Consider the following 71103-nt stretch of genomic DNA (forward strand, 5'->3'; position numbering starts at 1 on the left):
GTGCTCCAGACTGAGCAGAGTCTTGGCTGCTCGAGCCAAGGCATTTCCAATTGGATTTTTCCTATTTCCAGCACTTAGACACAATACATTAGTCCATAAAACAATGTACTAAGTCTGAGAAACATACCTTTATCCTTGATTAGTACTTTGTCCACCTTTTTACACTTAGGCACTTGTGTTGAACACTAAATCACCAAAATACTTAGAAATGGCCCAAGGGCACATTTCCCTTTTAATCTCCCCCTTTTTGGTGATTTATGCCAACACAACATAAAGCAAGTAGAACAAGTACAAAATCAATTCAAATAAGAACTCAAATTGTTTTGATTCAAATTTGACATATATGGATCACTCTTTGCCACCACTTGGTTTGTTTTTGCAAATCAAACTCAAATTTCTATCTCTAAGTCAAACACACATGTTAAGACATAAAGAGAGTCATTCCAAGAGAAATTGATTCAAGATTTCAAAAACTCCCCTTTTTCCCATAATCAATACTTCTTCCCACAAGAAGCCAACTTTTGACAAGAGAGACAATGTTTTGACAAACCAAAAAGCTCTATTCTACTATTTTCAAAATCTCTCAAGTGGTAGCTGATCCATTTATCGCTTTGGCCTTTATTTTCTCCCCCTTTGGCATCAAGCACCAAAACGGGATCAATCTTGGCCCTTAAACCCTATTGCCTCACCAAAATTTTCGACTAAGAGCAAATAGGCAATACGAGTATAAAGATGAACTTGGAAAAGTTACTCTTTTCATCGGAGTGCAGTGGAAGTCTTGCATGGTCCAAGTCCACCTTTTCCCTTTCAATCCTTCTTTGAGACTAAAACAACCAAACTCAAGTACATGGTTAGTCTCAAAGGGTCAAGTTGTAGCACAGCTCCCCCTAAATATGTGCATCACTTGCAAAAAGGACTTGTGAGGTCCGGGGAGTGTTTGTACAACTTGAGCACCACAATAAGCAACAAAATGCAGAATGAACATGATCAAAGGCATAAACACATGTATGCTACAATTCAATCCAAGTTCCGCGAATCTAAGACATTTAGCTCACTACGCAGCCTGCAAAAGGTCTTCTCATCTAGAGGCTTGGTAAAGATATCGGCTAGCTGGTTCTCGGTGCTAACATGAAACACTTCGATATCTCCCTTTTGCTGGTGGTCTCTCAAAAAGTGATGCCGGATGTCAATGTGCTTTGTGCGGCTGTGCTCAACAGGATTTTCCGCTATTTGGATAGCACTCTCATTGTCACATAGAAGTGGGACTTTGCTCAGATCGTAGCCAAAGTCCCTGAGGGTTTGCCTCATCCAAAGTAGTTGCGCGCAACACTGTCCTGCGGCAACATACTTGGCCTCAGCGGTGGATAGGGCAACGGAAGTTTGTTTCTTAGAATTCCATGACACCAGGGACCTTCCTAAGAATTGGCACGTCCCCGATGTACTCTTCCTATCGACCTTACATCCAGCATAGTCGGAATCTGAGTACCCAATCAAGTCAAAGTTAGACCCCTTTGGATACCAGATCCCGAAGCAAGGCGTAGCGACTAAATATCTCAAAATTCGCTTCACAGCCACTAAGTGACACTCCTTAGGATCGGATTGAAATCTAGCACACATGCATACGCTAAGCATAATATCCGGTCTACTAGCACATAAATAAAGCAAAGAACCTATCATGGACCGGTATGCTTTTTGATCAACGGACTTACCTCCTTTGTTGAGGTCGGTGTGTCCGTCAGTTCCCATCGGCGTCTTTGCGGGCTTGGCGTCCTTCATCCCAAACCGCTTTAGCAAGTCTTGCGTGTACTTCGTTTGGGAGATGAAAGTGCCGTCCTTGAGTTGCTTCACTTGGAACCCAAGGAAGTAGTTCAACTCGCCCATCATCGACATCTCGAATTTCTGCGTCATCACCCTGCTAAACTCTTCACAAGACTTTTGGTTAGTAGAACCAAATATTATGTCATCGACATAAATTTGGCACACAAAAAGATCACCATCGCAAGTCTTAGTAAAGAGAGTTGGATCGGCTTTCCCGACCTTGAAAGCATTAGCAATTAAAAAGTCTCTAAGGCATTCATACCATGCTCTTGGGGCTTGCTTAAGTCCATAGAGCGCCTTAGAGAGCTTACACACGTGGTCGGGGTACCGTTCATCCTCGAAGCCAGGGGGTTGCTCCACGTACACCTCCTCCTTGATCGGCCCGTTGAGGAAAGCGCTCTTGACATCCATTTGGTACAACCTGAAAGAATGGTGAGCGGCATATGCTAGCAAGATACGAATTGATTCTAGCCTAGCCACAGGAGCAAAAGTCTCCTCAAAGTCCAAACCTGTGACTTGGGCATAACCTTTTGCCACAAGTCGAGCCTTGTTCCTCGTCACCACCCCGTGCTCGTCCTGTTTGTTGCGGAACACCCACTTGGTTCCCACAACATTTTGCTTGGGACGAGGCACCAGTGTCCAAACTTCATTGCGCTTGAAGTTGTTGAGTTCCTCCTGCATGGCCAACACCCAGTCCGGATCTAGCAAGGCCTCTTCTACCCTGAAAGGCTCAATAGAAGAGACAAAAGAGTAATGCTCACAAAAATTAACTAATCTTGAACGAGTAGTTACTCCCTTGCTAATATCACCCAATATCTGGTCGACGGGATGATCCCTTTGAATCGTCGCTCGAACTTGGGTTGGAGGTGCCTGAGGTGCTTCTTCCTCTTCAACTTGAACATCCTGTGCTCCCCCTTGATCATGCGCCTCCACTTGAGGTACCTGTTCGTCATCTTGGGTTGGGAGATGCACCATAGTTGAGGAAGATGGTTGATCTTGCTCCAATTGTTCCTGAGGCCGTACATCTCCAATCGCCATGGTGCGTATCGCGGCCGTTGGAACGTCTTCTTCATCTACATTACGAGATCACAAACTTGCTCTCTTGGAGAGCCATTAGTCTCATCAAATACAACATCGCTAGAGACTTCAACCAAACTCGATGATTTGTTGAAGACCCTATACGCCTTTGTATTTGAATCATAACCTAATAAAAACCCTTCTACGACTTTGGGAGCAAATTTAGAGGTTCTACCTTTCTTCACAAGAATATAACACTTGCTCCCAAATACACGAAAATAAGACACATTGGGTTTGTTACCAGTTAGCAGCTCGTATGAAGTCTTCTTGAGGAGGCGGTGAAGGTAGACCCTGTTGATGGTGTGGCAAGCTGTGTTCACGGCTTCCGACCAAAAGCGCTCGGGGGTCTTGAACTCTCCAAGCATAGTCCTCGCCATATCTATGAGCGTCCTGTTCTTCCTCTCTACCACACTATTTTGCTGAGGTGTGTAGGGAGCGGAGAACTCGTGCTTGATCCCCTCCTCCTCAAGGAACTCCTCCACTTGAAGATTCTTGAATTCGGACCCATTGTCGCTCCTTATCTTCTTCACCTTGAGCTCAAACTCATTTTGAGCTCTCCTTAGGAAGTGCTTGAGGGTCCCTTGGGTTTCAGACTTATCCTGCAAAAAGAACACCCAAGTGAAGCGGGAAAAGTCATCAACAATAACTAGACCATACTTACTTCCTCCTATGCTCAGATAGGCGACGGGTCCGAAGAGGTCCATATGCAGCAGCTCCAGAGGTCTTGAAGTGGTCATCACATTCTTGCTGTGATGTGCTCCCCCCACTTGTTTACCTGCTTGACAAGCTGCACAAGGTCTATCTTTTTCGAAATGTACATTGGTTAGACCTATCACGTGTTCTCCCTTTAGAAGCTTGTGGAGGTTCTTCATCCCCACATGTGCTAAGCGGTGATGCCACAACCAGCCCATGCAAGTCTTAGCCATTAAGCATGCATCTAGACCGGCCTCTTCTTTTGCAAAATCAACTAAATAAAGTTTGCCGTCTAGTACACCCTTAAAAGCTAGTGAACCATCTCATCTTCTAAAGACAGACACATCTACATTTGTAAATAGACAATTATATCCCATATTACATAATTGACTGACAGATAGTAAATTATATCCAAAAGACTCAACTAAAAACACATTAGAGATAGAGTGCTCATTAGATATTGCAATCTTGCCTAAACCTTTCACCTTGCCTTGGTTCCCATCACCGAATATGATTGAATCTTGGGAATCCTTATTATTGACGTAGGAGGTGAACATCTTCTTCTCCCCCATCATATGGTTTGTGCATCCGTTGTCGATAATCCAGCTTGAACCCCCGGATGCATAAACCTGCAAGGCAAATTTAGGCTTGGGTCTTAGGTACCCAACTCTTGTTGGGTCCTACAAGGTTAGTCACAATTTCCTTAGGGACCCAAATGCAAGTTTTATCACCCTTGCATTTTGCCCCTAATTTCCTAGCAACTATCTTCCTATCCTTTCTACAAATAGCAAAGGAAGCATTTAAAGCATGATAAATTGTAGAGGGACCATTCATAACTTTCCTAGGAACATGAACAATATTCTTTCTAGGCACATGATGAATATTCTTCCTAGGCATATCTCTACCATGCATATAGGAAGAACTGGAAGCATACATGGCATAAGAATCATAGGCATGTGAATCAAAAGCATTACAACTCCTATGAGACTGTCTTCTATCATTGTACATAAAAGCATGGTTCTTTTTAGTACTACTTGCCATAGGGGCCTTCCCTTTCTCCTTGGCGGAGATGGGAGCCTTATGGCTTGTTAAGTTCTTGGCTTCCCTCTTGAAGCCAAGCCCATCCTTAATTGAGGGGTGTCTACCAATCGTGTAGGCATCCCTAGCAAATTTTAGTTTATCAAAATCACTTTTGCTAGCCTTAAGTTGGGCATTAAGACTAGCCATTTCATCATTTAACTTTGCAATAGAAGCTATGTGTTCACTACAAGCATCAATATCAAAATCTTTACATCTATTGCAAATAAAAACATTTTCTACACAAGTTGTTGATTTACTAGCTATTTCTAACTTAGCATTCAAATCATCATTAATGCTCCTTAAGCTAGAAATTGTCTCATGGCAAGAAGATAATTCACAAGAAAGCATTTCATTTCTCTTAACTTCTAAGGCATGAGATTTTTGTGCTTCTACAAATTTGTCATGTTCTTCATACAACAAGTCCTCTTGTTTTTCTAAAAGCCTATTCTTATCATTCAAGGCATCAATCAATTCATTAATTTTATCTACCTTGGTTCTATCTAGGCCCTTAAATAAACATGAATAATCTATTTCATCCTCATCACTAGATTCGTCCTCACTTGAAGAAGCATAAGTAGAGTCTCGAGTACATACCTTCTTCTCCCTTGCCATAAGGCATGTGTGACGCTCGTTGGGGAAGAGGGATGACTTGTTGAAGGCGGTGGCGGCGAGTCCTTCATTGTCGGAATCAGACGAGGAGCAATCCGAATCCCACTCCTTGCCAAGATGTGCCTCGCCCTTTGCCTTCTTATAGTTCTTCTTCTTCTCCCTCTTGTTCCCTTGATCCTGATCACTATCATTGTCGGGACAGTTAGCAATAAAATGACCAAGCTTACCACATTTGAAGCATGAGCGCTTCCCCTTTGTCTTGGTCTTGCTTGGCTGCCCCTTGCGACCCTTTAGCGCCGTCTTGAATCTCTTGATGATGAGGGCCATCTCTTCATCATTAAGTCCGGCCGCCTCAATTTGTGCCACCTTGCTAGGTAGCGCCTCCTTGCTTCTTGTTGCCTTGAGAGCAAGGGGTTGAGGCTCGTTGATTGGACCATTCAATGCGTCGTCCACGTACCTCGCCTCCTTGATCATCATTCGCTCGCTTACGAATTTTCCAAGGACTTCTTTGGGCGACATTTTGGTGTACCTGGGATTCTCACGAATATTATTCACCAAATGAGGATCAAGAACGGTAAAGGACCTTAGCATCAGTCGGACGACGTCGTGGTCCGTCCATCGCGTGCTTCCGTAGCTCCTTATTTTGTTAATAAGGGTCTTGAGCCGGTTGTATGTTTGTGTCGGCTCCTCGCCCCTTATCATCGCGAATCGTCCAAGCTCGCCCTCCACCAACTCCATCTTGGTGAGCAAGGTGACGTCGTTTCCCTCATGTGAAATCTTGAGGGTGTCCCAGATCTGCTTGGCGTTATCCAAGCCGCTCACTTTGTGGTATTCATCCCTGCACAATGAAGCTAGAAGAACAGTAGTAGCTTGTGCATTCTTATGAATTTGCTCATTAATGAACATGGGACTATCCGAACTATCAAAGTGCATTCCACTCTCTACAATCTCCCATATACTAGGATGGAGAGAGAACAAGTGACTACGCATTTTGTGGCTCCAAAATCCGTAGTCCTCCCCATCAAAGTGTGGAGGCTTGCCGAGAGGAATGGAGAGCAAATGTGAATTTGAATTTTGCGGAATACGAGAGTAGTCAAAAGAAAAGTTCGAATTAACCGGTTTCCTTCTCTCGTAGTCGTTGTGGTCGTCGTCCTTTTGGGAAGAAGTAGACTCATCGCTGTCGTCGTAGTAGACAATTTCCTTGATGCGCCTTGTCTTCTTCTTCTTCCCATCTTTCTGTCTATGGCCCGAGCCGGAGTCTGTAGGCTTGTCATCCTTCGGCTCGTTGACGAAGGATTCCTTCTCTTTGTCGTTGATCACGATTCCCTTCCCCTTAGGATCCATCTCTTCAGGCAGTTAGTCCCTTTGTGAAGAGAACGGCTCCGATACCAATTGAGAGCACATAGAGGGGGGTGAATAGGTGATCCTGTAAAACTTGAAAACTTAAGCCACAAAAACTTGGTTAAGCGTTAGCACAGTAAATGCCAAGTGGCTAGAGAGGAATCTTTAACAAAACACAATAACCAACAAGAGATCAATCAGAGATGGCACAGTGGTTATCCCGTGGTTCGGCCAAGACCAACGCTTGCCTACTCCACGTTGTGGCGTCCCAACGGACGAGGGTTGCAATCAACCCCTCTCAAGCGGTCCAAAGACCCACTTGAATACCACGGTATTTTGCTTGCTTTTCTCAATCCCGTTTGCGAGGAATCTCCACAACTTGGAGCCTCTCGCCCTTACACTTGAAATTCACAAAGAAGCACAAAGCAAGGAAGGATTAGCAACGGACACAAGACACAAGAATCAGAGTGTCAACACGCACACAAGTCGCAACAAGAGCTCGCAACACAACTCAATGAGTTCACAACTCCACTAGAGCTCTATATGCTATCACAATGAAACAAATGCGCATAATCGAGGTCTTGGTACTTAGGAATGTTGTAGGAATGCTTGGTGTTCTCCTCCATGCGCCTAGGGGTCCCTTTTATAGCCCAAAGGCGGCTAGGAGCCGTTGAGAGCAATCTAGGAAGGCTGATCTTGCCTTCTGTCGACTGGCGCAACGGACAGTCCGGTGCACACCGGACACTGTCCGGTGCCCGATTTCCTTCCAAAAATGGCGTAGTCGACCGTTGACAGCCTGAGAGCCGTTGGCGCACCGGACATGTCCGGTGAACATCGGACAGTCCGGTGCCCCCTTCTAGCCGTTGGCTCGGCCACGTGTCCCGCGCAGATCGTGCGGCCGACCGTTGGCCCTGCCGACCGTTGGCTCACCGGACAGTCCGGTGCACACCGGACAGTCCGGTGAATTATAGCCGTACGTCGCCGGTGAATTCCCGAGAGCGACGAGTTTGCCTGTGAACGACCCACCGGACAGTCCGGTGCACCACCGGACAGTCCGGTGATTTATAGCCGTACACCGCCGTCGAAGTCCCGAGAGCAGCCTTTTCGCGAGAACCAGCCTGGCGCACCGGACACTGTCCGGTGCACCACTGGACAGTCCGGTGCTCCAGACTGAGCAGAGTCTTGGCTGCTCGAGCCAAGGCATTTCCAATTGGATTTTTCCTGTTTCCAGCACTTAGACACAATACATTAGTCCATAAAACAATGTACTAAGTCTGAGAAACATACCTTTATCCTTGATTAGTACTTTGTCCACCTTTTTACACTTAGGCACTTGTGTTGAACACTAAATCACCAAAATACTTAGAAATGGCCCAAGGGCACATTTCCCTTTCAGTTGCGACGGAAGTAAAAGATTTGTATGAAACGTTGATATGGAACGACAAACATCACTATGATAGACCCTATTGTAGAGTATTTTTTTCTCTTCTCATTTTCCATTATCGTTATCACTTCTCTTTCAACGAGAATTTTCTTTTTTATTTTATTTTATGTAGAAGTGTAGAACCATATAGTATTAGATCGACATGCTAACAACTGGGTGGGGGTATTTTATCTACTATCTTTACTACTATAATACACTACTTTTATCAGTTCAAAAAGATATGTAATGCTCAAAGGATAGTGTTTGCGGATGTTAGAGAGCCGCTACTAACCAGCTTTGCTCGACACAGAGGACAGTGTCACCAAGCGCCAAAGCCCCCCCTCGTGACACCCTTCGTTGGAAATTTTCCTGAATTTGCCTCGTGACGGTCTGGATTTTGTGGGACGAATTCGCATGAAGCCCGGAACAAGGAGTCAAGGGGTACAGAGATACTGAGATAAAAATGTCTCATGGGCTGGGTGGGCGGCTGGGCCTCCTTTCCCCAGTTTAAATTATAGAAAGGATCAAATTCCAAAACATATTACAGAAAGAATCCTGCTGGTGGTAGTACGGGTAACAGAGTAGAAGAATTCCACCACACGATTTGTAGAAAGAATCAGTGTACACAAGTCAATGAAATCTAGAACTCGTCGTTGGAGCAGACAGACGACAAAACAACAGTTTCCTCCCTGATTCTGCACGAGCTCAAGCGGCTGCTGTTTGGAACCTCGACAGCTTCACGGCAACCTTCCTCTCCTTCCTAGTCCGGGAAGGTGGTGGTGTCGGAACGCCTCTGCGCAAACGGAAAGTGAAGAGAAATGTGTGTGTCAGGTCTGCCAGCGGTACAACGGAGTGTTAGCCGCCAGTGTGAGGAGTTCAGCAAAGAAGTCCTGCAAACCTTGCTGGTTTGGTTGTTCGTGTTGACGATGCAGCCCTAGAAACTCTCTCCGGTTCCACAGCTTTGCGCTGGATGCCATTGTTGAAGGCCGGCCTGGGCTCACCGAGCTACTGAGCCGTTACATCAATCTGGGCGCTTTGTTTCTTCTGAACATAGATGGTGAAAGCACAGGTCAGCATGAGCGGTCGTACTTGAATATGAGTAGGAAGCATTTGGCAGCATCGGCGCTCACCTGTTTCTTGCCGCAGGTCGTCGGCTTGTCTTATCCAAGAAGAAACACGAGCACTCACCGTCAGGTGTTGTTGACAGTGAATGGAATGTTAAAAAGCAAGCATCTAGATCTTGTAGCGTAGGTCCTGTTGGTATCCGGTATATGGGATACCTGCAATCAACTTTCATTGGATAAGACATCTATGTAACTAATGAACCAATAGCTAAAGGAGTTAAGGGAAGTACCAGGCTACAGAGATCCAACTGGACGGGAGAAGATCACAGCTCTTGTATGTATTTAGATCAGGAAACTTACATGCAAATACTGAAATATGTAGGTATTAATAAAATATAACTGGCAGCTAGGTTACAAATACTACATTTGGTTGCACAAGAACCGAAAAGACATACCATATTTGCTAATGGTTGTCTTCCATATGGTGCATCATGCTCCATATATTGGAAAACAGGGGGAGGTTCCTGGTTACTGGAATCACAGTCATCACTGGACAACCTTTCTTGATCGGTGCAAATATTTTGTGCTAAACATTGGGTTGTTCTTCCAATAGACCTTCCATTGTCATTGTCACTCTCATTGCTTACATCACTGCTTGTTTCTGGAGCATTGTCACCATCACTGCCTTCATTAGGGTATCTGCAGCTGAAAACAAAAAAACAGTTCCAAAAGATCATAATTATATAATGTTTTTTACGGAATGTCCAAGAGAAAGTTGACTATAAGAGTACACAATAATAGTAACAATTGATGTATTCATGCATTACTGAAAAAATGAACATTATTTCTAAGACGTCTCTGCTAGTCCAATTCATAGAAAGCTGAAACAGTCATGCATTCTGATTTATTGTCAATGGAGGCCAATTCATAGAAACAGTCATGCATTCTGTGATATTAGCCTAACTAACACAAGTGCTGCTAATCGAATTCACTAACCACATCCCTACCTAGAAGCCCCACAGTCTATTCATCTAAGTTTTTTTGTTCAACATCACATACTTGTGTTGCTAATGCAACAAAAAAAAATTCACACGCCTCACAAACATTACAATATGATAAAAATAGACACTAACCAAACCTTGGAGGACTTTGTACTGCTAGTGAACACCTACTCTACTGCTATGCTGCTTACCCGAGACAGAGGAAATACACACGAGCAACTGTTGTGGACTTGTTGCAAAATAGCAAGGAAAGGTATTAGTAATAGCAAGCATAATTGTAGGAGCTGCAAGTATAACAATGACAGTCTGCTCTTTAGTACCTTACATGTATGAAATAAAAAACTATATAGGTAAAGTGAACAACATGTCGTTGTGTAAATCTAGCACACTAATGCTATGACCCTAGATTGCGAAATTCAAACAACCAAAAAGGCCAAAAATATTTATTTCTTCAACCCATACTTGTTTGTTTAGGCCCACACAAACAAGAAGCAAGGAATCACTAACTTCTACACCCTAGTATTTTTCTTTTGGTTTAAAAGTAAGGGCTCAGATTCTCACCTGAAATCCAGAACGATTACCAAGCGAGATAAGCATCAAACATTATTTAAATATAGGGACTCAAACGAGTTGTATTGTTGCATACTGGTATTGTATTATTGAAGCCTTTTATTCGTGTCTTATACCATTTTTAGCTGGCTTAACACAACACATATTATGTTAACAAATAGGTGTAGAAACTCATGTAAAAATATTCAATAAGACTATGTTCACCATTTCTCAAAAATACATTCTGCCAACCATTACCTGCTCAATAAAACCTTAGCATCATGAGTGACCCTTTGTAGGTTCACAGTTATCACATCTCATGATCTCTCAGCTGATTCCCTTTCCTGCTTTACTTTCTCATAAGATTCCATAGTGGGCAACACAAGAACAATAAAAGTCTCAGATTCATCGATGAAACTATATGACAGGTGAATGAATTTGTATATATGGAGAGCAGTAAAATTAGTCACCGGGAATCAATCAAAAGCACATAAAGATGTAAGCTTTGAATGAATAGGAAGCGAGATCATCTGGTCAACTGCTACACCCAACCTTCCGTAGTGCAATATTATGCCCCAAAGCAAAAAAGGTAGCACAGATCATACACAAATCAAGAACATATATGCTACTATATAGTGATAACATACATGATTGTCCAAGGGTGACAAAGGAAATCAGGATGTGGAGAAGAGACAAATGAAGGCAGTAGGGAAGGTACAGGACAAGGTCGTGGCCTCACCTCGCTGTCAGACAGTGAGGGTGGACTTGTTCCATACAGGGGCGCTGGAGTTGGTGTCCGGAAGCTAGAGTAGCTCCCGCTAGACAGGCAGTGATGCAAGAGCGAAGAGTCCCACCCATGTGAGATGAGCGAGTGCATCAATCAACGGCCGGGCACAAACAAGATATGAAAAATTGATTTAAGGATCTAATACATGATAGGGTAAAATCGTTGAAGAAAGAACTCAAGATAGAAAGAAAAAAAGAGAAAACAACACCTTGAGCGAAGATCCATGGCTGCTTGTGAATCACGTCGAGCAGGCGAGTGGAAGGGATTCGGGGAGCAGACGCTTCTATACCGTGAGCCACTTCCCGGAGCTGCGCGGCCATGGACCACGACCGCGTCGCGGAGGTGCTACAGTGCTGCCCGACATTCCTAGTGCTGACGCCGTCAGGGCCGCTGCAGACCTGCTTGTTCGGTTGTCAGGTTTGTCAACGCTTCCAGCAAATAGTAAGCGAATATATAGTACTGAAACTGAAAAGTCAACAAATGCAAGAATAAATTGATGGCCAAATATCATACTCGAACCAGCCACATGGTTGGAAATATAACACAACTTTGTCTCCGATTGTCAGGTTTGTCATAACCATCTCTCCAGGAGAATCAACCCAAGTACGCCCAAATATCAGGTTGTTAACCTTTGTTAGTGGTGGCACCAAATCCAACACGACACCAGATTTTTTAAGTGTCACTCTAGTCCTGTGACATGGAAATTATATTACAGGGATTAGAATAATTGGGTCCCAATTCAGCCTTCAAAAAGGTTTCCATTTTATTCCAATAAAATATTTTTAAGCCATATAGATCTCCAAGAAAGAAATACAATTCTAACAATTAACCTTCCAACTGGATAGAATTCCAATGAATTTCCCAAGAACTTTGTCTTCACCTTAGACGTGATATCATAAGTAAAATGCTCATTCTCACAGTGAGCAACACCCATTGGGGGATGATGGCTTACCTGATAAAATGAGAGTACAAAATGCATAATTAGAAAAAAATTGTTGACAAAGTTGTCTCCATTCAAGATAATCTGCAATGACATTCGTATCACCGACCTGCTCGGCAAGAAATGTAATGCCCTGGTGGTTAACCATCTCATAAGTCTCTCCAAGGATCAGATTAAAAGGCTTCCATGTGCGCTGATATGCGAAGTATACCGAAACAGCCCATGTAGCTGAAACAAATTGATTAACAGCTCAGTCAAGTCAACCATGATATGGCACCGAACGATGTGCAAAGCAAGGGAAGGAGAAAACTCACAAGCATAAACCATACGCATGTATGGATCCTCACATTCATCTGCTTTGTCTAACAACTCACAGTATTCCATCAACTGCATTCAGCAGGAACAGGTAAAAACATTAGCATGAATCATCACAAGATAAAAGAGAAGTTATTTTCTGTATGGAGCTCAGTAAAGAATAGGAAGATACTTGTATCACATAATGGGTGACCAAATCAAAACTTATAATGGCCATCCAATAATAGGGTCATACCGCATTAGGTTACTTACCTCTATGTTTTTTATTGAATTCATGGCATTACAGGCAACCTAATTTCTACAGCAGAACATGAAACACGACATCAGGAGTTTGCCATACAAGTAATTGCTACCGAACAACCATAAGGCAGCTTGTAATGTCTTCTAACCTTATACATTAGTAAATAAATATTTGGTGAAGGGGATGCACAAAATATTTTTTAAAGACGACAAGGATCAAACAATTGCAGACACATCCTTCAGTTGTAGATGGGAAGTGTAAATCTCAAGAAGTCTAATTCGGAACATAGTACAAACCTCAGCCATTTTCTGAAGCATTGTCATTGGCTCAAAAATTATGACAGGAAGTGTCACAAGTGATGTAACATCTGAACCTATGTACTTGTGCATCATCTTCCAATAGTTATCACGATCCTGCAAATTAACCACACAAGGTTGTTAAAATAGTGATCCTGAATCAGACCAGAACTTCAAGTATACGATCGTAAAACTACTACGACCTTAAAACCATAGATTCTACTAAACAGAATCATGTAATAAGAAAACAGATTTTTCATGAGTCAATTATGTAGTGAGACTGCATTTTAGAGTATAGCCTTCAATATCCATGTATTGATTCATACTATCTTAGTATTTCAGGTACATGATATCTTGGGTAAAAACCTCCAAATAAAGTGGCTATATCACTCACTTTTCATCAAGAAATAATAAACTGAGTGCACTGTATTGTGGTAATTATATAGCATTATAAGAGAACTACACGAATCTTCACTGATAATTATATTCCAAAATCTGAAAAATAGATGGTACCATGCAAGTTCAAAGAAAACCTAGAAAATAAAAACGTCTTAATATGGTAGCATAAACATACCAATCTTTTCCTGCCAGCACTTCTAGTTTGTTTGGCCGATTTGAGATATCAAAGGAACAAAAAATGTCAAAACTAAGTTTTTTATTTATCTACTAATAACCAACACATAATCATGCAATCTATAAGAGAAACAAGTTAAGAATGGAGAATTTCAAAGGGAAACTCATCATTTGAAGTAGCTAGATGTTACTAATCAGCTTTATATTCTTCCCATTTTCCATACCCAACCCAAAGTCAAATAAATATATTAGAAACTAATTAGGAGGTCTACATTCTTCACATACTTGGTACTTACCATCAATGTTCAGTTCTAGCCCCCATGTTTTCTATCCTCGAAAAGAAAACTAATACTCCATACACCAAAATATAAAGAATAACCAAGTAACTTTGTTACTTGATATGCATTCTTACAGGAGTAGAATGGAGAACGACACTAAGGAGTCTAAGAATAGTTTGTGTCTCTCCGATTCCTGGAGGACCCAACAAAAAAGCAGATAAAACATAAAAGAAATAACATAATCAGCACATTGCACATTACTATTAAATGGTGCATGTGTTCAATCTGCATATCATTCAAAAGATAAGCATATAGCTAAGACGGCTCACGTATATGAAATAATTTCTTATAACTAATTAAGACGGGTAAACAATAACAATGTAAATTAATAGTGGTAAAAAAATAACAAACTTGAATAAGAACAAAGGATCTGCGTGAAAGACCCGCCTAGATAAAAATGCAGCAACTATTAGAACCGTAGCTTTTAAAAATATTAGGAACACAATACATATACCAACAATGAAAAAATAATAAAAAAGATGCTCACATTAACCACTTCTAGATGGGAATCATTAAGATTCACTTTGAGGTAATCCATAAGTTTCTAATATGCAGATTGAGCCGGGGAGATGGAGCCGCGGCGGGTGATTCGCGGGTGGCTGTCGCGGCGGGCGATTCGCGGGTCGTGGCTGTCGCGGCGGGGATGGCGGCGAGGATGGCGTGGGATTCGTGGCGGGGGAGGCGCGGGCGGGATTCGCCGCGGGGGAGGTGGCTGCTGTGGCTGGGTTCGCGGAGAGAGAGCGATGACGGGGAGGAGGAAGAGTGGCGACCACAGCCTGACGAAGCCGAAAAGGAGGTGGCGGTGGGAGAGAACCTATGCGGGGGAAGAAGGGGATGACGGGGGCGCGGGAAGTAACACGGTGTCACCCATGTGCATGACGAGGGGGTACGCTGGGTCGTGGCTGTCGCGGCGGGGATGGCGGCGGGGGAGGCGGGCGGGCGGTTCGCGGAGATGGAGCCGCGGCGGGTGATTCACGGGTGGCTGTCGCGGCGGGGATGGCGGCGGGGGAGGCGCGGGCGGGATTCGTCGCGGGGGAGGTGGCTGTTGTGGCTGGTTTCGCGGCGGGTGAGGCGGAGCGGCGGGTGGGATTCGTAGGCGGGGGCAGTCTACGCTGCCCCCTTAATAGTTAACAGAAAATGACTTAAAGTCATCCTAATTTGGGTGCTCTAATCCTGTACTCCAGCTCACATGAACCATCCCTCTGAAAGCACATGATAGGCATGACTAATTCCACCAGTAGCAATAAACAGCTATCACTTGTGAGTAAAACCGAAAAACCTCTTGTTTGTGTACCTTGTCGGCAAGCATCTGTTGCAGCACCCTCACAACCTGCGCGCCAGCAGAGTGCCCCACAAAATGCACTGGGTTGTGCTCGTAACAAACAGGATAGTGCCCTGCACCAAATTAGAATAGCCATGTAAGAACTAATGGATAAATAAATTTCTGAAAGGCCATGGCCATGTATTGTGTTCTTTGGAATCTCCTACCTGTGTGATATATTCTCCCAAACCTGTTGTGGCTGCAAGCCTTGCTGTGCTCCTCGCCATAGTCCACCTGCCCACCCTTGAGGTAGTAGAAGAGTTCACGCGCCTTGCATCACTAGGAACAATAAACTCTCAGCGATCTATATTCAGGGAACATAATTTTTCTTGTTCATAGACAAAGAGAAGATACCAAATCATAATAAAAAACATAATAATCTACTATTAAGGCGATTGAAAAAGTTAAAGCACCCACCTGTCATGGATGCTGGTGAGCGACCCCAAATCCGGCACAAGCACGAAGTCGTCCTTCTTCTTGGCGAAGCCACACTTGTAGACGTCGTTGTTGATGGCGTCGTAGACCAGCTCGTTGGCCTCGTCGATGGAGGCCCGGAGGTGGGCCGGGTAGAGGTCCAGCCCGGGGTTCCTGGTGATGCCGTCGAACTCGTCATTGAGCATCCGGATGATCTCAGAGCTCTCGTTGTTCACCACCGTCTTCAGCTGCTTGTCCCACAGCACCTGAAACGCATGGAACACTGGAATCAGCTCGGCTGTTGGGCTGTTCTGCACTTCTGCGTGCCGGAAAGGAGGAGGGGGGGAATCAGATCCGCTGCTTGTTTGGTGGATTTGGAGTGACGAGATTGGAGGCTCACGGGGACGGTTGGCTTCCCGGCGTAGTTGGAGCGGGCGATCTCGTAGAGCTCCCTCACGCTCTGGGCGCCGTTGAGAGGGTTGGGCTCGGCGTCGGGCTCGTCGTCGGCGGCGGCGGGGAACACCCAGCCCAGATGCTCGTCGCTCCCCTTGGTCCGCTCGAAGATGGGCTTCACGACCTACGGTTCCGATGCAGCGCATCACGGGGAACTGGAATCAATCCACTGCCGAGCGAACCCCCGATCCGGCTTGTCGGCTCGCGATGGCGAGGGCGAGGCTAGGGTTACCGACGTACCGTGACGCCGATGGCATGGTCGAGGCCCTTGAGCTTGAGGAAGGCGAGGCACCGGGACGCCCAGGGGCACGCGTACGAGACGTAGAGGTGGTACCGCCCCGCCACGGCAGGGAACCACCTGTCCCTGGAAACGGAGCTCCGGAAGGTGGATGGCGACCGGCCGAAGGCGCCCGTGTCGGTGACCTCGTCCAGCGCCGACCGCGCAGTCATCTGACACGTGCGCATGAGTCCATGAACAGAGCAAGCGGCAATCAAGAGTCCATGACGGCAGCATCTCAGTGTCGTGGGAGGGGATGAGGGCAGAGCGACGACGATGGACTCGAGCAGAAGGGGAGGGGGAACGGGGGCTCTTTGCTCGCGTGGAACGGTTGCGAGATGCGGGCCGGCCGCGGAAGGCAGTCACGGAAGGACAGATAAGATCGTAGAACGGTAGAACGGACGGTTGAGATTGCAGGATGGCAGAACGGCAGGCTACCCTTGTAGCCTTAATAAGTAGTAAAGATTGCCCTTAGTTTCCGAAGCACCAATAGAAGTGCTTCGCACTCAGCAATATTATTTGTGCAACTGAAATCCAGTTTGACTGCAAAACATGTTTTGAATTTTGAAGGTGCCACTAGGATCGCAACTGCTCCTGCACCGAAGGTTCCCCAAGAACCATCGCAGAACACCGTCCAAGCTTCGGTGTCCTTGCCTGTCCCTTCTTCGTGAGCCCCTGGTGTCCAGTCGATGATGAAGTCTGCTAGCGCTTGGGATTAAATTGAAGATCTGTGCACATAGTCAATGGTGAATTCATTGAGCTCCGCGGCCCACTTTCCAACCCTTCCAGTAGCTTCTCTGTTCCTCATAATATCCTTCAGAGGCTGTGACGAGGGAACAATTATATGGTAAGCTTGGAAATACTGCCGAAGCTTCCTGGAGGCCATTAATACAGCATACGACACTTTCTCCAATTCTGTGTAATTTTTCTTTGATAAGCTTAATTCTTCGGAGACAAAATATACTAGAACTTGCTTTTTATTTTGTCCTTCAAGCTTCTCCTGTACAAGTGCCGCACTTACTGTAGAGTGCGAAGCTGCCACATACAATAGCAGAGGAGCCCCTAGCGTGGGTGGAGTTAGCGTTGTTAGATCTATCAGGTATTGCTTCAGCTCTTCGAAGGCTTTCTGCTGAGCTGATCCCCATTGAAAGACTTCGGCTGACTTCAGCACTTCAAAGAATGGTAAATTTCTCTCTGCTGATCTAGATATGAATCGATTCAAAGATGCCAGTCTTCCTGTCAGCCGTTGAGCCCCCTTCTTTGTGCTTGGCGGCTCCATCCAAAGAATAGCTTCGATTTTGTTCGGATTAGCTTCGATCCCTTTCGTTGAAACTAGACAACCAAGGAATTTTCCCTTCTTTACTCCGAAGACACACTTTTCTGGATTTAATTTCAGGCCAGCTTTCCTAAAATTAGCAAATGTTTCCTGCAGATCAGTAATGTGATTTTCCTGCTTCGTGCTTTTTACTACGATATCATCAACATATGTTAGCACATTTCTGCCTATCTGAGAGTGAAGGACTTTGGCTGTCATTCTACTGAAGCTTCCTCCAGCATTCTTGAGCCCCTCAGGCATCCGAAGATAACAATATGTACCGCTGGGGGTTATGAAGCTGGTTTTTGGCTCATCTTCCTTCTTCATCTAGATTTGATGGTAGCCTGAATAACAATCTAGTAGACTCATGAGCTCTAACGAAGCTGCTGCATCTACTAGAGAATCTATTCTTGGTAATGGGAACTCATCCTTTGGACAAGCCTTGTTGAGATCAGTAAAATCAATGCACATTCTCCATTTACCATTGGACTTCTTCCCCATAATAGTGTTGGCTAGCCATTCTAGGTATTTTACTTCTCTGATGACTCCAGCACTAAGAAGTCTTTTCACTTCATTCCGAGCACCTTCGGCTTTGTCATTAGAAATTTTCCGAAGCCTCTGCTTTCTGGGTCTGAAGGATGGATCGACATTGAGCGAATGTTCAATGACGTCCCTGTTGACACCACAGAGATCGTTGGTTGACCATGCGAAGACATCTTTGTTGTTGAACAAAAACCTTGTTAGAGTTTTCTCATGTTCCTCAGATAATTGAGATCCCAGCAATACCTTCTGCTCTGCTATATCTTCACATAAAAGCATGGGCTTCGGCTGATCGGCCGAAGCAACCTTCTCCCTTCTGTACTTGTACTGCTCACAAGCTTCGGCTCCATATATATTATGGATTGCTTTTGAATCTGTCCAGTTTCCTTCAGCCTTTCTGGCAGCTTCCTGACTTCCATGAATAGCAATAGGCCCTTGATCCGAAGGTATCTTCATGCATAGATATGTTGGATGAAGAATTGCTTCAAAAGCATTAAGTGTCCCACGACCAATGATTGCATTATAAGGGTACTCCATGTCGACAATATCAAACACAACTTGCTCAGTCCTTGTATTGTTGACAAATCCGAAGGTCACTGGCATCGTGATCTTGCCGAGTGCTACAATCTGCCTTCCTCCGAAGCCACAAAGAGGGTGTGTAGCATCATGAATCTTATCCTCTGGCTCTTGCATCTATCTGAAGGCCTTAGCAAATATAATATCCGCTGCACTGCCTATATCAACCAGAACATTGTGTACCAGAAATCCTTTGATGACGCAAGAAATGACCATAGCATCATTGTGAGGGTAATCCTTGAGCTGAAGGTCCTCCTGGGAGAAGGTAATTGGGATGTGGGACCATTTCGACTTGATGAAGGGTCCCTGCACCCCGACATGCTGTACCCTTCTCTGAGCCTCCTTCTTCTGCTTCTTGTTGGCTGGCTCTGAGCATGAACCGCTCGTTATCAGGAGTACCAGCTTCGTAGCCGAAGCAGCTTCAGCTTGGTTGTTGAACGAAGCCATCAACTCAAAAAGTGGAAGTGAGTTCACCGGAGGTGGACGCCAATGTTGGGGACTTGTTCTCAACTGCTTCGAATTAAGAACAAGGCAACATAGAATGTTAAATGTTAATGTTCTGCGTCCATTGAAGCATTATCTCCCCAAGGATATAAAATGATCTTCGGACGAAGGCCATGAGCGAAAAATCATGAAGGTCGTACCTTCGTGACTGGAGTTGTGAAATAATGTAAGATGAAATATAAAATATAAAACATAAAGAAATGATATATCAAAACACATAAACTTATCCGTATATTTTATTATACAACTTAAATATTGAAACATAACATTCAATTACATTTATACCTTCGTCTTGACAGAAGGCAATAATCCAAGCGTAGTGTGCCAGTGATTACCAGATTGCGTGAACAGTACAGGGGTACTGTTCACCTATTTATAGACACAGGGCACGACCTGTGTAGAATTACATTTATGCCCTTTACAATTGATTACAATAATGACACAAAATATCATGGGTCTATAGGTTATTTTATCTTTAAGTCGGTTCACCCCTTCGTCTTGAGACATGTCGCTATGCCGAAGCTTTATGGGCGATAGCTTCGGCACTGCTTTTGAGAGGGTCTGCCGAAGGTGTTTCTTTCTTCATGATCTTCGGCTACGAAGCATACCCCCAACATCATTAATACTCTTTAAGCTAGACACGGTTTCATGACAAGCAGATAATTCTGAAGAAAGTATTTCATTCCTTTTAACTTCTAAATCAAGAGATTTTTGCACACTAATAAACTTGTCATGCTCTTCATATAAAATATCTTCTTGCTTTTCTAACAATCTATTCTTTTCATTCAAAGCATCAATCAATTCATTGATTTTATCTACCTTAGTTCTATCTAAACCTTTGAATAGACTTGTGTAATCTACTTCATCATCACTAGAGTCATCATCACTTGAAGTAGTATACTTAGGGGAATTTTGAGCGCTTACATTTTTCTCCTTTGCCATGAGGCAAGTATGGCGCTCGTTGGGGAAGAGAGATGACTTGTTGAAGGCCGAGGCGGCGAGTCCTTCGTCGTCGGAGTCGGAAGAAGAGCAATCTGAATCCCATTCTTTGCCCAGATGCGCCTTGCCTTTCGTCTTCCTATAGCTCTTTTTCTTCTCTTTCTTCCCGCCCTTTCCTTGTTCCTGGTCACTAGAGTTATCGGGACAATTTGCTATAAAATGACCAGTCTTACCGCACTTGAAGCAGGAGCGCTTTCCCTTTGCCTTGTTCTTATTAGGGTACTCCTTGCGTCCTTTCAATGCGGTCTTGAAGCGCTTTATGATTAGGGCCATCTCATCCTCGTTTAGCCCGGCCACCTCAACTTGTGCCACCTTGCTAGGTAGCACCTCCCTGCTGCTTGTTGCTTTGAGAGCAACCGGTTGAGGCTCGTAGATGGGTAGAGGGCCATTGAGAGCATCATCAACATATCGCGCTTCCTTCACCATCATCCGCCCGTTCACAAATTTCCCAAGAATCTCCTCGGGAATCATCTTTGTGTACCTGGGATTTTCACGAATGAGGTTCACAAGATGAGGATCAATGACAGTAAAAGACCTGAGCATAAGTCAGACGACGTCGTGGTCCGTCCATCTTGTGCTTCCATAGCTCCTGATCTTGTTCACCAGGGTCTTGAGCTTGTTGTACGTTTGCGTTGGCTCCTCTCCCCTGATCATGGCAAACCTTCCTAGCTCGCCTTCCACCAACTCCATCTTGGTGATCATGGTGGCGTCGTTCCCCTCATGAGAAATCTTGAGGGTGTCCCAGATTTGCTTGGCGTTGTCCAAGCCGCTCACCTTATTGTATTCGTCCCTGCACAAGGATGCTAGCAGAACAGTGGTAGCTTGTGCATTTTTATGGATTTGCTCATTAATGAAAACGGAGTTGTCAGTACTATCAAAATGCATCCCGTTCTCAACTACCTCCCAAATACTAGGATGAAGAGAGAAAAGGTGACTACGCATTTTGTGACTCCAAAAAGTGTAGTCCTCTCCATCAAAGTGTGGAGGTTTACCAAGAGGTATAGAAAGCAAATGAGCATTGGAATTATACGGAATACGAGAATAATCAAATGAAAAGTTTGAGTTAACCAGTTTCTTTTTCTCGTCGTAGTCGTCGTCTCTTGAGGAAGAAGAAGACTCGTCGTTGTCGTAGTAGACAATCTTCTTGATGCGCCTCTTCTTCTTCCCGTCCTTCTTCTTGTGACTCGAGCCAGAGTCAGTGGGCTTATCGTCTCTTGGCTCGTTGAAGATGGACTCCTTCTCCTTATCGTTGACCACCATCCCCTTTCCCTTAGGATCCATCTCTTCGGGCGATTAGTCCCTTTCGTGAAGAGAACTGCTCCGATACCAATTGAGAGCACCTAGAGGGGGGGGGGTGAATAGGTGATCCTGTAAAAATCAAATACTTGTAGCCACAAAAACTTGGTTAAGTGTTAGTGCAATATGACAAAGTGGCTAAGGACCGAGCTTTTGTGAAACACAATGATCACCAAGAGAGACAACACAAAAGACACGGTGATTTATTCCGTGGTTCGGCCAAGTATAACACTTGCCTACTCCACGTTGTGGCGTCCTAATGGACGAGGGTTACACTCAACCCCTTTCAAGTGATCCAATGATCTACTTGAATACCACTGTGTTTTCCTTTCTTTTACTTTCTCCCATTTGCGAGGAATCTCCACAACTTGGAGCCTCTCGCCCTTACAGTTAATGATCACAAAGAAGCACGGAAGTAAGGGAGGGGAGAGCAACACACACAAGACTCAAAAACACGAGCACAATCACGCACACAAACCACAACTTGAGCTCACAACACAACTCAAGGAGTTCTCTACTCAAATGGAGCTCAAGTCACTATCTTAAAGAATCGAATACGCGAGAATAGAGTCTTGGTGCTTAGGAATGATCAAGGAATGCTTGGGTGACTCCTCCATGCGCCTAGGGGTCCCTTTTATAGCCCCAAGGCAGCTAGGAGCCGTTGGAACCCAACAAGGAAGGCAATTCTTGCCTTCTGACGGGTGGGGACAGCCACTGTAGCATGTCCGGTGCGGATCTCCTTCCATTCCTAGCGCAGCCGACCGTTGGATCTTCGGGCTGGTTGGCGCACCGGACACTGTCCAGTGCACACCAGACAGTCCGGTGCCCCCATCCGACCGTTGGCGTGGGCCACGCGTCGCGTGCGGATTGGGCGGCCGACCGTTGCGCTGGCGACCGTTGGCTCACCGGACAGTCCGGTGAATTATAGCCGTACGCCGCCACAGTTTCCCGAGAGTGGCCAGTTCGCCGGAGTCCAGCCTGGCGCGGACACTGTCCGGTGCACCACCAGACAGTCCAGTGCACCCAGACTGAGCAGCAGTTGGCTGTACACAGCCAACTCTTTTCCAATCCTTTTCTTTTCCTGATTCTAGCACTTAGACAAATATATTAGTACACAAAAACCAATGTACTAAGTCTAGAATCATACTTTTTTGTTGATTTGCACTTCATTCATCATTTGGCATATAATAACTCACTTAATAGGTGTTGGACACTTAATCACCAAAATATACTTGAAATGGCCCAAAGACACATTTCCCTTTCACCTGTATAGATTGGAAAACTAGAGCAAGAGGTGCTCGCCCTCTCCACTCCTAATCTTCTCTCATCATGAAATAACTGGCTAGCCTATGGAAAAGACTTAGATGTGATAGATGATTGTCTTGGGCACCCACTATCTTTATTTATAAGGCTATTAAATATTTCACGGCTATCCCTAAAAATTTCCTTTGAATCGCTTTGCCACGGGAAACAGTCCGAATTGAATTCCTTGAATCGGCAGGGCCACAAGTCGTTTATGAAGGCACTTTGCATTGATGCAAGCTCTCCAATAACACCACATATCACCCAAGGTCCTCTCCTAGTTTTTTGAGGTCCAAATCCAGTAAACTTGTCGCTTATGGTTTAGAGGATCCTTTGACCACCCGATGTACAACCACCTTGACTTGGTTCGAGCACTGTCTGACTTCGGTTAAAACCATCTTCACCACCATCATCGCATGTACACTTGTTTGTCAACATGTCCAAGTGATAGTCATCCATGGTCCATCCTCTAACCCTTGGTCCCTTGACCCAAGCCTTTACATATGTCCTTCACCACTTTTAATCCATCACGCATAGACTCGATTGGCCTTCTCCATTGTTATCGTCCACCTCAACACTCAACACCTACACATTAGAAGACAAGAGACATGTTGTACATGCATAACTGATGTCATGATTAGTCTTAACACACTAATTCTCGGATCACCTCTTGAGAATCACTCATCATGCATACTAGAATATTGTTATGAAGGACCTATTTCTATTCTCATGGGACACACTTGAGAAAGAGTTAAACCTTACACATGACAATCAAGTGATGTTAGAACACTACATTTGTTTTGATCAACTTATAATGCACAAGGAAGCATATTTTCCTAAAATTTAATTTTCCACATAAATGTGGTTCAAACATACCAAGTGTGATATTATTTTGATGTTTTGTAATACCCAACTTTTGGATAATAAAAGAAGTTAATCTCCTTATGCATGTGTTGCCCTTTGTTAATTTAAGCATATGAATGATCACATTTAAAGAGAGTGAATTAACTAATGGAAATAAATAATCTATGCATATCATGATTTGTATGTGGTGCACTTTATTGGAATCCTGCACATCAAAACTGATTTGAAATTCAAATTCAAACATGAGAAATAGAAAAACAAAACATGAATTATAAAAGAATAAAAAAAGAAGACTTCCCCATGCCATGGCCCATGTTACTTCGCCCGGCTCAGTTGTCCGCGCTGCCGGCATGGCCTAGCCATCTGCGCCGACAGGTGGGGTCCCCCTGTCAGCCCTTGCGTTCCTGGATCAACAGATCTCCGCACGTGGTGTGCCAACATGGCCTTACACCGTGCTTATGACGCGTGGGCCCCCAACCTAGCCATACCCCTTTCTCTCCATGCGCCACGCGGTTCCGCTGACATGTGGGGCCCACACAACCCTGTAGATCTTCTTGCAACGGACTCTCCGTAGCTCCTCCACATGTCATGCAATTCTACCGCTGACCAAACCGACTCCGTTGAGGAAAAGGGGGGGGGCTATAACCCGACGCGTCGAACACCAAACCTCAGCCTATCCATTGCCAGCTGAGCTTCAGTCATCGCCGAAGGGGAGCACGCGCTTTGAGGGAGGAGAGAGCGTGCCGCTGTCGTCGGGGGTCAATCCCATGATTCACCGCCATCCGTGTCCTCGGGGCAAGGATTGGAGCATTGTGCAATCAAGTGGAACCGATACTTTGTGGTGGGAGTGCACAGAAGCTCTCTGTGACGCCGCAATTTCTCGTCATCGACCTCCTTTCCATCGTGGAGCCGCTCGCGCCATGGCCAAGCCCTACGACCATACTCCCATCGGTAAGACTACCCCTATCTAATTCGCATTCGTCTGAGCATCGTATTTTACAAGATGGCGGGCGAATTAGAGTATCAGATCGGGGGGGGGTCGCATGCACCAGTAAGCTAAGTCACCGTGGCGGCGAAGGTGCCATCGCTCATTGCGGTGGGTTGCTAAAGACGCCCTGGTGCCGTTAGATTTCAAACCTGCGGCCAAGATTAAAACCAGTGACACTGATTCAAGCTTTGAACACGGGCCATTGATCGGCGATCAGGCGGTCCTTGTGATAATGGGTCTCTGGTCGTTGGTAGGGCATCTAGGGGCTCCTATGAAATGTGACCTGTGATCTAATCCAAACCGTTCACCCTCGATTGGGCGGCTAAGATCTGTCCATACCCCTTCGCTGGGGTCTTTTTATTTAAACAACCTCGGTGAACTCTATTTTTAACCTGTAGTCCCATATACCCATAAAATCGTCACCAGGGGGATCCAAAAAATTACGCCTTAGCCCTGTACTGCTGGGAAAGCATACCTGCATCCCAAGAACTCTAGAAAATTTCTGAATAAATGTGGAAAATAGTTTTTCTTATAGAAATTAAAGCCTAACCCTTCATAAATTCATAACTTCTATGTTCTAACTCCAAATTGACCCATTCCAGTTGCAATGAACTCAGATTAATATTGTTTATCATTTAATAACCTTATTTTATTATGTAACATGTGGTTAAAATCATGCACTTAGTTTGTTTATGTCTAACAGCTAAACCTTCAGAAAATAATAACTCCTTAACCGTAACTCCGAATTTAGTGGTTCTCGAACCTAGGATCTCGTTACAATGCGTAGATCATTATTATGCATTATGTTCTCATGTTTGGTGTGATGTTAATTTTTCCTATACCATGTTTGTTTGTATTGTTGTGAGTAGACGAGCAAGTAATTGAGGACTCCGGTACTCAGCAGGTGGAAAACTCTGAGTAGGAGCTTGTTGAAGGCAAGTTGTGCCCTTGATCACTCTTATTTACCCAATAATGTTCATGTTAATCATTATGATCTGCATAGGTTAATTTTGATGGGACCCAATAGGTCACCCTAGTTTGGTCATCTTTATACCTTGTTTACCACTGAACTTTTGGGTAGTATATGTTATTGCTTTATGTGGTTTTGGATGTTAAGATACACATTATTTATGATCATGCTATTTATTGTCAATGAGTTATTTACCGTTCATGATAAGATCATTATGTTAAAGTGAACAAGGAGAACCACCCGAGAAAATAGTGCTACCACAAGGGTGGTATGGGACGCCTTTGGCTGACTAATTAGGAAAGCTAGTGGAGGACTACCTTATCCAAAAGGGGCAAGGGTGGTAGGGGAGTTTTCGGTATAGGGAGGTTCTCGGGTTGATCATGCTGCGATGGCTTTTCAAATGGGGGATTCCTTTATTGCTCTCCTCAAAAACTGTAGCGGGTTTTCTAAAGCTAGTGGAACTTTGTGCCTCGTAGTGCTACCCTGCCTCGCATCCTCGGTAGAGGTGTATGGGTCCGTATAACCCCGTGGAAGATGGGTAACATGACTTGTGGGCAAAGATGTGCAACCTTTGCAGAGTGTAAAACTGGTATATCAGTCGTGCTCATGGTCATGAGCGACTCGGACCCTCACATGAATAACTTATGGAATTAAACTTAATTGGTCATTTGCATCGCATTGTGGTTTTATTTTTAATTATGATCTCTCATTTATTTAGGTTGGTATTTAGTTATACTTAGTACTGCTAATAAAATTTGACCAACTTATTAAAATCAATGCTTTGCCTTCACCATTATTTGTTGATCAGCCAGACACTATACATGAGACCCCACTGTGGTGAGCTCATGCACATTTTTCCCCACACTTATTGAGCGATGAACTTTTGTGAGCTCACTCTTGTGATAAAACTCTCCCCCCACAAGTGAAGAGCATGTGGCCCCAGAGGAAGATTACTACGGGGAGTTCGACGAGGTCTAGGAGTCATCTCCCAGTCGACTTAATAGCATCAAGGAAATAATATTAGTTTGCTTTATTTATTTATCAGTATTTTGTAAGACATTCTCGTTATGTAATAATGTTTGTGACATTTATCTCTATTCACTTGGTCATTGTATGTGTTGTTCTTCTTTGGCGCATATATGAGACGCACCCAGGTTTACCCCTTAAATCTGGGTGTAACATGTTCACAGGGAAAATTATGATCATATTTTCATTTATGTGGTCCATTAAAGGTCTGTTTGGTTTAGCTTTCTGAGCCATATTTATTGTCAAAAATCTGGAATCTCAACCAAAGGGTGCATAAGTTGAATAGATTCCATTAAGGGTATATTTGGTTTAGCTTTTTGAGCCATATTCCAAATTATAATGCCATGTTCCTCTAGTTCGATCTAGAATCTCCTTCTACCACAGATTTTCGAGATTCCTATTGTTGGGGACTTGTTCTCAAATGCTATGAGTTAAGAACAAGGCAACATAGAAAATGTTAACCGTTAAAGCCCTTCGTCCTTCGAAGCATTATTTCCTTTAGGATATAATGGTTTCTGGACGAAGGTTATGAAGGACGTATTTCCATAAATTCATCATACAGTGACGAAGGATGAAATGTAAGGAATATAAAAGACAACATAAACAATTATTTATTATTATTAGGCATAAACAGGAATATCATTGAATTACAAGTGTACCTTCAACTGGAAGGAGGTGATAGTACAAGCGTGACGCAAAAAGCGAATGCCCAGTCAGCGTGAACAGTACGGGAGTACTGTTCACCTATTTATAGGCGCGGGACACAACCCATACAAAATTACATTCATGCCCTTTACAGTTGATAATAACTCTATAGTAATCTGTCGAGGTCTAAATAGTCTTTTCATCTTTAAGTCGGTTTCACTTTCTACTGTCACGCCGAAGCTTTCCTGCTCACACCTTCGGCGCTGTACCAACCTTCGTATTATTCTGGTCTACTGTGATGCCGACTTGAGTCCGAAGATACCTGTTCACACATTATACTCCAGAAATACTGTTAAATCCTGTTTTTGAGGACCTTCGGATGCCGAAGGTCCCCAACAGTAGCCCCTCGCAATATTAATTTGTTTAAAATAATAAATTTAGATTGCGACATGGACGAAGGCTTTACGCCGAAGGTCCGAAAAAACACCTTCCCTTTGCTAGAATAGCAACATTCACTGACAAGCGGGGTCTTTCAATTTTCAACGCACTTGGCGTATAAATACGGTCATACCGCAAACTCATTTGACACGCTCTCTGGCCAACTGCTCCCGCTCACTCAATTTTTAGCTCTTGTACACTAAGATTTGTTAAGCCTTTAGTTTTGAAGCTTCGGCTTTGAAAATAGTTTTTAGTGTCTCCGAAGATGTCTGAGGATAAGAAGACTGCTGCTGAGATGAAGCTGAGCCTGGACGAAGAGAAAAACTTGGGGTTTCTTATAGCGATGTCAAAGACCAATACAGAAAAAATCACCAAGGAGATTCTGGAAGGTTTGTCTGAAGATACTGGTGACAGTGACAGCTATGATGTGGACAGTGGCGGTGAAGACTCCGAAGATCGTCCCTGGCGACCAAGCCATTCAGTTTATGGTAAATCAACTATCAAAGAGAATCATCTTGTCAACATGAGAGGAAGGTATTTCCGGGATTTATCCATTGTGAGGGCCGACGAAGGGGAAAAAACGTGCCCACACCCTGAAGAGAATGAAGTCGTAGTATACCGAAGCTTTTTGAAAGCTGGTCTGCGATTTCCCTTGAGCAGCTTCGTCGTGGAGGTGTTGAAAATCTTCGAAGTCTATCTTCACCAACTTACCCCCGAAGCAATCATAAGGCTGAATATCTTCGTGTGGGCCGTGAGAAGCCAAGGTCTGAAGCCTGATGCAAAAAGCTTCTGCAATATACACGAATTATCATACGAAACAAAACCTTGGGGTAAGGAACAGTATCACAATAATTTTGGCTGCTACAGTTTCGTTTCTCGGTCCGGGTCAAGCTGCCCCGTGCCAACCTTTCGGAAGAGATGGCCCGGCGACTGGATGACAGAATGGTTTTATGTGAAGAATGATCTGACAGTACGAGAAGATATCAAAGGTATAATTATGCGCCCTATTTGGCAAAGCTTCGGCCTTCGGAGGCCGAAGGTTGAAATGAATGAAGCTGCCGAAGAATGCTAGAGGGCCTTCGGCGTTATCTGTTCTTTTATTGGAACGAGGGACTTAGTACAAGAGCATATCGCCTTCAGGGTATGGCCGCTCGCGGAGAAATGGGAAATGCCACAAGAAACCATAAAAGAGGCCGACGAAGGTGGACTTATCAGGTTGAAATATACTTTTAAATTTGGAGATAAATTCGTTGAGCCAGATGATGACTGGTTAAAAAGCATTGAAAATTTAAGTGATGAACTGCTTGGGGCTTATTCGAAGGCCGAAGACACTGCAATGTCAGCAGCCTTCGGAGGCCGAAAAAAGAAGAGGCTAAATCGGGTATTTGATGCAATCGGGTTTGTCTACCCTGACTATTGCTATCCCATTCGAAGGCAGAAGAGAAAAAACACAACCTCTGCAAAAGAAGAAGCTGCAACTGCTCTTAGCGAGCCAGAACCGAAAAGAAAGAAGATAAAGGTCCTCACACATCGGCCGCGCTATATTGAACCGGCTTCGGTGCCTGAGTTTACCGGAGAAACCTCTTCGGCCACCGAAGCTGAAAAACCAACCGAGCCAACCTTACTGCCAGAAGTCACAGAAACGGCCGAAATGCCAACAAAAATAGAATTGGAACAATCAAAGACTTTGTTATCATAAACGAAAGAGAAGGCCGAAGCGCCGTCCACAGAGAAAATGGAAGAAGTAAAAGAAGCAACGGAGGGATCAAAAACATCAGAAGTTTTGAGTCCTGCAACAAATATTGAGGCAGTAAAAAACCAAAAGGTGCCAGCAGTGACTCCGAAAAGGAAGAGAATGGTCAACGTGCTAGATGTTCTGGAGACAATTAAATCTTCAAGCACACCTCCGAAGGAGACTGCTGTCATCCCCGAAGAAAAAACTGAAATCTCTGATACTAAGGCTCCAGAACAAGAAACTGAAGCCGAAGCTGGGTCCTCAGAACCCACAAAAATAAAATCCCTGGAATTCGAAGAAGAAAAAGTTGCAGAGCCAACTTTTGTTGAAGAAACCAGTGCTGCTGTCCCCGAAGCATCTCCCAAAGTCCTTGATTATATTATTCGCCATGCTTCGGGGAAACAACTATCAGAAAAAGAAAAACAAGAGGCCCAACTTTACGCCCAAAAACTGAAGTATCCAAAGGGGGCATTAATATTCAATGGTAGTGGAGAAGAAGACTTTTTGTATTGTCTCCCTGACAGCAAAGAGATTTCTGTCTGTCGGGAGATGAGCAAGAGCTTCGGATTCCCAACACTGGAAGACGGGCTCTCAGTGTTGTCGAAAAATGATTTGGCCGACAGCCTGGCGTATAATAGCTTGAAGGTGCAACAAATGGAATCTTTGCATTTTTTGTTGAGACCAAAATTTTTCGTTTGTTTAAACCTATTGACACACACATATTTCTCTTTGCATGGCCTGATACTTAGCAATGCCCTCAGGGCACAGAAAGATGCTGAAGACGAAGGGTGTACTATAGCCCTGAGCAACCTTCGTTCCGAAGTACTTGAACTGAGGAACGAAGGTCTCGAGAAAGATAAAATATTACACTCATTGATAAATAAAATAAAGGAAGACGAAGCTGCTTTTAAAGGTCAAGCTGAAGCTCATAAACGCGAACTTGAAGATCTTCGGAAACAACTGGCCAGAGCCAAGGAAGAACGTATACTTGAAGAAACAAAGCGAGAACTCAGCGACCAATGGGCAGATCACTTAGAAGGAACTGTTGAAGAGCTTCGGTCGTCCAAGAAGAGATGCTATAACAAATCTATAGAATGTGTCAAGAAGTTAAGGGCTAGCTTCGCCAAGGTCGGCACATTCTCAAGTGAGGAAAACTTTACGAGAGGCAATCCCGAAGGTCCCATCGAATGGATCGACCACGAAGCTGAAGCCTTCGAAGAAATTTTAAATAGCCGTGGAGATATATGTGCCTTCTCGGGTGCCAGAGGAATTGCCACTATTTTAGAGAAAAAAGGCTGCGAACATGTAAAGATTCTAGCGCAATCCGAAGGTGCTTTGCCCTTCGAAGATGCAAGGGATCCATCGACCGAAGCTAGCATGGTTGGTGGAAAATTTTTCACCGATATCTGGGATAATGGTGGCCGAGAAATGGCCCGAGAGATTATTCAAAGAAGCGAAAAGGGCATTCACGATGCTAGAGAAGTAGCTGAGGCTGCTGAGAAGAGCGCAGAGCCCGAAGGTCAATTAGGTATTATCTAATAGTTTTTATTGTGCTGTAATTTTAGGTTTTAAGATTCGTTTGCAATTTATCATAGCAATGTAGCCGTATCCTGTTCTACTTCAGATTCTGCTAAAGCCCCTTCGGACCCTCAGCCGAAAGGAGACGACGAAATAAAAAAGATGGCTGAAGTTATTATGGACGAAGTCGTCAATCGGCTCCTAAACGAAGCTGCAGAAGTCGTTTTGAGAGAGGATTAAGTATTATTGTAAAAACTTTTGAGATGTAATATATTGTAACATTTTGTAACCCTGAATGTAATATACCTGTTTTTCTTGCTTAATTCTTTACGATGCATGAAACTTTACACGTACCGCTTTTGAGTCTTTGACGAAAAAACACCTTCCCTTCTTTTCATGCTTCGTGAAGAAGAATTTTTCAACAATATCCAGTGTTCTGATGAATAATATCCAGGCTTCATGAAAATATTTTCTGAAGCTACACCTCCGAAGATCAACAATGTATCTCCTTGTGACAGTATGATTTTCCCTTTTTTTCAAAACGTTCTTCTGTAGATTGATATTGTGTCCACCTCTTGTGCCATATGCAACATGATGTATGATGCTTATGCTATGCGACATGATGCGATGATGTTATGTTATGTGAGGCGATGCTTATTCCGAAGATGCACACACATCCCTGCAATAAAACACACAATCTTTTACAAGCCTCCCTTAGGAGCTTCTTCGCCTTTTACTTCAGCGGAATCAGCGTTTATTTTTCGCTGTAAGCCTCCCTTAGGAGCTTCTTCGCCTTTTACTTTCAGCGGTATTCGTGTTGACTTTTCGCGCTTCGCCTTTTACTTAGGCGGTATCAGCGTTGACTTTTCGCTGTATGCTCTGCATTCCCTTTGGAACGACTTTGGAGCAGAAAACTTACACTGCGCTCCCTCTGGAGCGGCTTTTTGTGACTTCGGCAAACTTACTCTGCGTTCCTTAGAACGACTTTTTGTTACTCCGAAGAATTTTCAATAGTTCGAAGGTCCTTTTTGTTGTCACACGTCTTTCAACAATTTAAGCCTGTGAAGAAGATATATTTTCCTTGTGTGAATCAACGAAACTATTTACATGAAACCTGAACAATGTCCTTTATTACAGAAAATAAAACTGAATGAAAAAGATTGCTATTAAGGTAGGATATTTGTCAATAGATATGCTTTGACTCTGGCACAGTGCTGTTGACTGTGCGAGCTTCGGACTGCTCTCTGAAGTCCCTTTGGTGTGGAGCATATTGGCTCCCTTCTGGCTGCTGGCCTTGTTGTAGCGGTGGTGGAGGCGGAGGTTGTTGCCAGGAAGCCTGAGGTTGACTCGCCGAAGCAACAGAAACTGCAGGGTGATTGCCTACATACTCTGGGATGTAAGGCGAATGATACGAAGCAGTGTGCATGACCTGCTTCGGCTGAACCTGTTGTGCTGTCGCTTCGGCTATTTCTTTTTGCTTCTGGATGGTAACATGGCACATCCTGGTGGTATGACCTTTGTTCTCACCACAGAATAAGCAGAAGATTCTTCTCGGTTGATCGCCAAATCTTCCTCCGAAGCCCCTGGCGCCTCTGCCTCTTGGAGCTGGTGGTCAGAAGGAGCCTTGTTGTTGCCCCGAAGCCTGTGAGGAACATTGTGGCCTTTGCTGTTGGCTCCCTCTATCATCATTTTGTGTAGAGTTATGAATTGATCTAACGTGCCTCAGGTAGAACCTCCCTCCGAAGCCCCTGGTCATTTCAGAAAACCTGAAAGCCTCCTCCCTCCTTTGGCGAAAATCATTATCGGCCCGAATGTACTCGTCCATCTTCTGGAGCAGCTTCTCCAAAGTTTGAGGGGGCTTCCTAGCGAAGTACTGAGCTGATGGTCCTGGCCGAAGCCCCTTGATCATGGCCTCAATGACAATTTCGTTGGGCACCATTGGTGCTTGTGCCCTCAAACGCAAGAACCTTCGGACATACGCCTGAAGGTATTCTTCGTGATCCTGGGTGCACTGGAACAGAGCTTGAGCAGTGGCCGGCTTCGTCTGAAACCCTTGAAAGCTAGTTAACAACAAGTCCTTCAGCTTCTGCCATGAAGTGATCGTTCCTGGTCGAAGGGAGGAATACCAGGTTTGAGCAACACTCCTGACAGCCATAACGAAAGACTTGGCCATGACTGCAGCATTGCCACCATACGAAGATACTGTTGCTTCGTAGCTCATCAAAAACTGCTTCGGGTCTGAGTGGCCATCAAATACGGGAAGCTGAGGCGGCTTGTAGGACGGAGGCCAAGGTGTAGCCTGCAGCTCAGCGGACAGAGGAGAAGCATCATCAAAAACAAAATTCCCATGATGGAAATTGTCATACCAGTCATCTTCATTGGGAAAACCCTCCTGATGAAGGTCTTGGTGCTGAGGCCTTCGGTGTTGTTCATCCTGAGCAAGATGACGAACTTCTTCAGAGGCTTCGTCTATCTGCCTCTGCAGTTCAGCTAGCCTGGCCATCTTTTCTTTCTTCCTCTATACTTGTTGATGAAGCATTTCCATATCTCTGATTTCTTGATCTATCTCGTCCTCTGGTGGTGTCGGGCTGACAGCCTTCCTTTTCTGGCTTCGGGCCTCCCGAAGGGAGATTGTCTCCTGATTGTGATCCAGTGGTTGCAGAGCTGCAGCCCCAGTCGCTGAAGCTTTCTTCGGCGCCATAACGAAGGTTTATGATCGCCGAAGGTGTTCAAAAAACTCGAAGAGTGGAAGTGGGTTCACCGGAGGTGGGCGCCAATGTTGGGGACTTGTTCTCAAATGCTATGAGTTAAGAACAAGGCAACATAGAAAATGTTAACCGTTAAAGCCCTTCGTCCTTCGAAGCATTATTTCCTTTAGGATATAATGGTTTCTGGACGAAGGTTATGAAGGACGTATTTCCATAAATTCATCATACAGTGACGAAGGATGAAATGTAATGAATATAAAAGACAACATAAACAATTATTTATTATTATTAGGCATAAACAGGAATATCATTGAATTACAAGTGTACCTTCAACTGGAAGGAGGTGATAATACAGTTGATAATAACTCTATAGTAATCTGTCGAGGTCTAAATAGCCTTTTCATCTTTAAGTCGGTTTCACTTTCTGCTGTCACGCCGAAGCTTTCCTGCTCACACCTTCGGCGCTGTACCAACCTTCGTATTATTCTGGTCTACTGTGATGCCGACTTGAGTCCGAAGATACCTGTTCACACATTATACTCCAGAAATACTGTTAAATCCTGTTTTTGAGGACCTTCGGATGCCGAAGGTCCCCAACACCTATCATCTAGATTTTGAAAAATATTACCCATTTATCACTATTTGTAGGATCGAATCATTTTATTTTCTATTCGAAGGCCCACTCAACTCATCGCTCGACTTTGACAAGATGATACCTCCAAGCAGTGGCTAGAGTTGCCACCACCTCCCTGGACCCGACTCTAGAGGTCGAAGACGTGGCTTAGGCAATCCTAAACTACCATACCTCTTTCTCACTGATCCTTAAACATTGCACATCTCCCAATATCCATGTTGCCCCTCCACATCTGATGTTATCCCCTTCAACATCTTTCTAACCCCCACTTTGATGTTTGGTGACTGTGATGCTCCATCCCTATGGAAGACAACGACAGAACACCTATCGTTTTAGCTACCATCACCATCATACACACTACTCATGTAGGGCGCCATGTATGCGTTGGACTAGGTATGGCTACAACAATGACGTTTGGGCCTAGCATTGCAGACATAGGGCTCCCGCGGTGTATCATCTCTTGCCGACGATGGCATGTTGTCGAATTGGCTCGTTCGAAAGACTAGGGCGACATCCCTCCAACCATGTTGCCAAGCCATTGTTTATCATAACTTACAGTTAGAATGAGATTTTCAGGAATCTATGGGTGAAACAAGCAACCTATAAAAAACTAAGGGGATCGTTAGCTTTACAAATTTATACTACATCCGTTCACAAATATATAACATTGTTGACTTTTTCGAAAGCTTTGACCACTCGACTTATTCAAAATATTTATTTAAAAATATAAAATTTTAAGTCAATCATAAACTACCTTAAGTGATAAAACAAATCGCAACAAAATAAATGATAATTCATTATTTTTTGAATAAAACGAGTAATCAATCATTTTTTAAAAGTCAATGGCATCATATATTTAATAACGCAAGGAGTAGTTGCATATGGTCGACCTCAGCAATTTTGCTTGTTTTCTCATGCAGGCAATGCGGTGGCAAGTGTGCACACCATACAAGAGAATAACTCAATTTAGCATACATATGAGATAACACTATACAATGGTAATCAAATCTAGACAAATCGTAAAGATTGTGGCGAGATAAACTTGAGCATCAACAACATTGTCCAGTGTATTTTTGTCTACCAATTAAGGGCTAGTTTGGCAACCCCATTTTTCCATGGGATTTCTAAATTCCCAAGGGAAAATGAACTAATTTCCTTTAGGAAAACGAAAAACTCTTAGGAAAATAAGGTTTTCAAACTAGCCCTAAATCTTTTTATTGCCCTCTGCAACAGTTATTTCAACTACTGGAATAGCACAACGAAGGTAGGTAGGTAGGTAGACAGCTTGTTTTACTGGTCTGCGCCCATATATACCGGGAGCCTAAATTTAGTTTCCTAGGCCTGTGCTGAACCATACATTCCTCTCGAGAGACGGGCGCGAACCGCCAAAACAAACAAAAAGCCCCCACTGCCATCTCCGAAAAATGCTCTTGTGCGCCTGTGTCTTCAACGGCAGCTAGCCCCTGGGTCAAGTATCCCTTGGCTGGCGCCTTATTCCCCCCAAACAAGGATCCTCTTGGAGGAGGAGATTACAGAGGCATGCACACCTCTGTTCTTCTCCCTCCTCTCGTCTTCCTCCTAAACTCGACTCATTCGCTCGACACCGCATGGCCTAACCAGTTAAACCCCCTTCCTCCTGCACCGGTGAATTGAACGAACCAAACCGTCCTGACTGGTCCAGCGAGGCGAACATGGCAGCCTGCCGCGGCGCCTTCCTCGCCGTCGTCATTGCGATCAACGTCGTGGTTTCCGCTTCCGCGGACAAGTACAAGCCGACGGAGTCCATACTGGTGAACTGCGGTTCGGCAAAGGAGGGCAAGGACGTCGACGGGAGGAAATGGGCGGCCGACCAAGACAAGAGCTGGCTCGTCGACGCCGGGAAGTCATCCATCATGGGCGACGCCGACGTCCAGGACCCGTCGCTTCCGTCGCCCGTGCCGTACATGACGGCCCGGGTGTTCACCAAGGAGGCCATGTACAACTTCTCCGTCGGCGACGCGGACAGGCACTGGCTGCGCCTCCACTTCTACCCGGCGGCCTACCACGGCGTCCCGGCGGAGCAGTTCTTTTTCTCGGTGTCCACGTCCACCGGGATCACGCTGCTCCGCAACTTCAGCGTGTACATCACCGCCAAGGCGCTCAGCCAGGCGTACATCATCAGGGAGTTCACGCTGCCGCCGATGGCCGACGGCACGCTGGCGCTCACGTTCAAGCCGACCGCGATGAACAACGCGTCGTACGCCTTCGTCAACGGCATCGAGATCATCTCCATGCCCGACATCTTCGCTGACCCGGCGACCATGGTCGGCTTGGCTGACCAGACCGTGGACACCGCGACCAGCAGCCTGCAGACCATGTACAGGCTCAACGTCGGCGGCTCTTACATTGCCCCGACCAACGACTCTGGGCTGTCGCGGGACTGGTACGACGACACACCATACCTCTACGGAGCTGCGGTCGGCGTCACGTACAAACCTGACGACAATGCCCAGATCAAGTTCCCGAGCCCTGAGGCAGAGTACGCGGCGCCGGCCAGCCTCTACCTCAGCAGCAGGTCCATGGGCCCTAACCCAAAGGTGAACCAGAACTACAACCTGACGTGGGTGTTCGAGGTGGACAGCAACTTCACCTACGTTGTCCGCCTCCACTTCTGCGAGCTGCTGCTTACCAAGGTCAACCAGCGGGCGTTCGACATCTTCGTCAACAACAAGACGGCGCAGGCAGACGCGGATGTCATCGGGTGGACGTCCGGGAAGGACGTGCCCGTGTACAAGGACTACGCCACGTTCATGCCCGCCGGCACAGCCGACAAGATCCTATGGATCGCGCTGCACCCTTCCGTGTCGATGAAGCCGGAGTTCTACGACGCGGTCCTCAACGGTCTCGAGATATTCAAGATGAGCGACAGCTCCGGCAACCTCGCTGGTCCGAACCCCGACCCGTCCAGGATGCTGGAGGAGGCAGAGATGGGCGTGACGCAGGGGCAGTTCAAAGCCAAGCAAAGCAACCTCCAGGCCATGGTGATCGGCGGCGCGGCGGGTGGCGCGGCGGCCTTTGGGATTGTAGCGGCCATATGCGTCGTGGCTTACCACTCGAAGAAGAGGCGGGCGCTGGGTAACAGCGTGTCGCATTCCTCGGGATGGCTGCCCGTGTACGGTGGCAACTCGCACACAAACGCCAGCAAGTCGTCCGGCGGCAAGAGCGCGGCGCTCAACCCGAACATCACGGCCATGTGCCGGCACTTCTCGTTCCAGGAGATCAAGGCGGCGACCAAGAACTTCGACGAGTCGCTGGTGATCGGCGTGGGCGGGTTCGGCAAGGTGTACAGGGGCATCGTCGACGGGGACACCAAGGTGGCGATCAAGCGGAGCAACCCGTCGTCCGAGCAGGGCGTGCTGGAGTTCCAGACCGAGATCGAGATGCTCTCCAAGCTTCGCCACAAGCACCTCGTGTCGCTCATCGGCTGCTGCGAGGACGACGGCGAGATGGTCCTCGTGTACGACTACATGGCGCACGGCACGCTGCGGGAGCACCTGTACAAGAGCGGGAAGCCGGCGCTGCCGTGGCGGCAGCGCCTTGAGATCACCATCGGCGCCGCGCGGGGCCTGCACTACCTCCACACCGGCGCCAAGTACACCATCATCCACCGCGACGTCAAGACGACCAACATCCTGGTGGACGAGAACTGGGTGGCCAAGGTTTCCGACTTCGGCTTGTCCAAGACCGGCCCGACGGCCATGAACCAGACGCACGTCAGCACCATGGTGAAGGGCAGCTTCGGGTACCTCGACCCGGAGTACTTCAGGCGGCAGCAGCTCACGGAGAAGTCCGACGTCTACTCGTACGGCGTGGTGCTCTTCGAGGTGCTCTGCGCACGGCCGGCGCTGAACCCGAGCCTGCCGAGGGAGCAGGTCAGCCTCGCCGACCATGCCCTGAGCTGCCAGAGGAAGGGGACGCTGGAGGACATAATTGACCCGGTGCTGAAGGGCAAGATAGCGCCGGACTGCCTGAAGAAGTACGCCGAGACGGCGGAGAAGTGCCTGTGTGACCATGGAGTGGACCGGCCGTCCATGGGCGACGTGCTGTGGAACCTCGAGTTCGCGTTGCAGATGCAGGACACCTTCGAGAACGGCGGGAAGCCGGAGGGTGGAAGAGGCAGCTCGAGCGACAGTGGCACCGTGTCTATGGCCGACAGCATGGCTGCCTCGGCTGCGGCGCTCGAGCTGATCAGCGAGGACATGGACGAGGAGGACATCGCCAACAGCGTGGTGTTCTCGCAGCTCGTTCACCCGACTGGCCGGTAAGGGGTGTGCGTGTGTGGATTGGGACGTGGATGCTGAAATCTATGGGTGCGTGCGTTTGTTGTCCGTTGGGGTTCATCTGTTCTTGTTAATATGTACTCAGATCATGTTGTGCGTATGTGTGTGTCGTCGTTGTTGGTTGATTCTTTAATTTGGTTCCTTTTGCTGTACTTTTGTGGGCCATGAAAACGGGGGAAACTTGGTAAGAACATAGGATTTCTGATGTTTCTTTAAAGATCGACTAAAAATTTAGTGTTCATGATAGACAGACAGTAACGATTGGATGGGCTTAAAATAGGGGTCTCAGCAATGCACGTAAAATAGGGGTCTACTTTATATTTTTGACATTGCTGGAAGTAGGATATAAATGGTATAGATATTATTGGTGTATACTCAAATTCGATGAGTCTAACAAGACTGATATCTGATTCGTATTTGTTCCGTGTGATCAAGTTGGATATTTAAGATGTCGATATCCATTTAAATTTTATCTGACACAACTTGATAATACCAATATACAAATTGAATACGAAGAGAAAATATGAAATAAATTTAGAACAAGTAATATCTATATATATTCGTATCCGATTCGATTACACCTTCCACACGGTAAAATCACTTGTACAAACTTAATAAAAAAGAGACTACCGAGCGGTACATCGTACTTATGAACACAAAATTTATGGTGTATGGCTCCGAAGCAATCCTACCGACCGACCTCCATATACATGTCTATTCGGACATGCTGAGCCGGGACGGCACGAGAACGGCTAGACACAGACACGGCACGAGTACGCCGTCTTGCTGTGCCAGGCGGGTCTACATGTTGTTGTCTCGGCCCAAGCACGACACGATGGAGCTAGGACCGTATCGTGCCAGCACGGTGAGCCTGGTGTCGACCGTGCTCGTGCCAGCACGTCGCCCGCAATAAGTGCGCACCGCCGCTATAGTACTGGCCATCGTCGCGCGCCGCCGACTCGCACGCTGGTCGTCGCCTCGCGCTGCCGTCTCGCACCATCGCAGCGTGCTGACGACCATCGCTGCCATGCCGCCACCGCGAGTTGTGGCCGCCCCGACCTGCTGTGCTCGAGCCGCCGCCACGAGATGCAGCCGCGCCGCCGCCCCTGTTGTGCCTTTGGCCGCGAGCCATCGTCGCGAGATGCGGCCGCGTCGTCGCCGCGAGCTATAGCCATCGTGTATGCGCAGTAAGGAGGGAGAGAGGGAAGGGAGTATGGGAGAGACACGGACGCGACTCGCGAGGAGGAAAGTCGGATGGGGCGGCTCCGCGGCTGCGAGGACGGATGATATTTTAGAGTTTCTTCTTAGACTAGATAGGTGCCCGTGTGTTGCAACGAAAACATATCGTCAGCATAAAAAACACAGCTTCTACCAATCTAGTATCAGCTCCTACCAATCTAGTATCAAAGATCTCGACGATTATGAGCTCTGTCGCTGCCTCTAGGCAGCAGCCGCCTCCCAACAACGTCCAGCGCGCTGGTCACAGCCCTTGCTTCGTCAGGAGCCATGATGCTTCGCCGATTTCTTGTGTACAATTCTCACTAAAATTCAAAATCGCTGAAACAACATGTGCCTATAAACAAGAAGAACAATACAGGTCAAAATAGATTGTCAGGTCCTAAGATGTATGACATGAAAGTAGGGACAGTCTACTGATAAGAATAGATACTACACTTGATCTTAGCCAAAAGGCGGAGAAAGGTATGAGTTGCAGCTGGGCACTCTCGCTTTCCTTTGTAGCGCGCCTCGCGCCCCCTCCACATCTCTGCTGGCGATGTGGGACTATAAACAGATGCATCGTGTCTATTCTTCTTCCATGCGGTCTGGCACACCTTCCGTTCGCGCGAAAATGCTCCTTGTTTGGGCCTAATGCTGATTTCCCGCTCGCGGCCTCATGGGCCGTATTGTAAAAGGAGTGTACAAGTTGCAAAGCACACTCTCTCTCTCGGACTCGGTCAAGGCCAGACGACCTGAAGGGTGATGTCGCAAGCATACTCCGTCTCTCACGGTCAACTGGCTTACGGGCTCCTATCCTGCTTTTTTTCTTTCTCAGAAGCAGGAGAGCTTGCCTCAAACTGACAGCACTATAAAGCGAGGTCAAGGTTAAGGATGATAATGAATCATAATTTAAATATTTCTTTATAGTTTGTTTAAATTCTTAATTAATTATAATTCAAAATTGAATAGAAACAGTATCTGATTTTACTCGGGTTGGATCCATAAATTGTATTGTGTACAATTTATAGCGCATTACCACACTAAAACCGGCAACGAGCAGTTACAACTGACATTTGTATGGAGTGTACCATTTTCCATACAATTTTCTGGTGGAAATTTTTCGGCGAAAATGCATGACCGCCTTAGTGCCTCATGGATGGCAGATGAAAACGTAAGCAACAAAAATAGCCAACAAGGTTCGCCCCAGCCTCACGTTCAAAATATTATGTAAGGTACGGCAACACGCCCAGCAAACTATTGCCAAGTTGAACTACATCTAGGATATACATGTTTTGTACAATTGTATCATTTCCCTGTTTTCTTTTCTTTTCTTTTCGCCTCAACCACACCGACAACAGCTGTCATCTGGGACCAGATAGCTCGATTGGCTCTATTATGAAGGACGATGAATCGTGAGGGTCCTCATGCCTCATAGAGGAACTGCAAGGCACGCCATAAGGAAGAGGTTCCCTGTTCAATTCGACGCTGGTTTCCGCCAGCGTGACATTGGCTTCAAGAGCGTGTAGAATTTCAGACAACTTAGGCCACAGCATAGGGTTCGTCTGTGTGCATTGGATGATCACGTCAACTGAACACTCCAGCTCAAGAATATCAAATGAATCTCTGAGATCCCTGTCGACCAGCTTATCCAGTCTCTTGTCCTCCTTTAGCTCTCTAACCTGAATAGGCACGAAAGCAGGTGTTAAACCTCTCCAGCGTGGGGCTGAAATACAGTAAACAGAACGTAAATAAGTGCACAGAAGCTTACCCAGTCTAGAATCATGCCTTTCTGAGACTGGCCATGTCCATTGCTCAAGGTCTTAGGACCAGTAATCAGTTCCAATAGGAGAATGCCAATCCCATAAACATCAGTCTTTTCCGAGGACTGTCCAGTTGAGAGATACTCAGGAGCAATATGCCCAATAGTGCCCCGAATTGCAGTGGTAACATGTGATTCCTGACGGTCAAGAAGTTTTGCTAATCCAAAATCCCCGACGATTGCTTCGAAATTTCCATCGAGCAATATGTTTGCAGCTTTGACGTCCCTGTGGATGATCTTAGGATTGCATTGTTCATGAAGGTAGAGTAACCCCCTGGCAGTGCCAAGAGCAATCCGCATGCGTTTACTCCAATCAAGAGATGGTTTTCCATTGCGATAATCTGAAAATTGCAACCCCGTATATTACAAAGGTATAAGGATATATAAGCAGAGTATATGGTCGTGGCAAAGAACCAACCAAAACACATAATGTTAAACAAAATATTTACAAGAAATGCAAAAGACTTGCACAGAATGCCAATTGTAGACTTCATTAACATTGAAATGTTGTAGACGATTGAGTTACCTCTCAAGCGGTCAGCAACACTGCCATTTGGCATATATGGATATACAAGCAATCGTTCTTTAGAGGTCATGCAAAATCCATACAAACGCAAGAGATTCCTGTGCACAGCAAGGCCAATCAACTCAACTTCTGTTTGAAATTGGACTTCACCAATAACATCAGGATCTTTTAATCTCTTCACTACCACTAAAGTTCCATTTCTCAAACAGCCTTTATACACAATTCCAAAACCTCCTTGACCTAATATATTCTTGGAATTAAAATTGTCCGTTGCACTTTGCAGATCGTGAAATGCGAAATGCTTCACATGGCACAATTCGAATTCTAGATCTTGATCTACAGATAAAAAAGTCAGATTGTGTAAATTTAACTTGTAAAGAGCTAATACTGCGAAGGCTTGGATAATTACCAGCTGAAGCAAAAGGCAAGCGCCATCTGCAATAACTTAGCCAATACACGAACAACAAAACTAATATTGCCAGAGCTAATTGATGGTGGTTCTTGGCCTTTTGGACCTGTCTCGACATTTGTCCCTGCCATTAATGTATAGTTAAGTTCCGGTTTCTAAAGAATAGATATGTAAAAGATATGCCATCTGGGAAAGCAATTACCATTAGTCATTGCTGTCACATATGAACAACCATGTATAACTGTAATAAATTTAGTTTTGTATTAGTTTTAAAATGTCATGCTCCAAAACTATTAAATATGTGTGCTCTTCACTAAAAATTCAGTTCTAAAACAAAAAATTCAATTCTAAAATAAAATAAATGTCTGTGCACCTCAAAAATTCAGTTCTGAAACAAAAGAAATGTGTGTGCAACTCAAAAATCCAGTTCTGAAATGTGTGCTCCTAACAAATTCAGTTATGTAGCAAAATTCAGTTATGTGCCACACTACCACGGCAGTGGCTGTGTCAAATTCAGTTTCTTGCTTCATTTTTAGGTGGAGCAAAATTATTATCTACATGACAAATCATCGTGCAGTCAAAGTGTCGGGGACCATAATTAGGGGTACCCTCAAAGCTCCTAATTCTCAGCTGGTAACCCCCATCAGCACGAAGCTGCAAAGGCCTGATGGGTGCGATTAAGTCAGGGATCGGTCCGTTCGAGGGACTCGATCACGCCTCGCCCGAGCCTAGCCTCGGGCAAGGGCAGCCGACCCCGGAGGATCTCCGCCTCGCCCGAGGCCCCCCTCCAGCGACGAACATACTTCCGGCTTGCCCGAGGCCCTATCTTCGCCAAGAAGCAACCCTGACCAAATCGCCGCGCCGACCGACCAAATCGCAGGAGCATTTAATGCAAAGGTGGCCTGACACCTTTATCCTGACGCGCACCCTTCAGTCAACAGAGCCGAAGTGACCGCAGTCACTTCGCCGCTCCACTGACCAACCTGACAGAAGGGCAGCGCCGCCTGCGCCGCACCGACTGCAGTGCCACTTGATAGAGTGAGGCTGACAGGCAGTCAGGCCCGACCTTAGGCACCATAGGAAGCTCCGCGCCGCCCGACCCAGGGCTCGGACTTGGGCTAAGCCCCGGAAGACGGCGAACTCCGCTCCGCCCGACCCAGGGCTCGGACTTGGGCTAAGCCCCGGAAGACGGCGAACTCCGCTCCGCCCGACCCAGGGCTCGGACTTGGGCTAAGCCCCGGAAGACGGCGAACTCCTCTCCGCCCGACCCAGGGCTCGGACTTGGGCTAAGCCCCGGAAGACGGCGAACTCCGCACCGCCCGACCCAGGGCTCTAACTTGGGCTCAGCCCCAGAAGACGACGAACTCCGCTTTGCGCGACCCCAGGGCTCGGACTCAGCCCTGGCCTCAGCCGACGGTCTCTGCCTCGCCCGACCCAGGGGCTCGGACTCGACCACGGCCACGGAAGACAGACTCGACCTTGACCTCGGAGGAGCCTCCACATCACCCAACCTAGGGCGCGGACCGACCACGTCGGCAGGAAGCGCCATCATTACCCTACCCCAAGCTGACTCAGGCTACGGAGAACAAGACCGGCGTCCCATCTGGCTCGCTCCGCCAGATAGGCAATGATGGCGCCCCGCACGCTCCCTGACGACGGCAGCTCTCCGCCCCCTTACGGAAGCAAGAGGACGTCAGCAAGGACTCGACAGCCCCGACAGCTGTCCTTCCGCCAGGCTCCAGCGCTCCTCCGACGGCCACGACATCACACGAACCGGGTGCCAAAACCTCTCCGGCTGCCACGACGGCATGTACTTAGGGCGCTAGCTCTCCTCCGCTAGACACGTAGCACTCTGCTACACCCCCCATTGTACACCTGAATCCTCTCCTTACGCCTATAAAAGGAAGGACCAGGGCCCTCTTACAGAGGGTGGGCCGCGCGGGGACGAGGACGAGGACGAGACAGGCGCTCGCGTGAGGCCGCTCGCTCTCTCTCCCGCGTGGACGCTTGTAACCCCCTACTGCAAGCGCACCCGACCTGGGCGCGGGACGAACACGAAGGCCGCGGGATTTCCACCTCTCTCACGCCCATCTCCGGCCACCTCACTTCCCCCCTTCGTGCTCGGCCTCGCGCCGACCCATCTGGGCTGGGGCACGCGGCGACATTTCACTCATCGGCCCAGGGACCCCCCAGTCTCGAAACACCGACAGTTGGCGCGCCAGGTAGGGGCCTGTTGCGTGTTGACGAACAGCTTCCCGTCAAGCTCCAGATGGGCAGTCTCCAGCAACCTCTCCGGCCCGGGACGGTGCTCCATTTCGGGAGTCTTGAGTTCATGTCCCTCGACGGCGGCTACGACATGATACTCCTTCCACCGCCGTGCGACAGCGACAATGGCGGCTGATAGCCCGCCCGCCGGTGGCGGAATCGACGATGTCTTCCCCGCGTGGTGGAAGAACAACATTCGAGCTCACCTCGTCCTCTCCCCCGCCGACAGAGGAGGAGGCGGGGCAACCAAGGCCAAGCAGGAGGCAGCGCCTCGTCGGCTATGGAGCGAGTCGACGGCGCCAGCGCCCCAACGGGGGGCGCTTCGGGCATCGACCTCGCATTTGAGACGAAGACGAGCGCCGTCTCCCCGCGACACGCCAATTTCGAGCAAACGGACGACGCCAGCACGCTCGCGAAAGGCTCGCTGGACGTCACCCTCGTACCTGAGACGACGGTGCAGTCAGTCCCCGACGCGACTTCATCACCGCCCGTCGACCAAGAGGTACCGACCGATTCCCATCTCATGCCCCTTGGATTCAGCCTCGACCCGCCAAACGGCTTCGCTTCGGCAGACGCTCTCGTAGAGGCGAGTCCAAACCCTCTGGGGTATCGTACGCGGTCACCCTGGGACCTGCTGACGGACGTCTCGACCTACGGGCCCTCGAGGTCCGAGGAAGATGACGAGCCCGACTTCTGTTGGGATTTCTCTGGACTTGGCAACCCCAGTGCCATGCGGGACTTCATGACCGCATGTGATTACTGCCTTTTTGACTGTTCCGACGGAAGCCGCAGCCTCGGCGACGAGGACTGTGGCCCAAGCCGCGAATGTTTCCACGTCGATCTAGGGGGTCCCTCCGAAGGCAACCATCTCGGTATGCCGGAGGACGGTGATCTCCCTAGGCCGGTGCCTCTCGTTGACATCCTACGGGAGCTAGCTGTGGTCCCCGTTCAGGCGGGGGGCCATGACCCACAGCTCGAGCAAATCCGCGGGGTGCAGGCCAGGCTCGACGAGGGAGCAGGAGCGCTTGAGCCGATCCGCCGGGACGTCAGGCAGGAATGGGTGGGCCAACCTCCGGCCGGAGAAATGCGTCATCTACCCCAGGGCTTCCAGCACCGCATCGCTGACGATGTCAGGATGAGGCCGCCACGCCACCCGCTTCCAGTGGGGTCGGCGAGAACCTGGCTGCAGCAGCAATGCTTCTCCGTGCGATGCCAGAGCCATCAACCATCGAGGGGCGGCGAATCCAGGGAGAACTCAAGGATCTCCTAGAGGGCGCCGCGGTCCGGCGGGCCGAAAGCTCCGCCTCCCGAAGGCAGGAGCACCCCTCGGAACATCGCGCCTCGACTTCCCGATTCATGCGGGAAGCCTCGGTCTACACCGGGCGCACGCGCAACACAGCGCCTGCGGCCCCGGGACGCCTCGGCAACGAGCACCATCACCACGACCGTCGGGCCTGCCTCGATGAGAGGGTGCGCCGAGGCTACCACCCCAGGCGTGGGGGACGCTACGATAGCGGGGAGGATCGGAGTCCCTCGCCCGAACCACCCGGTCCGCAGGCCTTTAGCCGGGCCATACGACGGGCGCCGTTCCCGACCCGGTTCTGACCCCCGGCTACTATCACAAAGTACTCGGGGGAGACGAGACCGGAGCTGTGGCTCGCGGACTACCGGCTGGCCTGCCAACTGGGTGGAACGGACGATGACAACCTCATCATCCGCAACCTCCCCCTGTTCCTCTCCGACACCGCTCGCGCCTGGTTGGAGCACCTGCCTCCGGGGCAGATCTCCAACTGGGACGACCTAGTCCAAGCCTTCGCCGGCAATTTCTAGGGTACGTACGTGCGCCCCGGAAATTCCTGGGACCTCCGAAGCTGCCGAAAGCAGCCGGGAGAGTCTCTCCGGGACTACATCCGACGATTCTCGAAGCAGCGCACCGAGCTGCCCAACATCACCGATTCAGATGTCATCAGCGCGTTCCTCGCCGGCACCACCTGCTGTGACCTGGTGAGCAAGCTGGGTCGCAAGACCCCCACCAGGGCGAGCGAGCTGATGGACATCGCCACCAAGTTCGCCTCTGGTCAGGAGGCGGTCGAGGCTATCTTCCGGAAGGACAAGCAGCCCCAGGGCCGCCCACCGGAAGATGCCCCCGAGGCATCAACTCAGCGCGGCGCCAAGAAGAAGGGCAAGAAGAAGTCGCAAGTGAAACACGACGCCACCGACGCGGACCTTGTCACCGCCGCCGAGTACAAGAACCCTCGGAAACCCCCCCGGAGGTGCCAACCTCTTCGACAAGATGCTCAAGGAGTCGTGCCTCTATCATCAGGGGCCCGTCAAGCACACCCTTGAGGAGTGCGCCATGCTTCGGCGCCACTTCCACAGGGCCAGGCCACCCGCGGAGGGTGGCAGGGCTCGCGACGATGACAAGAAGGAAGATCACCAGGCAGGAGAGTTCCCCGAGGTCTGCGACTGCTTCATGATCTACGGTGGGCAAGCGGCGAACGCCTCGGCTCGGCACCGCAAGCAAGAGCGTCGAGAGGTCTGTTCGGTGAAGGTGGCGGCGCTAGTCTACCTAGACTGGTCTGACAAGCCCATCACCTTCGACCAAGCCGACCACCCCGACCACGTGCCGAGCCCGGGGAAATACCCGCTCGTTGTCGACCCCGTCATCGGCGACGTCAGGCTCACCAAGGTCCTCATGGACGGAGGCAGCAGCCTCAACATCATCTACACCGAGACCCTCGGGCTCCTGCGTGTCGATCTGTCCTCGGTCCGAGCAGGCGCTGCGCCTTTCTACGGGATCATCCCCGGGAAGCGCGTCCAGCCCCTCGGACAACTCGACCTTCCCGTCTGCTTCGGAACGGCCTCCAACTTCCGAAGGGAGACCCTGACGTTCAAGGTGGTCGGGTTCCGAGGAACCTACCACGCGGTACTGGGAAGGCCATGCTACGCGAAGTTCATGGTCGTCCCCAACTACACCTACCTCAAGCTCAAGATGCCGGGCCCCAACAGGGTCATCACCGTCGGCCCCACGTACAAACACGCGTTCGAATGCGACGTGGAGTGCGTGGAGTACGCCGAGGCCCTCGCCGAGTCCGAGGCCCTCATCGCCGACCTGGAGAGCCTCTCTAAGGAGGTGCCAGACGTGAAGCGTCATGCCGACAACTTCGAGCCAGCGGAGACGGTTAAGTCCGTCCCCCTCGACCCTAGCAGCGACGCCTCCAAGCAAGTCCGGATCGGCTCCGAACTCGATCCCAAATAGGAAGCAGTGCTCGTCGACTTTCTCCGCGCGAACGCCGACGTCTTCGCGTGGAGTCCCTCGGACATGCCCGGCATACCGAGGGATGTCGCCGAGCACTCGCTGGACATCCGAGCCGGAGCCCGACCCGTCAAGCAGCCTCTGCGCCGATTCGACGAAGAGAAGCACAGAGCCATAGGCGAGGAGATCCACAAGCTAATGGCGGCAGGGTTCATCAAAGAGGTATTCCATCCCGAATGGCTTGCCAACCCTGTGCTTGTGAGAAAGAAAGGAGGGAAATGGCGGATGTGTGTAGACTACACTGGTCTAAACAAAGCATGTCCGAAGGTTCCCTACCCTCTGCCTCGCATCGATCAAATCGTGGATTCCACTGCTGGGTGCGAAACCCTGTCTTTCCTTGATGCCTACTCAGGGTATCACCAAATCAGGATGCAAGAGTCCGACCAGCTCGCGACTTCTTTCATCACACCCTTCGGCATGTACTGCTATGTCACCATGCCGTTCGGCTTGAGGAATGCGGGCGCGACGTACCAGCGGTGCATGAACCATGTGTTCGGCGAACACATTGGCCGGACGGTCGAGGCCTACATCGATGACATCATAGTCAAGACGAGGAAGGCCTCCGACCTCCTTTCTGACCTTGAAGTGACATTCCGATTTCTCAAGGCGAAAGGCGTCAAGCTTAATCCCGAAAAGTGTGTCTTTGGGGTACCCCGAGGCATGCTCTTGGGGTTCATCGTCTCCGAGCGGGGCATCGAAGCCAACCCGAAGAAGATCGCCGCCATCACCAGCATGGGGCCCATCAAGGACTTGAAAGGCGTGCAGAGGGTCATAGGATGTCTTGCGGCTCTGAGCCGCTTCATCTCACGCCTCGGCGAAAGAGGTCTGCCTCTGTACCGCCTCTTAAGGAAGGCCGAGTGCTTCACTTGGACCCCTGAGGCCGAGGAAGCACTCGGGAACCTGAAGGCGCTCCTCACGAATGCGCCTATCTTGGTGCCCCCAGCAGCCGGAGAAGCCCTCTTGATCTACGTCGCCGCGACCACTCAGGTGGTTAGCGCCGCGATTGTGGTCGAGAGGCAAGAAGAGGGGCATGCATTGCTCGTTCAGAGGCCAGTCTACTTCATCAGCGAGGTACTGTCCGAAACCAAGATCCGCTACCCACAAGTTCAGAAGCTGCTGTACACGGTGATCCTGACGCGGCGGAAGCTGCGACACTACTTCGAGTCTCATCCGGTAACTGTGGTGTCATCCTTCCCCCTGGGGGAGATCATCCAGTGCCGAGAGGCCTCGGGTAGAATTGCAAAGTGGGCAGTGGAAATTATGGGCGAAACAATCTAGTTCGCCCCTCGGAAGGCCATCAAGTCCCAGGTCTTGGCAGACTTTGTGGCTCAATGGGTCGACACCCAACTCCCAACAGCTCCGATTCAACCGGAGCTCTGGACCATGTTCTTCGACGGGTCGCTGATGAAGACAGGAGTCGGCGCAGGCCTACTCTTCATCTCGCCCCTCGGGAAGCACCTAGGCTACGTGCTACGCCTCCATTTCACGGCGTCCAATAATGTGGCTGAGTACGAGGCTCTGGTCAATGGGTTGCAGATCGCCATTGAGCTAGGGGTCCGACGCCTCGACGCTCGCGGTGACTCGCAGCTCGTCATCGACCAAGTCATGAAGAACTCCCACTGCCACGACCCGAAGATGGAGGCCTACTGCGATGAGGTTCGGCGCCTGGAAGACAAGTTCTACGGGCTCGAGCTCAACCACATCGCCCGGCGCTACAACGAGACTGCGGATGAGCTGGCTAAAATAGCCTCGGGGCGAACAACGGTTCCCCCGGACGTCTTCTCCCGAGACCTGCATCAACCCTCCATCAAGATCGACGACACGCCCGAGCCCGAGGCACCCTCGGCCCAGCCCGAGGTACCCTCGGCTAAGTCCGAGGCATCTTCGGCACGGCCCGAGGCACCCTTAGCCCGGCCCAAGGTACCCTCGGCTCAGTCCGAGGCATCTTCGGCATGGCCCGAGGCACCCTCAGCCCGGCCCGAGCCACCCTCGGTTCAGCCCGAGGCACCCTCGGCACCCGAGGGCGAGGCACTGCGCATCAAGGAGGAGCGAAGTGGGGTCATGCATAATCAAAACTGGTAGACCCCGTACCTGCAATATCTCCACCGAGGAAAGCTACCCCCCGACCGAGCCGAGGCTTGGCGGTTGGCGCGACGCGCCAAGTCGTTCGTCTTGCTGGGAGATGGGAAGGAGCTCTACCACCGCAGCCCCTTGGGCATCCTCCAGCGATGCATCTCCATCACCGAAGGTCAGGAACTCCTACGAGAGATACACTCGGGGGCTTGCGGCCATCACGCAGCGCCTCGAGCCCTTGTCGGAAACGCTTTCCGGCAAGGATTCTACTGGCCGACGCCACTAGAATTGTCCGCACCTGCGAAGGGTGTCAGTTCTACGCAAGGCAGACCCACCTGCCTGCTCAGGCTCTACAGACCATACCCATCACCTGGCCTTTTGCTGTGTGGGGTCTGGACCTCGTCGGCCCCTTGCAGAAGGCACCCGGGGGCTACACGCACCTGTTGGTCGCCATCGACAAATTCTCCAAGTGGATCGAGGTCCGACCCCTAAACAGCATTAGGTCCGAGCAGGCGGTGGCGTTCTTCACCAACATCATCCATCGTTTTGGGGTCCCGAACTCCATCATCGCCGACAACGGCACCTAGTTCACCGGCAGAAAGTTCCTGGACTTCTGTGAGGATCACCACATCCGGGTGGACTGGGCCGCTGTGGCTCACCCCATGACGAATGGGCAAGTAGAGCGTGCCAACGGCATGATTCTACAAGGACTCAAGCCTCGGATCTACAACGACCTCAACAAGTTCGGCAAGCGATGGATGAAGGAACTCCCCTCGGTGGTCTGGAGCCTGAGGACAACGCCGAGCCAAGCCACGGGCTTCACGCCGTTCTTTCTGGTCTATGGGGCCGAGGCCATCTTGCCCACAGACCTGGAATACGGTTCCCCGAGGACGAGGGCCTACGCCGACCAAAGCAACCAAGCTAGTCGAGAAGACTCGCTGGACCAGCTGGAAGAGGCTCGGGACAAGGCCTTACTACACTCGGCACGGTACCAGCAGTCCCTGCGATGCTACCACGCCCGAGGGGTCCGGTCCCGAGACCTCCAGGTGGGCGACCTGGTGCTTCGGCTGCGACACGACGCCTGAGGGTGGCACAAGCTCACGCCCCCCTGGGAGGGGCCGTTCGTCATCGCCAAAGTTCTGAAGCCCGGAACGTACAAGCTGGCCAACAGTCAAGGCGAGGTCTACAACAACGCTTGGAACATCCAACAGCTACGTCGCTTCTACCCTTAAGATGTTTTTAAGTTGTTCATATACCTCGCTCCCACGCAAAGTTTAGTCATCAAGGAAGGGTCGGCTTGCCTCGGCAAAGCCCGACCCTCCCTCGGGGGCTAAAAGGGGGGAACCCCCTCTGCGTCGAATTTTTTCCTCGAAAAAAGATCCTTTCTGCCAGAATGTCTTTCGTGCTTTTCGACTACTTCGAAAGTGGATCCTGAAAACGACGGAGTACATGTAAGCAGCCAAGGCTGACCGAGCCGAGGGACTCCTACGCCTCCGGGATACGGATACCTCACTCATCACCTTCTGTGATAAGTAACTCACGTTCGGATAAGTGATTCCGCGGACCGAACAAGTCTTCACGTTCGAAAGCTCCTCTGCCGAAGCGATTCTTCGAGCCTTCTCGACTGCGTCGGTGACAGAACCCTATGGACGGGTAAGAGTGCGCGTAAGCGGCAAGGCCGACCGAGCCGAGGGACTCCTACGCCTCCAGGATACGGATACCTCACTCATCACCTTCCGCGAGAAGCAACTCTCGCTCACACAGACAATTCTGTTACCGACGAAAAAGTCCAGATACTCGAAACAAGAGGAAAAGAAACGCAGCTTTACAACACGGCGAGGGTGTGTTTGGGCCTCGGCGGCCGCAGAAAACACACACTACAAGATAATCCGATCCTGCAGGCTCAGATCTTGATGGTTGAAGGGAGCAGCAGCACCCTCGGCGTCAACTACACCTTCGGCGAGGTCCGACCTGGCCTCGGACGGCGACGTAGTCCGAGGGTCTCCACTCTGAAGGACGACTTCGTCATCACACCCAGGCCATCGCTGCCCGGGTCTTCTCCGAGAATCCGGCCCGAGCAGGCGGCTCGGCTGGTCACCCCGAGGCCTCGGCCAGCTGTCCCCCGAAGACATCAGCCCGACCCGAGGCCTCGGCAGATCAACTCCGGCGTCGGTCCCGCTAACGGACGACCCGGCCAGGCTCCGGCCGACCAGGTCTTCTTTTCGAGCCAACTCTGCCTCTGTTCGTGCTGACACCGCTACCCCTGGCCTCGGCTCATCGAAGAGCGACCGAGGGGTTCCTTTAACTAAGCAAGAGAAGCCTCGAACAACAAGGCTGACCGAGCCGAGGGATTCCTACGCCTCCGGGATACGGATACCTCACTCGTCACCTTTACACGGGGCGACTCACGCTTGGTGAAGTGGTTCAGACAACCAACAGGCGAGTCTCAGTGCTCGAAAATGAGGAAAAAACACGGCCCCATGCCAAAATTACATACATGTTCAGGCCCCGACAGCCACTATGAACAAAAACACTGGCATTCAAAGTGCCATTACAAACGGAACTCCGGTTCCGCCTCTGCAGGTACGAACAACCCCACTCGATGGGGGGGCCTGCGGAGCAACAGAAGACCGACGAACGGCACGCCGTCACCCGCTCCAGCAGTGGCGACGACGATGACTTCTGCTCCGGGGGGCCGAACAGCAGCAGCGATGACCTCAGGGCGGATGCTGCTGCCAGGAGGCCCCCGCCCATGCCCAAACTCGTGAGGCAAGGACGGGCAGAAGGCCGTAGAGTTGGAGGTCGGTCCGTAGGCGGCCCCGGCTATCTCGTCGGCGGAAGAACCTCTTCCAGCTGCCGTGGCGGGAGCTGGCGCCGAGAGCGGCTCCGAAGCCACTCGGGTCCGAGAGCCAGGCACGCGGCAGCTGCCAGCGCCACAGACGACAACCGCCCTTCCCCCCGATCACTAAGGGAAGGAGCGGGCCACCTCCCACGCAGGGGCCGACCCCAACTCGGCACACTCCCCTCCCCAGCCCTGGTGATGAAAATCCTTGAGGCTGAGGGAGGGGCAGAGGCCGCAGCCCGGCTTGCTTTCCCTCGCCATCGAACTGGAGGTCACCATCTTGGGTGACCGCCGGCGGAGGGGTGCAACCGGGCTACGTGATGAAAATCCTTGAAGCCGAACGATGGCTGAAAGGTACCAACTCCCACGGAGTTGCGTTCCCCCAATGACAAGGCGGAAGGACTACGGGCATCCCCCATCCGGGGGCTCGGAAGGTGGAAAGACACGATGCATAAGGGAGCACGAAGACATGGTCGCCTTTCAAGGGGGTCACCCTCCTTTTAAAGGCGACTCTCCCTACTTGCTTCCCCAGCCGTCGTGGGCTGAGTCGTCTCCAACACGCTCCAAGGTCCTCCCCCTATGGCGCGGGGGCTGGGTCCCACGCGTCATGCAAGCTGGCCCAGAGCAGAAAAAGCCAAACCGCCGCGCGCGGTGCATGCAACCGCCCAGCGGTCACAAGCGGTCCTCTACTTTTGCCCAGACCAACGGGCGATAGGGCGGGCAGCCATGCAGGCGGCATGCAAACCGCGCCAAGTGGGCGCACTTCTCCGACTTCCAACACGCCCAGCATGGAGGCCCAGGCCCACGCGTCGTGCAACCGGCGCGCCGGATGCTGCGTGCGAGCGACTGCACCGCCACCCACGCCACTACCGCGCCTCCTCGACTGCGGAACCAATGCCGCGACTCGAAGCGACCCAGCACACGACCCAGCAGCGCCAGCCTGGCGCGACGGTCAATGCGGCCAAAAATGGGCCGGCAGTAATAGCGGTGGCAGGCGGGCAGGAGCAGCGGTCACGTCGTCAGCCAGGCTCACGTCCTATCCAGGGGCAGCGAGAGAACCCTCTCTCACGGCGTGAAGACGACGCGTCCGTGTTCCGTTCCTCGAACGGCCCGCGCACGCGCAACGGCCGCCTCGCGAACCACTCGCCCCGTCGCATTAACTCCACGGCGGGACAGGCGGCGCCTCTGGCAGGAGAAGCAAGCGACGCTTCGCCTTCGCCATAATGACTGCGTCAAAAAAGGTACGCCACGTCATTCGATTTCGAATCCTTTTCCTCTTTCTCTCTCTTACGACAGGGACCGGCAAAGGGGATACCCCGAAAAGGATCCTTCTCCGTGAAGGAACCAGGCTCCGAGCCTCCCTACTGATCAGAGGTTCGAAGGCTGGCCCCTCGGAGGGGTTCAACAGCCGCCTCAGAGTGCGTGGGCTCCACACCCACTACTGGTCAGAGGTTCGAAGGCCGGCCCCTCGAAGGGTTCAACGACCACCTCAGGCTACTCGGGCTCCGTGCCCACTACTGATCAGGGGTTCGAAGGCTGGCCCTCGAAGGGTTCACAGCTGCCTCAGACGCAGAGCGAGGGATGACCATGGGTACGTTCGATACATAACCAAGGCTCGGGCTGCGCTCCCGAGGTACCCTAGGACATTTCCGAGACCAGCGGGAACGATCTTGTAACGGAATCCCATTAGAGGGAGGCATCGAGCCCTCGGACCCCGTCGACAGGGGACCGGGTCCGGCAGATCACCCGCAGGTACTTTTGGGCGTGCCTCTGGGCCTCTAGCCGACCCCTAGCAAATGGGGCACGGACGTCCGCTCGGATTACCCACCAGCAGCTCACTGGAGACACCATGTTCGGCGCCCACCGAGGGCAACATGGCGCTTCCCCCCCTCCTCCTTGCGGAAAGGCGACACAGGGGCGTATGTAAAAAAGTCGAGTCTGTCCATGATCGTCCTCTCGCCCTGTGCAGAGGCTCGGGGGCTGCTCTCGCAAACCCAGCTCCGGCCAAACCATTGACAGCGTCAACATACCAACCCGAGAACTTGGAACCCGACCGTGCACCCGGGCTACGGCCAGCTCGCATGAGGGAACGACCAGACCAGCCGAAGCATTACGCGAGGCATTAAGACCTCGAAGGAGTCAAACCACTCCTCCGAGGCCTCGGGGGCTACACCCGGCGGGTGCGCTCGTGCGCACCCACCGGAACAAAACGCAACCGAGAAAGGCTGGTCCCCTTGCAAAAAAGTGCGACAAAAGCCTCCAAGCGAGTGTTAACACTCCCTTCGAGGCTCGGGGGCTACTGTCGGGGACCATAATTAGGGGTACCCTCAAAGCTCCTAATTCACAGCTGGTAACCCCCATCAGCACGAAGCTGCAAAGGCCTGATGGGTGCGATTAAGTCAGGGATCGGTCCGTTCGAGGGACTCGATCACGCCTCGCCCGAGCCTAGCCTCGGGCAAGGGCAGCCGACCCCGGAGGATCTCCGCCTCGCCCGAGGCCCCCCTCCAGCGACGAACATACTTCCGGCTTGCCCGAGGCCCTGTCTTCGCCAAGAAGCAACCCTGACCAAATCGCCGCGCCGACCGACCAAATCGCAGGAGCATTGAATGCAAAGGTGGCCTGACACCTTTATCCTGACACGCGCCCTTCAGTCAACAGAGCCGAAGTGACCGCAGTCACTTCGCCGCTTCACTGACCGACCTGACAGAAGGGCAGCGCCGCCTGCGCCGCACCGACTGCAGTGCCACTTGACAGAGTGAGGCTGACAGGCAGTCAGGCCCGACCTCAGGCACCATAGGAAGCTCCGCACCGCCTGACCTAGGGCTCGGACTTGGGCTAAGCCCCGGAAGACGGCGAACTCCGCTCCGCCCGACCCATGGCTCGGACTTGGGCTAAGCCCCAGAAGACGGCGAACTCCGCTCTGCCCGACCCAGGGCTTGGACTTGGGCTAAGCCCTGGAAGACGACGAACTCCGCTCTGCCCGACCCAGGGCTCGGACTTGGGCTAAGCCCCGGAAGACGGCGAACTCCGCTCCGCCTGACCTAGGGCTCGGACTTGGGCTAAGCCCCGGAAGACGGCGAACTCCGCACTGCCCGACCCAGGGCTCTAACTTGGGCTCAGCCCCAGAAGACGACGAACTCCACTTCGCCCGACCCCAGGGCTCGGACTCAGCCCTGGCCTCAGCCGACGGTCTCCGCCTCGCCCGACCCAGGGGCTCGGACTCGACCACGGCCACGGAAGACAGACTCGACCTCGACCTCGGAGGAGCCTCCACATCGCCCAACCTAGGGCGCGGACCGACCACATCGGCAGGAAGCGCCATCATTATCCTACCCCAAGCTAACTCAGGATACGGAGAACAAGATCGACGTCCCATCTGGCTCGCTCCGCCAGATAGGCAATGATGGCGCCCCGCACGCTCCCTGACGACGGCAGCTCTCCGCCCCCTTACGGAAGCAAGAGGACGTCGACAAGGACTCGACAGCCCCGACAGCTGTCCTTCCGCCAGGCTCCAGCGCTCCTCCGACGGCCACGACATCACACGAACCGGGTGCCAAAACCTCTCTGGCTGCCACGACGGCATGTACTTAGGGCGCTAGCTCTCCTCCGCTAGACACGTAGCACTCTGCTACACCCCCCATTGTACACCTGGATCCTCTCCTTACGCCTATAAAAGGAAGGACCAGGGCCCTCTTACAGAGGGTGGGTCGCGCGGGGACGAGGACGAGACAGGCGCTCGCGTGAGGCCGCTCGCTCCCTCTCCCGCGTGGACGCTTGTAACCCCCTACTGCAAGCGCACCCGACCTGGGCGCGGGACGAACATGAAGGCCGCGGGATTTCCACCTCTCTCACGCCCATCTCCGGCCACCTCACTTCCCCCCTTCGCGCTCGGCCTCGCGTCGACCCATCTGGGCTGGGGCACGCGGCGACATTTCACTCGTCGGCCTAGGGACCCCCCCGGTCTCGAAACGCCGACACAAAGAGACTAACATGAGGGCTTGATTTGGCCTTACTGGATAGTTTGAGTTTTTATGTTAAAAAAGAAACAAGAGCTGATTGAGCAAAACATGCCCATTGAAGGAAATAGTACATAAGTCTAGTTTACATATAAAAAATTTAAACCCACACAAGAAAACAAAATGAAGCATGACCATCCTTGATGCTGATTTAAATGCAAACAGAGATATTCTCTGGGTTTACTAAATGAATCCAGATTTTCTTAAGGCAAGGAAACTAAGGTAACAGTAGGAAAACAAAGTCAGTCAGTATTAGACTACTCATTACCTAGAGCTTGGCCTCTTCCCATGTTAACCCAACTCCTTTGCCTAGAATTTGCCTACCAATTTGTACCTGAGCATAAGATTCTTTCCCAACTAAACCATCTGCTGGAGATGGACAGGCTTGAAAAACTAAGTTATATCCCTCAACTGTGCACTGCAGTGTATTTTTATATACATCATAAGGTCTGCTTCATGACTGATATGAAGTCAATAATCAACAAATCTAGCTAGACTTACAAGTTTCTCCAAAAGAAACAAATTGACCTGCAAAATAAGAAAAAGAAGTCCAGTCAGAAAAAAATAACTGGATTTCAGGTGCATATCCCGAACAAATTTACATATACTTCACAAGTTGTGTACACATTATTTTTTATCGTTAAGCTTTCTGTCTTACTAAATAATAGTTCCTTGAATAGTTTCTCCCCGGGCGTTCGCCAACCTCCAGATCTCCCGAGTAAAAACATCCTGTGACAACAATACTGCAGGCATCATCAAGAAATAAACGCAAAGTTTATCACAAGCAAGAGTGAGCAGAAGTTGCAGAGTACTAACTATTCTAAATTTTATTATGTAGGCCATTACATTAAGTACCAGTCTTCATTTTGCTAGGTAATCTTCTCACATGTGGTCATTATCTCTCCTAATGAAGCATCAACCATAGTCTTTCCAGTGTCCCGAGATGATACCCTGCACAACATAAACAGAATTGAGCTCACCCTTCCAGATGTCAGGACGTGTGAAGAAGTTTGATAAAAGTTGGGACCTTACTCGCATATGAGATCCTGATGTTTAAGTATGGATTCGGGAATGCGACTCAATCAACAAAATGGATTAAAAAGGAAGCTTTCTTCAATCCCCTTCTAACTAAACAAACCCTTAAAAAACTTAACAAAACAGATTAAAAAGGAATCTTTCTAAACCACGAATTAGTAGCTAGTAAGTATAGTGGAAGCTGCAAGGGCACATAAAAGTGACAGACCTTGATGTTCCCAGCCTCCTTGATAGCCTTGACGAGCTTATGCTGCAGGGAGAGATTGTGGTTGCAGATGTGCGCCCCGGACATGGCCGAGACCACCAAGTCGGCCTGCGCCACGGCGGCGAGGAGGCCCGCGTGGTCCTCCAGCGACGCCTCCACCAGCCGCGCGCCCTGGGCCTCAAAGGATGGCAACATCTGGAGCTTGCCGATGTCCTGGCCGATCTCCGGCCATAGCAGGACCAGCGTCGGGTGCCCTTGCGCCAAGCTCGATCCTATCCTTTGTTGGTATAACGTAATGCATTCACAAGTGGAGAAATAATGTGAACGGTATTCTTTTCATAGTCATATAATATGTCAATAACATTAACAACAAATAAACTAAACTTTGTTGGGTTGATCCCAATCGATTCAACTATGGACCGAGTCGATCCTATCCTGTCATAATGTGCCCTGATCAGGGGGCGTAACAACCTATTGGTTGTGGCTCCCTCTCGCACCGTGCATATAAAAGGGGAAGAGCAACCGGTATGGGACCCAATGTTCGCTGTTACCAACTCTTCCCCACATGAAAACACTGATCTGATCTATTATGTTCCGCAGTTAGTGAAGGGAAGCCTGCCACCACACCTCACTGCCCCTGTGTGAGACTGTGAGGCCACCGCCGTTCCTCTTTGTCGGTAGGCAAAAGAACCGCCCTAATGGTGAGCTCCTCCAACTCTGAAGGTAATCTACTCTATGATTTAAGCATACAGAGGCTAGGGTTAAGGGCAAGGTCTATAGTTATATTGAAAGTAGTATATGACAATATAAAGGTACTTACTCCCAGGGAAGATCACCGACAAGCATCTAGTCTGCATCCTTATCCTCATATGTAAGGACATACTCCTGATCTTTGAGGGCATCCACCTTTGAGCCATTAGTCAGTCTGTCTTTGCTCGATGATTTATGCAGACCACTTTGACCTTTAAAATCACAGGCTAAGTAAATATCCTTGTGAAAAAAGATATACTATGCAAAAACTGTTCAGTGATTTGTATGGCATTTAGTTTCTGTTCACACATTAATGATTATTTGTTAGGCCGTGAAAACTGTGCGTGTGCCCCAATTACTTGTCCGTTAGTAGAGCTACACGGAACTATGATAAAAAAGAGCAGTGCAGCCAAGTCAGGTGGAGTTCGTGGCATGATAAGCAGAAATATCTCGCTGTGCACAAAATGACCGTATGTTTTGTATTGTGTCTGGTGTTTGTTTATGATTATACATGCATAACACATCGATGTATGAATGCTATCTTCATACAAGTCTTATGAATCTTTGTTTCAAGAAAGCAACTTTTATTCGACAAAATTATTCAAACTCCTACTTATTTGTAGTATTAAATCCTAGTACATCACAACGGATCCAATCGACAAGCTTCGAAAAATGTCCGTGAATGCAACATACAAGAGGGAAAAGCATGGAACAGAGGCATAGAACCGAACAGCACTCACTAGCGATGAAGCAGCTGAACATCTTCTCGAGCGCCAGGGAGAAGTCCTCGTAGCTGGAGTACATCTTGATGTCCACCTTCCTGAGGTAGGGCGCGCCATCCATGCTCACCTTCACGTACATGGGCCCAGCTCCGGACGCGGCCTCCTCCGTCGGCGCCTTGCTCCTGGAGGCGGTCGCGACGGCGAGGGTATTCTTCCGGTAGTTGCGCATGGGCGGCCATCCAACCACCTGCGCTCTGCACGGATTGAGAGCGCACTGCATCGGTCACCCGCCCCGGCGGGGTCCAGCGGCCTGCGAAGATATCGAGGTCCGGCGGGAATAGGGACTCGACGGCGAGGTCGGGAGGAGGAGCGCGACGCGGGGGGCTGCTGCTGCGCCGCCATCTTTGCCTCCGGCGTCACCGTTGTCGTCATGGAGCCCGCGGGCTCGGTCACCTCGAGGTCGCAAGCCACAAGGCCAGAGGCGAACCTCCGTGTGGCGGTGGCCGGTGTAGATGGCGCGATGGCTACACAAGTGCAGATGATCGAGGGAGGAGGGCGCCCCCTATCCTTATCTAGGCAGAGGTTGCGGAGGGCGGCTGCCGCGGCGGCGGGGATCACGGCGGGCGGTAGGGGATTGTGGAGGGCGGTTGGGGATTGAGGCGGGCGGGCGTGGGGGAGGCGGGGGCAGTCTACATTAGGCTCTTAATAGTTGTAGAGATTACTAGTCAATTGCTCGTGTCTTGTTACAGTTTTATATATCATATAAATAAATATTAAGATATTTATTTAAATATAATTATTGTTTATTTTTAAACACTAAGATACATGTGGTCTAATGATTAGTCCTAAATTTCTGGAGCTAGGGGTGTGGATTCGAGTGCTCGCTCTATACTTTTTGTGTGACGTGGTAACTGCATGGATGGGGTCAGGTGCTGAGCAGGCGCAGTAGCTGGCTGTGTGGGCGCTAGGTCCACAGGCCAGTAGCTAAGAGAGGGGCGGGAGAACCAGTCAGAGAGCGTGGGGCGGGTCTAGAGTATCAGCGTGTCCACAGGACAGTAACTGAGAGAGACGGTAGAACCAGTCGAGGCACGTGGGGTGGGCCCAGAGTGTCAGCGTGGAGGTGTGAAGTTGTGGTAGCATCATGTGCCCACATTAGGTTCTTAATAGAGTAATATAAATAAATAGGTATTGAACTATTTATTTAAATATAATTATTGTTTATTTATCAATATTAAGTTATGTGTAGTCTGGTGGTTACACAAATGTTTGGAGCAAGGGGTTGTGGATTCAAGTCCTCGCTTTACACTATTTTTTTGCGCGGTGTGGTAGAGCGGAGGGTGAAGTCGTAGTAGTACATGTGCCCACATTAGGTTATTGATAGATTGCCTAGGCTACAAATATATTTTTTGTTTATTTATAAACACTAAGGTTTGTATGGTCTGATGGTTAGTCCCAAATTTCTAGAGCAGAGGGGTGTCAGTTGAAGTGCTCGTTCTGCACTATTTTTTGTGGGCGCTGTACGTGGGAGGGTGAAGTCGTGGTATCACCAGGTGCCCGCATTAGGTTCTTAATAGATAGTAGAGATATAGATATGAGAACGAGATGTGAGCTCTCAGGCCATCCATGCCGCATCGGGCCGGTTGTTTTAATCGGGCCATGTTTGTGCCAGGCCGTCGGAGCGGAGGGTGAAGTCATAGTAGTACATGTGCCCATATTAGGTTTTTAATAGATTGCCTAGGCTACAAATATTTTTTTTGTTTATTTATAAACACTAAGGTTTGTATGGTCTGGTGGTTATTCCCAAATTTCTAGAGCAGAGGGGTGTCAGTTAAAGTGCTCGTTCTACACTATTTTTTTGTGGGCGCTGTACGTGGGAGGGTGAAGTCGTGGTATCACCAGATGCCTATATTAGATTCTTAATAGATAGTAGAGATATAGATATGAGAACGAGATGTGGGCTCTCAGGCCATCCATGCTGCATCGGGCCGGTTGTTTTAATCGGGTCATGTTTGTGTCAGACCGTCGGGCCTCACCTCCGGCCCAAGTACGACACGGTGGTCGTGCCAGGCTGGCACGGGCTGGCCAACTAATGGGTCGTACCGTGTTTAAGATGGGCTAAATTCGTGCTAGGCTGCGGGCTGTCCGATGGGTCTGACTCGATTGGACATGTATAACCTCGACTAGGCTCGGAGAGTCTACCTCTACAACAAACAAGGAGTCAAATCATCCATTCAGGGCGCCATGGATCAGCTTCACGAAGCAAGCGACGTCGTCCTCTTAAGGTCAACCGAATATCAACATGATCTATGATGATAATATGACCTTTTGGATTAAGATGAAAACAGACTTATTTAGATATCAATTTTTGTAATACCCACTTTGTAAGAAAAGTCTAAAAAGAGAAATTATATTCCTTTATACATATATGTGTTATCTATATTTATCATTTCATGTGAACACCACAATTAAACAAATAAATAAATGACAAAGGACACCCAAAAATAATACATGCATCATGCTGGAGTTTTATTTGGTGTGCATTTTGTGACAACATAAAATGACAATAAATATATTAAAGCTTAAAGTGGAATTTAAATTCTAAAAAGGAATTCCAGAATTTAGAAAAGAAAAACAAACAAATATTATGTGATATAAAAATATAAACAATATATATAAATATATCTCCAAATTAGAACTTGTCATGGCACAATATAATCTAAGGATAAATTGGTCACAAGTTTGAATTTAAACTAGAATTTAAATTTGAATTTGAAAAACTAAAAGGAAAAAGAGAAAAGAAAAAAGAAAAAGAAGAGGGCGCACGGGCTTAATCCCTGGAATTCGGCCCATTTCCCTTTAACCCAGCGTGGCCCACTTCTCCAACCAGCACGCGCCGACATCTGGGCCCCGCCCGTCAGTGACTCGCGCGCGTGCCTCGCGTGTGTTCCTCTGGCAAGCGGACCCAGCGCGCCAGCCTCTCCACGCCGCGTCGCTCGCTGTGTCACTCGAGGGTGGTCCCGAGCGGTCAGTTGCGTCTTCCCGAAGATCTCGCGCACGCACGGCCGCCATGCTCGCTACTAGCGCACACCTCGGAAGGTTGTTGCAGCGACCCCACCACCTTGCCCAGGGTATAAATCCAGGCGGGCGCGTGCCCTTATCCTAACCCTTTGACCCCGCCGCCATCTTCACTAGTTCTTGCGCACCGTGTGAGGAGAGCGCGCCGCCGCGGGCATTGGAGGCCAATCCCGCGATCCGCAAGACGTCCGTGGTTCCCTAGCCAACACCGGTGTGTCCAACCGACGGGTGGAGCTGTTCTTGCGATTGGTGGGCACGGAAGATCCTCTGGTGCCCCGTAATTTCTCATCGACGACTTCGGCGCCGCCGTGAAGCCATCCACGCTGTGGCCGGTGACCTCTGCTACCTTCCAATGCGGGTAAGGCCATGGCCCAGCTCCCTTTCCTTTCCAGTTTGCATCGGGACCAATTAATTTTAGTTTGGGAGCTCTGGGGCGTCGGTAGTGGGTCACCGGAAGGGTGGGTGCTCCGCCGTGAATGGATGGTGCGCCGCCGTGGTCCGGACGGTTTGGGCGAGCCATTCTCGATCGTCGATCCGCGCGCGGATGATTCAGATTAGCCAGTCCGTGGTTTTGCCAGGGCATCATCTCGGTCGTAAGTCTCGCAATGAATGGTTAAAAGTCGATAGGGCGATGATCAAACCGGAACCCTAGGATTGTGATCAAAGGGGCGCGATCGGATCTCAGGCGATTAAAATCTTTGTCGTTGATCTAACCGTCAACGGTCGATGTCCGTATACCGAATCATAAACCCGCTCTTATAATCCAGCGTGTAGGATCTAGATCGGACGGTGCATAGCGTTCCATACCTCTTCGGCCGTGCGTTTTCGCGTATGGGCCCTTGTGAAATAGAGAAATCAACCCACCATCCATATTCACTATGCACTGAGTCTTAGGACTTCTTGCACCGAGCCCCCTGCGTTTCTGTTTAATATGTGCGCAGTCCAGAGGTCATGTAGATTGGATAAATGGATTAGAAAATGAATTTTAATATGAAAATAGTGCTAGAACTTTTAAAATGCATAGAAAATTTATTTTTAGTCCAAATTGATCCATTCCAGTTTCTAAAATTTTGTAATATAATTATTTATCACCCAGAGTCTCTGTTTTGACATGAAAATAGTAAGAAAAATAATTTCTCACTTAATCCTATTTCAAGCACATAAAACCTTTGAGAATTCATAACTTAAAATCTATAACTCCAAAAATTATGATTCCTGTTCCTAGGATTTTATTTTAATGTGTAGATTATTATTATGTATTTTGTTTACATGTTTGGTGTGATGTTAATTTTCTCTATACATTGTGCTTGTTTGTATTATGGCGAGTAGAAGAACATGTGACTGAGGATCCTGGTGACCAGCAGATAGAAGTAGCTGAGCAGGAGCTCATTGAAGGCAAGTTGTGCCCTTGACCACTTTTTACCCAATAATGTTCTTTAATATCACTTATTCATGCATAGGTTTAATTTTGATGGGACCCAATAGGTCACCCTAGATTGTTTATCTCTTTACCTTGTTATCCCTGAATCACTTGGGTAGTTTTGCTATTGCTTTACATGGTTTTGGGATAAATATTTCATTATATCCATGTTCCAGTTATTTGGTTATTCTATTTATGTTCATGTCAAGATCATTAATGTTAATTGGAACATGGAGCTTAACTTGAGAAACACGTGCCACCATAAGGGTAGTATGGGATGCCCTTGGCTGACCAATTAGGAAAGCTAGTGGAAGACTACCTTACCCGAAAAGGGCAAGGGCAGTAGGGGAGTTGCATGTAAGGAGGTTCTCGGGTTGATTTTTGCTGCGATGGCGGTCAGACAGGGGATTCTTGCAAGTGCACTTCCCATAAACTGTAGCGGGTTTTCGAAAGCTAGTGGAACTTTGTAAAGGCCTCGTAGTGTTGCCCTGTCTCGCTTCCTTGGGAGAGGTGTATGGGAGTCACGATCCCTTGGCAGATGGGTAACATGACTTGTGGGTACAGGGTACAACCTCTGCAGAGTGTAAAACTGGTATACTAGCCGAGCTCACGGTCATGAGCAGCTCAGGACTCTCGCATGATTAATTTATGTAACTTAAATTCAATTTTGTCATTTGCATTGCATGGGATTATTATTAATTTTGTTCTATTACTTTTATTAAGGCTTGGTATTTACTTACATTTAGTAACTGCTAATAAAATTTTGACCAACTAATTAAAAGCAATGCTCAACTTTAACCCCTGTTGTTGATTAGCCTTACACATCACATGGACTCCCACCTTTGGTGAGTTCATGCCCACTGGTTCCCCACAACTTGTTGAGCTATGATCATGTGTGAGCTCACCCTTGCTGTCTCACACCCCCCACAGGAGAAGAACAGATGGTTCAGGAGGAGCCACAAAACGAGGAGTTTGATCTGATCTAGGTGGCGTTTCCCAGTTGAATTGCGCTAAGGATGATCCTTAGTTCGTTTTATATTTATCTTTTATTTTGTAATAAGACTTCTGCTATGTAATAAATACTCTGATGTTATTGTGACATTTATATCTATACACTCTGTTATTATATATGTTGTCTACTTGGCACATGTATGAGATGCACCTGACTTTATTCCTTAAAGCCTGGGTGTGACAGAAGTGGTATCAGAGAAAATGTTGACAGTAGGACGAAACCTAGATAGAACTGGACAAACCCTTACCTACTTACCTTACTCTGATTCATTCTATACTTATCTTATCTTGATCCTGTCTCACCCTTGTTGTCTCACACCCCCCATAGGAGAAGAACAGATGGTTCAGGACGAGCCACACAACAAGGAGTTTGATCTGATCTAGGTGGCGTTTCCTAGTTGACTTGCGCCAAGGATGATCCTTAGTTCATTTTATATTTATCTTTCATTTTGTAATAAGACTTCCGCTATGTAATAAATACTCTGATGTTATTATGACATTTATATCTATACACTCTGTTATTATATATGTTGTCTTCTTGGCGCATGTATGAGATGCACCCGACTTTGTTCCTTAAAGCCCGGGTGTGACAATTGTTGGTCGTGTTTCCTTTGATTGTGAATATACAGGATATATATGTGCTTTGTAAATTCATATTCTTGTTTTTAGCATTGAACTTGTAAATATTCATAAAAGTGAAAGTACCCTTTGGTGGTACACAAGATCTGGATGTCGCAAGGGAGATGAATATGCGATTAAAAATTAAAACCAAAACTAGAACTTTTATTACTCTACTTGAAGTGTCGTATGTAGCGAAGTCTAGGCAAGTAGAATAGTAGCAGCGAAATAGGGTCCATGTCTTAAATAGAACTTGCACTTCACAATAGACTTATGCCACATATAAGAATAGAAGAAGTGCAAACTGGAATAGAACAAAGAGATAAAGGGACACGATGATTTTCCGTGTGGTTCTTCCAAGCCTGAAACGCTTGCCTACATCCACGTTAATAAACCCTAAATACTAGTGTTCCATGCTTAGGTTTATCACCAGGGTGATAAATCAAGACTTCCCTTATATCGGTGTTCTAGTACAGCAGAACCGTGACTATCACAACTCGATAGCTCGATGGTAGAAGAACTCAATAGGAAAGCCTTGCTCAAGATCAAGCTTGCTAGATCTTTCTTGTACCAGCACTTCACCTCTTCTTTTGGCTAGAACATGCACCAACACTTGATCTAGAGAGAAATACACAAGAAAGGGATAGGGAAATACACTTGCTTGCTGCCTTGGTGTGCTCCTTAGGGTCATGGGGGCTCTTTTATATAGCACATGTCCCTTATAGTCGTTGGAAACAAAACCAAGAAACTGGTCTACATAGGGGGACACCAGACCAGTCCGGTGCACCACCGAACTAGGTTCATTAGCCCCAAGCCTAGGATCCTGATTGGTAGCTTCCCCTTCTGGTGGTCACCGGATCGATACGGTGCACCATTGAACCGACGTCCACGTTAGCTAGGCGTTGGGACAGGCAGAGCACCTCGAACTAGTCGTTGCTGGGCGATCTGGTGGTGACCACCGGACCCTTACTGTAGATGGTCTGGTGAATTATAAATATAAAATATAATTACCAAGGCCTCTAAGTTCCTCCGTACATGTGGTCGGTGCAAACAGACCCTGTTCGGTGTGCCATGCCACCTAAGCCTCCTTCTAACTTCTTTGTAGAACGGTCCAGTGCACACGGACCAAGTCAATATAGACGGTCAGATGCACCGAGACAGGCTGCAGTGAAGTCCTTTCTTCTTCAATTCTTCTCCAATCAACTTGGACTTCTTGGAGGACTTTCCTGTGACTTAGAAAATGATTAGTGTATAATTCAATTGACTAGGTCACGAAAACTCACCTCTTTCTTATCTCCTCCATTTCTCTGTTTCTCCTCAAACAGGAACCAAAATGGCATTTTTACTACAAAATAAGTTAGAGTGCAAACCAACATGCCAAATACATAATAAAAGGTGTATGAAACATGTTCGAATGCTCAAACCTCTCATACTTAACTTTTTCATTGTTTTGTTCTTTTTGGTCTGTTTGAGCTCGGGGTTGGAGTCCAAAACTCCAAGTCAACATAACTTGATCTCTTTAGCAAACTTTGAGCTCCAACGCCCTGCAATGGTCAACAAAAACCTTTCGATACAAAAGAATGACCCAAACTCTAAATCAAAGTAAGCTTATCTCTTTGTGATCTTCTAAGATTTAACTTTGATTCTTTAGCACTTCTTGTGACCATGACTCTACTTGAGTTTGGATCTTGAACCTTATGACTTGAACCCTAAACCATATGTGTTACCTCAATGGCTTCAAGTCATGTCCTTATGTTGTGATCCTCAATGCACCATAACCTTATTTAACTTGATCAACATTGACTTTGCAAGCCTCTTCTTCTCCATTGCTTTAGGTACCTTAGTCCTTTTGACCTTCTACCTAGCTCTAGTACCTCGAAGACCATCTTGCCTTGTTCTTGGTTCGACTAGTTGTCTCAAAGTCATGTACATTGAGTCCCACTTGACAATGTACATCCTTCACTTTGACTTGTGACATCCATAGACCATATCCAACTCTGCTTATATGGTATATCACTCTTGTCTCCATGTGTTGAGCATTATAAGCTTTTCACTAAGTACTTGCTCAACACCTAACACCCTGATTAGACCTTTAATTGTGTTGTTATCCAAAACACCAAAACCCACAAGGGATCTTTCAGAAAGGTAAACCTCAAATTTATCATTTATTTTCTCAAATGATAGATATGAAATTCGAATACAATCCAGATATGGGTACGTATATTTTTCACTTTTTGTTGTAGGGAACAAATAATGTATAAAACTATTTATACAATTTTTTATTTGTAATAATGTGCTTGATAACATAATAAAAGATTAACATCAAATTTTATACATATCTATTTTAAAATATTAAATTTGTCCTAATAATTCAGATACCCACCTTCATCCCTACTTCGAATATGGGGATGGACCTTCAATGTAAGAGATATGGTGCTATGCATTGCCTAGAGCAACAAGGATCGCCACAAGCTAACACCAACATGGGAAGGACCCTACATCATCGTGGAGGTACTTTGACCAGGCACACACAAGCTTCGGAAGGTCGTCAGGCAAGTTTTCTCCAACGCAATGAACATCGAGCAATTACATCATTTCTACCCATAGAAAGGTTATGGGTTATATACTACTAAGGTGAATAACTTGTTAAAGGCATCGAAGTCCTTGCTTCGATGCTCTAGCTCGCTGAAAGTTCCATTTTAGGTACTAAGGACCTGGATGTCACCTAGAAGGGGTGAATAGGTGTTAATAAAAACTTGAACTCTATTCGAACCTACTTACTTGACTTGAAGAGTCTTATGCAGTGGAATGATGTCCTTGTCTCAAAAGATACCTGCACTTTCGTAGAAAACTTATACCAAAGATAAGAATAGAAGTGCAAACAGAACTAGAGCAAGAGATAGGACACAATGATTGTTCTTGTAGTTCGATCAAGCCTCAAAAGATTGCCTACATCCACGTTGGAGTTAGCCACTCTAGCTTGGAGTCTATTTCAACTCCTTCCTCTAGTTGCTCAAGTTTATCACCAAGGTGATAAATAGAGACTTCCATTATATCTCCATGTTGAGTTACAACAGAACCAAGGCTAACACAACTTGGTAGCTCTCTGGTAGAATCGCAACCCAATTACTATGCTCAAAATCACGCAACTCTTTCTCACGCAGCACTATTGCACACACACCTCTCTCTATGACTAGAACATGCTCTATTCACTTGATCTATAGAGGATTATGCTAGAGAGGGATAGAACATGAGTATGCACTTGTTCTCCACTTGCTTGCTGCTTAGGTGTGCTGATTAAGGGCGCGGAGGGGTCCTTTTATAGCCCCAAGGACCCTCAAAGCTGTTGCAAAGAAAATGGGATATTGCTCTATCAGAGGGTGCACCAGACCGGTCCGATGCACACCAGACCTCCAATGGTCACCTCTGTCTATAGGATTTGATTGAAGCTTCCTTCTCTGGCCGGCATCAAACCAGTCTGGTGAACCACTGAACTGAGGTCCACACCAGATAGTCATTGCTTTCGCACATAGCCATTAGGTCCTAGTGGTCTAGTGCACCTGACATAGGGTTTGATGATTTTTTAGCTAGGTGCTCGAGACTAGAATGTTCCATGTCGGTGGTCCGGTGCACATGGACCCAAGTCCGATGCACTAGGCTGCCTAGGCCTTCTGCTGTCCTCTCTGTGCATGTGGTTCGTTGCACCACCGAACTGGTCTGGTGCACCATCCAGAGTCAACAGCAGACTTGACCTTTTCCTTCGCTTTTCTTCCATTCACTTTGGCCAAATTTGAGCACCTTCCTATGACTTAGATAAAATTGATTAGAGTATAATCCAATGGACTAAATCATAGAAACTCACCTCTATCTTGTCTTCTCCATATAATTCTTGTTCCAACTCAAACGAGCACTGAAAAGCACTTTTGTAATATATAATATCTCTAGCCTATCCAAAGTGCTCAAAAGAATTTATAAGGGCATTTAGAACATATTAAAACCTGTGAACTCACTAAAGCTCACATTTACCATGTTTTGTCCTTTTTGCCTCGTTTGAGCTGAGTGTTGGACTCCAAATTCTCAACTATTGATTATGACCAATTCTGCACCATCCTTGAGTTACAACATGATCCAATGATCATCAAGAACCTTTCCAAACTCAGGAATGACCCAAACACCAAATCAAAGAACGTGCAACACTTGGGCCCTTCTAGGTTTTGACTTTGATATGTTCAGGTTGATCATGTGACCATGTCCTCTTCTTGAGCTAGAAAATCTTGAGCCTTATGAATTGAACCAAAAAACCATATGAGTTACCTTGATGGCTTCAAGTCATATCCTTATGTTATGGCCTTCAATGCAACATAACCTTTTGTAGCTTGATTACCCTTGACCCTTGCAAGAATCATTTCTTCACCTTAGCTTCACATACCTCTTGACCTTCTCCCTTGCTCTAGTACCTCAAAGTCTTTCTTGCCTTTGTCCTTGGTTCACCAAGCTGTCTTCAAGTAATGTACATTCAATCCCAACTTTGCAATATCCATCCTTCATCTTCTTATTCACCTTCTTCACTTGTCATATCTATAATCCTTAATTTGACTCAGCTTATATGAAATATAACCTTGACCACTTGTGTTAAACATTGTAAGATTTTCAATAAGTTCTTGTTCAACACTTAAAACCTTGGTTAGTCCTTTAATTGTGTTATCATCCAAACACCAAAACCCACAAGGGACTCTCACTCAAGAAAGGAAAGGAACAACCGACCCCATCACCTAACTCAGTATGTCCAAGTCGCT

At 48.3% G+C, this 71103-nt stretch overlaps 3 protein-coding genes, 1 non-coding gene and 3 pseudogenes across 7 annotated transcripts; 1 reads left to right on the plus strand and 6 right to left on the minus strand.

Annotated features, from left to right (window-relative positions):
* Window positions 1-9171: 9171 nt before the first annotated feature.
* Window positions 9172-9482, minus strand: LOC103630176 (DUF798 superfamily pseudogene; annotated as a pseudogene). Its single transcript, XR_002263247.1, has 2 exons — window positions 9396-9482; window positions 9172-9321 (listed from the first exon to the last, which is right to left on the minus strand). The product of XR_002263247.1 is annotated as a DUF798 superfamily pseudogene (transcript).
* A 2185-nt stretch (window positions 9483-11667) lies between these two features.
* On the minus strand, window positions 11668-14117 carry LOC114515512 (Oxysterol-binding protein pseudogene; annotated as a pseudogene). Its single transcript, NR_161191.1, has 6 exons — window positions 13235-14117; window positions 12697-12769; window positions 12492-12610; window positions 12273-12394; window positions 11956-12132; window positions 11668-11840 (listed from the first exon to the last, which is right to left on the minus strand). The product of NR_161191.1 is annotated as an Oxysterol-binding protein pseudogene (transcript).
* A 1322-nt stretch (window positions 14118-15439) lies between these two features.
* LOC103631466 (Glutathionyl-hydroquinone reductase pseudogene) lies at window positions 15440-16783 on the minus strand (annotated as a pseudogene). The gene is made up of 5 exons (NR_161190.1): window positions 16574-16783; window positions 16281-16457; window positions 15880-16146; window positions 15634-15736; window positions 15440-15540 (listed from the first exon to the last, which is right to left on the minus strand). The product of NR_161190.1 is annotated as a Glutathionyl-hydroquinone reductase pseudogene (transcript).
* A 19370-nt stretch (window positions 16784-36153) lies between these two features.
* LOC100304400 (uncharacterized) lies at window positions 36154-39178 on the plus strand. The gene has a single exon (NM_001165836.2). It carries the CDS (start codon window positions 36360-36362, stop codon window positions 38970-38972), a length of 2613 nt encoding a protein of 870 aa, NP_001159308.2. The 5' UTR covers window positions 36154-36359; the 3' UTR covers window positions 38973-39178.
* A 1316-nt stretch (window positions 39179-40494) lies between these two features.
* Window positions 40495-40692, minus strand: LOC111589706 (U2 spliceosomal RNA). The gene has a single exon (XR_004850943.1). It is a non-coding gene; the product is annotated as a U2 spliceosomal RNA (small nuclear RNA).
* An 874-nt stretch (window positions 40693-41566) lies between these two features.
* On the minus strand, window positions 41567-58214 carry LOC103630178 (probable LRR receptor-like serine/threonine-protein kinase At5g45780). The gene is made up of 7 exons (XM_020539520.1): window positions 58130-58214; window positions 57973-57999; window positions 57740-57889; window positions 43162-43200; window positions 42551-42886; window positions 41974-42365; window positions 41567-41884 (listed from the first exon to the last, which is right to left on the minus strand). Exons 3-7 carry the CDS (start codon window positions 57759-57761, stop codon window positions 41567-41569), a joined length of 1107 nt encoding a protein of 368 aa, XP_020395109.1. The 5' UTR covers window positions 57762-57889; window positions 57973-57999; window positions 58130-58214.
* A 310-nt stretch (window positions 58215-58524) lies between these two features.
* LOC109940557 (pinoresinol reductase 2-like) lies at window positions 58525-59047 on the minus strand (the record flags this gene model as incomplete). Its single annotated transcript, XM_020540116.1, has 1 exon — window positions 58525-59047. A coding segment is annotated over one exon (414 nt), but the record flags the coding sequence as incomplete, so codon positions are not given.
* Between the last annotated feature and the right edge of the window lie 12056 nt (window positions 59048-71103).

The sequence above is a fragment of the Zea mays genome, chromosome 6 (assembly GCF_902167145.1).
Source record: "Zea mays cultivar B73 chromosome 6, Zm-B73-REFERENCE-NAM-5.0, whole genome shotgun sequence".
NCBI classification, from domain to species: domain Eukaryota; kingdom Viridiplantae; phylum Streptophyta; class Magnoliopsida; order Poales; family Poaceae; genus Zea; species Zea mays.

Excerpts from the sequence above, each read along its gene's own strand:
- LOC100304400 (NM_001165836.2), top strand. The coding sequence starts at position 36,360 with ATGGCAGCCTGCCGCGGCGCCTTCCTCGCCGTCGTCATTGCGATCAAC.
- LOC103630178 (XM_020539520.1), bottom strand. The coding sequence starts at position 57,761 with ATGGGAAGAGGCCAAGCTCTAG. Across the intron at positions 42,887-43,161 it reads TGTGACAGCAATGACTAATG|ATCAAGATCTAGAATTCGAA; the intron begins GTAATTGCTTTC and ends TTTTATCTGTAG. Across the intron at positions 42,366-42,550 it reads TGTTGCTGACCGCTTGAGAG|ATTATCGCAATGGAAAACCA; the intron begins GTAACTCAATCG and ends TGCAATTTTCAG.